The sequence below is a fragment of the Saccoglossus kowalevskii genome, chromosome 18, assembly GCF_978046115.1.
Source record: "Saccoglossus kowalevskii chromosome 18, keSacKowa6.1, whole genome shotgun sequence".
NCBI classification, from domain to species: domain Eukaryota; kingdom Metazoa; phylum Hemichordata; class Enteropneusta; family Harrimaniidae; genus Saccoglossus; species Saccoglossus kowalevskii.
The window spans coordinates 3,774,356-3,846,444 of NC_140658.1; the positions used below are offsets into that span (position 1 = coordinate 3,774,356).

General features: G+C 45.9%; 1 long non-coding RNA gene across 1 annotated transcript; it reads left to right on the forward strand.

The window, feature by feature from the left end:
• The first annotated feature begins 50,778 nt into the window (after positions 1-50,778).
• Positions 50,779-51,514, forward strand: LOC146731496 (uncharacterized). Its single transcript, XR_014927088.1, has 2 exons — positions 50,779-50,846; positions 51,336-51,514. It is a non-coding gene; the product is annotated as an uncharacterized LOC146731496 (long non-coding RNA).
• Positions 51,515-72,089: the final 20,575 nt, after the last annotated feature.

Below are 72,089 nucleotides of genomic sequence, written 5' to 3' on the forward strand. Positions count from 1 at the left end.
CACACCTGACATCTCGGTACCACTTCTGCCGACCTCCCTGCACCGCCTCTCCCGACTTTCTGCACCGCCACTCCCAACCTCTTGGTACCGCATCTCCCGACCTTTCTGCACTGCCACACTCGACCTCTCGGTACCGCCTCTCCCGACCTCTCTGCACTGCCACACCCTACCTCTCGGTACCGTTTCTCCCGACCTCCCTTTACCGCATCTCTCGACCTCTCGGTACCGCCTCTCCCGACCTCCCTGCACCGCCTCTCCCGACCTCCCTGCACCACCTCTCCTGACCTCCCTGCACCGGCTATCCCGGCCTCCCTGCACAGCAATAGCCACTCCCAGTATCTCTGTGGTGCACACCGCCTCTTTCGACCTCTATGCATCGCCTCTACCGACCTCCCTGTACTGCAACACCCACTTCCTTTATCTCCCAGGTGCACACTGCCTCTCCCGACCTCCCTGCACCCCTCTCCCGATCTCCCTGTTCCGCATCTCCCGACCTCACTGTACCGCCTCTACCGAACTTTCTGCACCGCCACATCAGACCTCTCGGTACCGCATCCCCTTATCTCTCTGCGCCGCCTCACCCTACCTCTCGGTACCGTTTCCTCCGACCTCCCTATACTGCATCTCCCGACCTCTCGGTACCGCCTCTCCCGACCTCCTTGCACCGCCACACCCGACCTCTCGCTACCGCCTCTCCCGACCTCCCTGCTCCGCCTCACCCGTCCTAACTGCACCGCCTCTCCCTACCTTCCTGCACAGCAATACCCACTTTCTGTATCTCTGTGGTGCACACCGCCTCTCTCGACCTCTCTGCATCACCTCTCCCGACCTCCCTGCACCGCTTCTCTCAACCTCTCAGCAACGCCTTTCCCGTCCTCACTACACCCAACCTATTGGTACCGCCTCTCCCGACCTATCTGCACCTCCACACACGATCTATTTGCACTGCCTATCCAAATCTCCCTGTACCACCTCTCCTGACCTCCCTGCACCGCCTCTCCCGACTTTCTGCACCGCCACTCCCAACCTCTCGGTACCGCATCTCCCGACCTTTCTGCACCGACTCTCCTGACCTCCCTGCACCGCCACTGTCGACCTCTCGGTACCGCATCTCTTGACCTTCCTGCACTGCCACACCCGACCTCTCGGTACCGCCTCTCCCGACCTTCCTGCAACGACTCTACTGACCTCCCTGCACCGCCACTGTCGACCTCTCGGTACCGCATCTCTCGACCTCTGCATTGACACACCCTACCTCTCGGTACTGCCTCTCCCGACCTTTCTCTACCGCATCTCCCGAGCTCCCAGCACTGGCTATCCTGATCTTTCTGCACCGCCACACCCGACCTCCCCGTACCGCCACAGCCGACTTCTCAGAACCGTATCTTTCGACCTCCCTGCATCGCCACACCCTATCTCTAGGTACCGCCACTCCCGACCTCTCTGTACCACATCTCTAGACCTCTGGGTACTGCCTCTCCCGACCACCCTGCATCGCCTCTCCCAACCTCACGGCACCGCCACACCCGAACTCTTGGTACCGCATCTCCCGACCTCTCTGCACCGCCACACCTTACCTCTCCATACCGTCGCTCCTGACCTCCCTGCACCGCTGCTTCCGACCTCCCTGCACCGCCTTCCCCGACCTCCATGCACCGCCACAAGCGTCCTCTCGATACCGCCTCTCCCGACCTCCCTGCACCGCCTCTCACGACCTCCCTGCACCGCCACAGTCGTACCGTCCTCTCGGCACTCTCCCTCCCGACCTCCCTGTACCGCATCTCCCGACCTCTATCACCGCCTCCCTCAACCTCCCGGCACATCATCACACCTGATCTCCCTGCACCGCCTCTCTCGACCTCTCTGCCCCACCACACCCGACAGCTCTGCACCGCCACACCCGACCTCCCGGAACCGCCTCTCTCGACCTCCCTTCACCGCCACACCCGACCTCTCGGTACCGCCTCTCTCAAACTCCCTGCACTGCCTCTCTCGACCTCCCTGCACCGCCACACTTGACCTCTTGGTACCGCCTCTCTCGACCTCCCAGTACCGCATCTCCCGACCTCCTTGCAACGCCTCTCCCGACCCCTTTGCACCGCCACACCCTACCTCTCCGCACCGCCACTCTCAATCTCCCTGCACCGCCTCTCCCCGCCTCCCTGCAACGGTACTCCCGACCTCCCTGCACCACCACATCCGACCACCCTAAATCGCCTCTCCTGACCTCCCTGGACCGCCACTGCCGACCTCGGCACCGCATCTCTCGACATCCCTACATCGCCACACTCGACCTCTCGGTACCACCTCTCCCGACCTTTCCGAACCGTATCTCCCGACCTACCTGTACCGCATATGCCGACCTCCTTGCAACGCCTCTCCCGACCTTCTTGCACTGCCGCACTACACCTCTCGGTATCGCCTCCCCCGACCCCTGCAACGCCACAACCGACCTCTCGGTACCGCCTCTCCCGACCTCCCTGCACCGCCTCTCACGACCTCCCTACACCGCCACAGTCGTCCTCTCGGTACCCTCTCTCCTGACCTCCCTGTACCGCATATCCCGATCTCTATCACCGCCTCCCTCAACCTCTCTACACATCACACCTGACCTCCATGCACCGCCTCTCTCGACCTCTCTGCCCCGCCACACCCGACAACTCTGCACTGCCACACCCGACCTCCAGGAACCGCCTCTCTCGACCTCCCTTCACCGCCACACCCGACCTCTCTGTACAGCCTCTCTCGAACTCCCTGCACTGCTTCCCGCTACCTCCCTGCACCACCACACCCGACCTCCCTGCACCGCCACAGCCGACTTCTCGGTACCGCATCCCTCGACCTCCCTGCATCGCCACACCCTATCTCTAGGTACCGCCACTCCCGACCTCTCTGCACCGCGTCTTTCGACCTCTCTGCCCCGCCACACCCGACAGCTCTGCACCGCCACACCCGACCTCCCGGAACCGCCTCTCTCGACCTCCCTTCACCGCCACCGCCGACCTCTCCGTACCGCCTCTCTCAAACTTCCTGCACTGCCTCTCTCGACCTCCCTGCACCACCACACTTGACCTATCGGTACCGCCTCTCTCGACCTCTCGGTACCGTATCTCTCGACCTCCCCGCATCGCCACACCCTATCTCTCGGTACCGCCACTCCCGACTTCTCTGTATCGCATCTCCAGACCTTCCTGCACCGGGTATCCCGTCCTTTCTGCACCGCCTCTCTCGACCTCCCTGCACTGCCTCTCCCGACCTCCATGCACCGCCTCTCCCGACTTCCCTGCACCGCCTCCCGCTACCTCCCTGCACCGCCACACCTGACCTCTCTGCACCGCCACAGCCGACTTCTCGGTACCTCATCTCTCGACCTCCCCGCATCGCCACACCCTATCTCTAGGTACCGCCACTCCAGACCTCTCTGTACCGCATCTCCCGACCTCTCTGCACCGCCTCTCCCGACCTTTCTGCACCGCCACAACGGACCTTTCGGTACCTTATCTCCCGACCTCTCTGTGCCGCCATACCCTACCTCTCGGTACCGTTTCTCCCGACCTCCCTTTACCGCATCTCCCGACCTCTCGGTACCGCCTCTCCCAACCTCCCTGCACCGCCTCTCTCGACCTCCCTGCACCGCCACACTCGACCTCTCGGTACCGCATCTCCCGACCTACCTGTACCACATATGTCGACCTGCTTGCAACGCCTCTCCTGACCTCCCTGCACCGCCACTGCCGACCTCTCGGTACCGCATCTCTCGACCTCCCTGCATCGCCACACCCAATCTCTCGGTACCGCCACTCCCGACTTATCTGTATCGCATCTCCCGACCTTTCTGCACCGGGTATCCCGACCTTTCTGCACCGCCACACCCGACATCTCTGTACCGCATCTCTCGACCTCCTTGCACCGCCTTTCCCGACCTCCTTGCACCGCCACACCCGACATCTTGGTACCGCCTCTCCCGACCTCCCTGCACCGCCACACCCAACCTCCTTGACCACCTATCCCAAATGTCCTGTACCACCTTCCTGACCTCCTTGCCCCGCCTATCTCGATATCCCTGCACTGCCACACCTGACATCTCGGTACCACTTCTGCCGACCTCCCTGCACCGCCTCTCCCGACTTTCTGCACCGCCACTCCCAACCTCTTTGTACCGCATCTCCCGACCTTTCTGCACCGCCACACTCGACCTCTCGGTACCGCCTCTCCCGACCTCTCTGCACTGCCACACCCTACCTCTCGGTACCGTTTCTCCCGACCTCCCTTTACCGCATCTCTCGACTTCTCGGTACCGCCTCTCCCGACCTCCCTGCACCGCATCTCCCGACCTCCCTGCACCACCTCTCCTGACCTCCCTGCACCGGCTATCCCGGCCTCCCTGCACCGCCACACTCGACCTCTCTGTTCCGCATCTCCTGATCTCTCTGCGCCGCCACACCCTACCTCTCGTTACCGTTTCTTCCGACCTCCCTTTACCGTATCTCCCGACCTCTCAGTACCGACTCTCCCGACCTCCTTGCACCGCCACACCCGACCTCTCGGTACCACCTCTCCTGACCTCCCTGCACAGCAATACCCACTCCCAGTATCTCTGTGGTGCACACCGCCTCTCTCGACCTCTATGCATCACCTCTACCGACCTCCCTGTACCGCAACACCCACTTCCTTTATCTCCCAGGTGCACACTGCCTCTCCCGACCTCCCTGCACCCCTCTCCCGATCTCCCTGTTCCACATCTCCCGACCTCACTGTACCGCCTCTCCCGACCTTTCTGCACCGCCACATCAGACCTCTCGGTACCGCATCTCCTTATCTCTCTGCGCCGCCTCACCCTACCTCTCAGTACCGTTTCCTCCGACCTCCCTTTACCGCATCTCCCGACCTCTCGGTACCGCCTCTCCCGACCTCCTTGCACCGCCACACCCGACCTCTCGCTACCGCCTCTCCCGACCTCCCTGCTCCGCCTCACCCGTCCTAACTGCACCGCCTCTCCCTACCTTCCTGCACAGCAATACCCACTTTCTGTATCTCTGTGGTGCACACCGCCTCTCTCGACCTCTCTGCATCGCCTCTCCCGACCTCCCTGCACCGCTTCTCTCAACCTCTCAGCAACGCCTTTCCCGTCCTCACTACACCCAACCAATTGGTACTGCCTCTCCCGACCTCTCTGCACCTCCACACACGATCTATTTGCACTGCCTATCCAAATCTCCCTGTACCACCTCTCCTGACCTCCCTGCACCGCCTCTCCCGACTTTCTGCACCGCCACTCCCAACCTCTCGGTACCGCATCTCCCGACCTTTCTGCACTGACTCTCCTGACTTCCCTGCATCGCCACTGTCGACCTCTCGGTACCGCATCTCTTGACCTTCCTGCACTGTCACACCCGACCTCTCGGTACCGCCTCTCCCGACCTTCCTGCAACGACTCTACTGACCTCCCTGCACCGCCACTGTCGACCTCTCGGTACCGCATCTCTCTACCTCTGCATTGACACACCCTACCTCTCGGTACTGCCTCTCCCGACCTTTCTCTACCGCATCTCCCGAGCTCCCTGCACCGGCTATCCTGATCTTTCTGCACCGCCACATCCGACCTCTCGGTACCGCATATCTCGACCTCCCTGCACCGCCACACTTGACAGGGAGATGTGGATAGGCAGTGCAAATAGATCGTGTGTGGAGGTGCAGAGAGGTCGGGAGAGGCGGTACCAATAGGTTGGGTGTAGGGAGGACGGGTAAGGCGTTGCAGATAGGTTGAGAGAAGCGGGGCACGGAGGTCGGGAGAGGCGATGCAGAGAGGTCGAGAGAAGCGGTGTGCACCACAGAGATACAGAAAGTGGGTATTGCTGTGCAGGAAGGTAGGGAGAGGTGGTGCAGTTAGGACGGGTGAGGCGGAGCAGGGAGGTCGGGAGAGGTGGTACCAATAGGTTGGGTGTAGGGAGGACGGGAAAGGCGTTGCAGAGAGGTTGAGAGAAGCGGTGCAGGGAGGTCGGGAGAGGCGATGCAGAGAGGTCGAAAGAGGCGGTGTGCACCACAGAGATACAGAAAGTGGGTATTGCTGTTCAGGAAGGTAGGGAGAGGCGGTGCAGTTAGAACGGGTGAGGCGGAGCAGGGAGGTCGGGAGTGGGGTGCAGGGATGTCGGGAGAGGTGGTGTGCACCACAGAGATAAAGGGAGTGGGTGTTGCAGTGCAGATACGTCGGGAGAGGCAGTGTGCACCTGGAAGATAAAGTGAGTGAGTGTTGCAGTACAGGGAGGGAGGGAGAGGCAGTGTGTTCTATGGAAATATAAGAAGTGAATGTGGTGGTCCAGTGCGGTCGGGAGAGGCGGTGTGCATCACGGAGATACAGGTAGTGGGTGTGGCAGTGCAGGGAGGTTGGGAGAGGCTATGTGCACCATGGAGATAAAAGGGTGGGTGTTGCGGTTCAGGGAGGTCGGTAGAGGCGATGAAGAGAGATCGAGGAAATGTGCGTACCACAGAGATACCGGGAGTGGGTATTGCTGTGCAGTGGGGCTGGAGATGTGGTGCAGTTAGGTCGGGAGAGGAGGTGCTGGGAGGTCGGGAGAGGCGGTGCAGGGAGGTCGAGAGAGGCAGTACGAAGAGAAAGGGTGTGGCGGTGCAGGGAGGTCGGGAGATGCGGTACCAAGAGGTCGGGTGTGGCGGTGCAGAGAGGTCGTGAGAGGCGGTGCAGGGAGGTCGGGAGAGGCGGTACCGAGAGGTCGGGTGTGGCGGTGCAGAAAGTCGGAAGAGGCGGTGCAGGGAGGTCAGGAGAGGTGGTACAGGGAGATTTGGATAGGCAGTGCAAATATATCGTGTGTGGAGGTGCAGAAAGATCGGGAGAGGCGGTACCAATAGGTTGGGTGTAGGGAGGACGGGAAAGACGTTGCAGAGAGGTTGAGAGAAGCGGTGCAGGGAGGTCGGGAGAGGCGATGCAGAGAGGTCGAGAGAGGCGGTGTGCACCACAGAGATACAGAAAGTGGGTATTGCTGTGCAAGAAGGTAGGGAGAGGTGGTGCAGATAGGATGGGTGAGGCGGAGCAGGGAGGTCAGGAGTGGGGGTGCAGGGATGTCGGGAGAGGCGGTGTGCACCACGGAGATAAAGGGAGTGGGTGTTGCGGTGCAGATAGGTCGGGAGAGGCGGTGTGCACCTGGAAGATAAAGTGAGTGAGTGTTGCAGTACAGGGAGGGAGGCAGAGGCAGTGTGTTCTATGGAAATATAAGAAGTGAATGTGGTGGTCCAGGGCAGTCGGGAGAGGTGGTGTGCACCACGGAGATACAGGGAGTGGGTGTGGCAGTGCAGGGAGGTTGGGAGAGGCTATGTGCACCATGGAGATAAAGGGGTGGGTGTTGCGGTTCAGGGAGGTCGGTAGAGGCGATGAAGAGAGATTGAGGAAAGGTGCGTACCACAGAGATACAGGGAGTGGGTATTGCTGTGCAGTGGGGAGGGAGATGTGGTGCAGTTAGGTCGGGAGAGGCGGTGCAGGGAGGTCGGGCGAGGCAGTGCAGGGAGATCGAGAGAGGCAGTACAAAGAGAAAGGGTGTGGCGGTGCAGGGAGGTCGGGAGATGCGGTACCAAGAGGTCGGGAGAGGCGGTACCGAGAGGTCGGGTGTGGCGGTGCAAGGACGTCGAGAGAGGCTTTGCAAGGAGGTCGGGAGATGCGGTACAGGTAGGTCGGGAGATGCTGTACAGAAAGGTCGGGAGAGGCGGTACCGAGAGGTCGAGTGTAGAGGTGCAGGAAGGTCGAGAGAGGCGGTGCAGGGAGGTCGGGAGAGGCGGTACCGAGACGTCGAGAGATGCGGTAAAGGGAGGTCGAGAGAAACGGTACCGAGAGGTATGGTGTGGCGGTGCAGAGAGGTCGGAAGATGCGGTACCGAAAGGTCAGGTGTGGCGGTGCAGAAAGGTCGGGAGAGGCGGTGCAGAGAGGTCGGGGGATGCGCTACAGAGAGGTCAGGTGTGGCAGTTCCGAGAGGTCAGGTGAGGCAGTGCAGGGAGGTCGGGAGTGGCGGTACCGATAGGTCGGCAGTGGCGCTGTGGGGAGGTCAGGGGAGGCGGTGCAGGGAGGTCGGGAGATGCGGTACAGAGAGGTCGGGTATGGTAGTACCGAGAGGTCAGGAGAGGCGGTGCAGGGAGGTCGGGAAAACCGGTGCAGGGAGGTCGGGAGATGCGGTACAGAGAGGTCGGGAGAGGCGGTACCGAGATGTGGGTTAAGGCAATGCAAGGAGGTCGATGAGGGGCGGTACCGAGAGGTCGACTGTGGCGGTGCAGGGAGGTCAGGAGAGGCGGTGCAGGGAGGTCGGGAGGGGCGGTACTGTGAGGTCGGGTGTGGCAGCGCAGGAAGGTCGGGAGAGGCGGTGCAAAGAGGTTGGGGGATGCGGTACAGGGAGGTCGGGAGAGACGGTACCGAAAGGTCGAGTCTGGCGGTGCAGGGAAGTCGAGAGAGGCAATGCAGAAAGGTCGGGAGAGGCAGTACTGATAGGTCGGGTGTGGCGGTTCAGAAAGGTCTGGAATTGTGCTACCGAGAGGTTGGGAATGGCGGTGCAGAAAGTCGGGAGAGCCGGTGCAGGGAGGTCGGGAGAAGTGGTACTGAGATGTCGGGTGTGGCAGTGCAGGCAGGTCGAGTGAGGCAGTGCAGGGAAGTCAGGAGAGGTGGGACAGGGAGTTTAGATAGGCAGTGCAAATAAGTCGGGTGTGGAGGTGCAGAGAGGTTATGAGAGGCGGTGGAGGAAGGTCGGGAGAAGCAGTACTGAGAGGTCGGGTTTGGCGGTGCACGGACGACGGGAGAGGCGGTGCAAGGAGGTCGAGAGATGCGTTACAGGTAGGACGGGAGAAACGGTGCAGGGCAGTCGGGAGAATTGGTACCGATATGTCAAGAGAGGCGGTGCAGGGAGGTCGGGAGAGGCGGGACCGAGAGGTCGGGTGTGGCAGTGGAGGAAGGTCGGGAGAGGCGGTGCAAGGAGGCTGGGAGATGCGGTACTGGTAGGTCGGGAGATGCCGTACAAAAAGGTCGGGAGAGGGGTACCGAGAGGTCAAGTGTGGCAGTGCAAAGAGGTTGGGAGATGCGGTTCAGGGAGGTCGGGTGAGACGGTACCGAGAGGTCGAGTGTTGCGGTGCAGGGAGGTTGTGAGAGACAGTACGGAGAGGTCGGTTGTGGAGGTGCAGGAAGGTCGGGGAGGCGGTGCAGGGAGGTCGGGAGCGGCGGTGCAGGGAGCTCGGGAGAGGCGGTATGGAGAGGTAGGGTGTGGTGGTGCAGAGAGTGTGCACCATTGAGATAATGGGAGTGGATGTTGCGGTGCAGAAAAGTCGGTAGAGGCGGTGCAGGGAGGTTGGGAGAGGCGGTGCAGGGAGGTCGGGAGATGCGGTACTAAGAGGTCGGGTGTGGCGGTGCAGATGGGTCGGGAGAGGCGGTGCAGGGAGGTCGGGAGAGGCGGTACCGAGAGGTCGGGTGTGACGGTGCAAGGACGTCGAGAGAGGCGTTGCAAGGAGGTCGGGAGATGCGGTACAGGTAGGTCGGGAGATGCTGTACAGAAAGGTCGGGAGAGGCGGTACCGAGACATCGAGAGAAACGGTACCGAGAGGTATGGTGTGGCGGCGCAGAGAGGTCGGAAGATGCGGTACCGAAAGGTCAGGTGTGGCGGTGCAGAAAGGTCGGGAGAGGCGGTGCTGAGAGGTCGGGGGATGCGCTACAGAGAGGTCAGGTGTGGCAGTTCCGAGAGGTCAGGTGAGGCAGTGCAGGGAGGTCGGGAGTGGCGGTACCGATAGGTCGGCAGTGGCGCTGTGGGAGGTCAGGCTAGGCGGTGCAGGGAGGTCGGGAGATGCGGTACGGAGAGGTCGGGTATGGTAGTACCGAGAGGTCAGGAGAGGCGGTGCAGGGAGGTCGGGAAAACCGGTGCAGGGAGGTCGGGAGATGCGGTACAGAGAGGTCGGGAGAGGCGGTACCGAGATGTGGGTTGTGGCAATGCAAGGAGGTCGATGAGGGGCGGTACCGAGAGGTCGACTGTGGCGGTGCAGGGAGGTCAGGAGAGGCGGTGCATGGAGGTCGGGAGGAGCGGTACCGTGAGGTCGGGTGTGGCAGTGCAGGAAGGTCGGTAGAGGCGGTGCAAAGAGGTTGGGAGATGCGGTACAGGGAGGTCGGGAGTGACGGTACCGAAAGGTCGAGTGTGGCGGTGCAGGGAAATCGAGAGAGGCAATGCAGAAAGGTCGGGAGAGGCAGTACCGATAGGTCGGGTGTGGCGGTTCAGAATGGTCGGGAATTGTGGTACCGAGAGGTTGGGTATGGCAGTGCAGAAAGTCGGGAGAGGCGGTGCAGGGAGGTCGGGAGAAGTGGTACTGAGATGTCGGGTGTGGCGGTGCAGGCAGGTCGAGTGAGGCAGTGCAGGGAGGTCAGGAGAGGTGGGACAGGGAGTTTAGATAGGCAGTGCAAATAAGTCGGGTGTGGAGGTGCAGAGAGGTTATGAGAGGCGGTGGAGGAAGGTCGGGAGAAGCAGTACTGAGAGGTCGGGTTTGGTGGTGCAAGGACGACGGGAGAGGCGGTGCAAGAAGGTCGGGAGATGCGTTACAGGTAGGACGGGAGAAACGGTGCAGGGCAGTCGGGAGAAGTGGTACCGAGATGTCAAGAGAGGCGGTGCAGGGAGGTCGGGAGAGGCGGGACCGAGAGGTCGAGAGATGCGGTAAAGGGAGGTCGAGAGAAACGGTACCGAGAGGTATGGTGTGGCGGCGCAGAGAGGTCGGAAGTTGCGGTACCGAAAGGTCAGGTGTGGCGGTGCAGAAAGGCCGGGAGAGGCGGTGCAGAGAGGTCGGGGGATGCGCTACAGAGAGGTCAGGTGTGGCAGTTCCGAGAGGTCGAGACAGGCGGTGCAGGGAGGTCGAGTGTGGTGTGCAGGGAGGTTGAGGAAGGCAGTGCAAAGAGGTCGGGAGATACGGTACACTGAGGTCGGGAGAGATGGTACCGAGAGGTCGAGTGTGGCGGTGCAAGGAGGTCGTGAGAGGCGCTGCAAAGAGGTCGGGAGATACGGTACACAGAGGTCGGGAGAGATGGTACTGAGAGGTCTAATGTGGCGGTGCAAGGAGGTCGTGAGAGGCGGTGCAGAAAGCTCGGGAGAGGCGGTACCGAGAGGTTGGGTGTGGCGGTGCAGGGAGGTCGGGGGAGGCGGTGCAGGGAGGTTGGGAGAGGCTGTGCAGGGAGGTCGGGAGAGGCAGTGCAGGGAGGTCGAGAGAGGCGGTACAGGTAGGTCGGGAGAAGCGGTGCAGGGCAGTCGGGAGAAGCGCTACTGAGATGTCAAGAGAGGCGGTGCAGGGAGGTCGGGAGAGTCGGGACCGAGAGGTCGGGAGAGGCAGTGCAGGGAGGTCGGATGTGGCGGTGAGGGGCGGTCAGGAGAGGTGGCAGAGGGAGGTCAGAAGAGGCGGTGTTGGAAGATGCGGAACCGAGAACTAGGGTGTGGTTTTACAGGAAGGTCGAGAGATGTGGTACCGAGATGTCAGCAGTGGTGGTACCGAGAGGTTGGGTGTGGTGGTTCAGAAAGGTCGGGAGAGGCGATGCGGGGAGGTCGAGAGAGGCGGTACAGAGAGATATGGTGTGGCGGTGCAGGGTGGTCGGGAGAAGCGGTACGAAGAGGTCGGGTGTGGCGGTGTCGAGCGGTCGGGAGAGGCAGTGCAGGGAGGTTGAAAGAAGCGGTACCGAAAAGTCGGCATTGGTGGTGCAGAGAAGTCAGGAGAGGCGATGTAGGTCGGTCGGGAGAGGCGGTACCGAGAGGTCGGGTGTGGCAGTGCAGGAAGGTCGGGAGAGGCGGTGCAAGCAGGCTGGGAGATGCGGTACTGGTAGGTCGGGAGATGCCGTACAGAAAGGTCGGGAGAGGCGGTACCGAGAGGTCAAGTGTGGCGGTGCAAAGAGGTTAGGAGATGCGGTTCATGGAGGTCGGGTGAGACGGTACCGAGAGGACGAGTGTGGCGGTGCAGATAGGTCGTGAGAGGAGGTACTGAGAGGTCGGTTGTGGAGGTGCAGGAAGGTTGGGGGAGGCGGTGCAGGGAGCTCGGGGGCGACGGTGCAGGGAGCTCGGGAGAGGCGGTACGGAGAGGTAGGGTGTGGCGGTGCAGAGAGTGTGCACCACAGAGATAAAGGGTGATGCGTTGCAGAAAAGTCGGTAGAGGCGATGCAGAGAGGTTGGGAGAAGGAGTTCATGGAGGTTGGGAGAGGCAGTGTGCACCACGGAGAGTGGGTATTGCTGTGCAGGGAGATCGGGAGAGGCGGTGCAGTGAAGTCGGGAGAGGCGGTGCAGGGAGGTTGAAAGAAGCGGTACCAAAAAGTCGGCATTGGTGGTGCAGAGAAGTCAGGAGAGGCGATGTAGGTCGGTCGGGAGAGGCGGTACCGAGAGGTCGGGTGTGGCAGTGCAGGAAGGTCGGGAGAGGCGGTGCAAGCAGGCTGGGAGATGCGGTACTGGTAGGTCGGGAGATGCCGTACAGAAAGGTAGGGAGAGGCGGTACCGAGAGGTCAAGTGTGGCAGTGCAAAGAGGTTAGGAGATGCGGTTCAGGGAGGTCGGGTGAGACGGTACCGAGAGGACGAGTGTGGCGGTGTAGATAGGTCGTGAGAGGCGGTACCGAGAGGTCGGTTGTGGAGGTGCAGGAAGGTCGGGGGAGGCGGTGCAGGGAGCTCGGGGGCGGCGGTGCAGAGAGCTCGGGAGAGGCGGTACGGATAGGTAGGTTGTGGCGGTGCAGAGAGTGTGCACCACGGAGATAAAGGGTGTTGCGTTGCAGAAAAGTCTGTAGAGGCGATGCAGAGAGGTTGGAAGAGGGTGTTCATGGAGGTTTGGAGAGGCAGTGTGCACCACGGAGAGTGGGTATTGCTGTGCAGGGAGGTCGGATGTGGCGGTGAGGGGCGGTCGGGAGAGGTGGTAGAGGGAGGTCAGAAGAGGCGGTGTTGGAAGAGGCGGTACCGAGAAGTAGGGTGTGGTGGTGCAGGAAGCTCGAGAGATGTGGTACCGAGAGGACAGCAGTGGTGGTACCGAAAGGTTGGGTGTGGCGGTTCAGAAAGGTCGGGAGAGGCGGTGCAGGGAGGTCGGGAGATGCGGTACAGGTAGGTCGGGAGATGCGGTACAGAAAGGTCGGGAGATGCGGTACCGAAAGGTCGAGTGTGGCGGTGCAGGGAGGTCGGATGTGGCGGTGAGGGGCGGTCGGGAGATGTGGTAGAGGTAGGTCAGAAGAGGCGGTGTTGGAAGAGGCGGTACCGAGAAGTAGGATGTGGTGGTGAAGGAAGGTCGAGAGATGTGGTTCCGAGAGGTCGGGTGTGGCGGTTCAGAGAGGTCGAGACAGGCGGTGCAGGGAGGTCGGGTGTGGTGTGCAGGGAGGTTGAAGAAGGCAGTGAAAAGAGGTCGGGAGATACGGTACACGGAGGTCGAGAGAGATGGTACCGAGAGGTCGAGTGTGGCGGTGCAATGAGATCGTGAGATGCGGTGCAGAGAGCTCGGGAGAGGCAGTACCGTGAGGTCGGGTGTGGCAGTGCAGGGAGGTCGGGGGAGGCGGTGCAGGGAGGTCGGGAGAGGCGGTGCAGGGAGGTCGGGAGAGGCGGTGCAGGGAGGTCGAGAGAGGCGGTACAGAGAGATATGGTGTGGCGGTGCAGGGAGGTCGAGAGATGCGGTACGAAGAGGTCGGGTGTGGCGGTGTATCGAGGTCGGACGAGGCGGTGCAGGGAGGTCGGGAGAGGCGGTACCAAGTGGACGTTTGTGGCAGTGCAAGGAGGTCGGCAGAGGAGTTGCAAGGACGTAGGGAGATGCGTTACAGGTAGGTCGGGAGATGCGGTACAGAAAGGTCGGGAGATGCGGTACCGAAAGGTCGAGTGTGCAGTGCAGGGAGGTCGAGAGAGGTGGTGCAGGGAGGTGAGGAGAGGCTGGACCGAAAGGTCGGGTGTGGCAGTGCAGGAAGTTCGGGAGAGGCGGCGCAAGGGGGTTGAAAGAAGTGGTACCGACAAGTCGGCAGTGGTGGTGCAGAGAGGTCAGGAGAGGCGATGTAGGTCGGTCGGGAGAGGCGGTACCGAGAGGGCGGGTGTGGCAGTGCAGGAAGGTCTGGAGAGGCAGTGCAAAAAGGCTGGGAGATGCGGTACTAGAAGGTCGGGAGATGCCGTACAGAAAGGTCGGGAGAGGCGGTACTGAGAGGTCGAGTGTGGCGGTGCAGGGAGGTCGAGAGAGGCAGCGCAGGGAGGTCGGGAGAGGCGGTACCGAGAGGTCGGGAGATGCGGTACCGAAAGGTCGGGTGTGGCGGTGCAGAAAGCTCGGGAGAGGCAGTGCAGAGAGGTCAGGGGATGCGGTATAGGGAGTTCGGCATAGCCGTTGCAGGGAGGTCGGGAGATGCGGTACATAGAGGTCGAGAGATGCGGTAAAGTGAGGTCAGGAGAAACGGTACCGAAAGGTTGGGTGTGGCGGTTCAGAAAGGTCGGGAGAGGCGGTGCAGGGAGGTCGGGAGATGCGGTACAGGTAGGTCGGGAGATGCGGTACAGAAAGGTCGGGAGATGCGGTACCGAAAGGTCGAGTGTGGCGGTGCAGGGAGGTCGGATGTGGCGGTGAGGGGCGGTCGGGAGATGTGGTAGAGGTAGGTCAGAAGAGGCGGTGTTGGAAGAGGCGGTACCGAGAAGTAGGATGTGGTGGTGAAGGAAGGTCGAGAGATGTGGTTCCGAGAGGTCGGGTGTGGCGGTTCAGAGAGGTCGAGACAGGCGGTGCAGGGAGGTCGGGTGTGGTGTGCAGGGAGGTTGAAGAAGGCAGTGAAAAGAGGTCGGGAGATACGGTACACGGAGGTCGAGAGAGATGGTACCGAGAGGTCGAGTGTGGCGGTGCAATGAGATCGTGAGATGCGGTGCAGAGAGCTCGGGAGAGGCAGTACCGTGAGGTCGGGTGTGGCAGTGCAGGGAGGTCGGGGGAGGCGGTGCAGGGAGGTCGGGAGAGGCGGTGCAGGGAGGTCGGGAGAGGCGGTGCAGGGAGGTCGAGAGAGGCGGTACAGAGAGATATGGTGTGGCGGTGCAGGGAGGTCGAGAGATGCGGTACGAAGAGGTCGGGTGTGGCGGTGTATCGAGGTCGGACGAGGCGGTGCAGGGAGGTCGGGAGAGGCGGTACCAAGTGGACGTTTGTGGCAGTGCAAGGAGGTCGGCAGAGGAGTTGCAAGGACGTAGGGAGATGCGTTACAGGTAGGTCGGGAGATGCGGTACAGAAAGGTCGGGAGATGCGGTACCGAAAGGTCGAGTGTGCAGTGCAGGGAGGTCGAGAGAGGTGGTGCAGGGAGGTGAGGAGAGGCTGGACCGAAAGGTCGGGTGTGGCAGTGCAGGAAGTTCGGGAGAGGCGGCGCAAGGGGGTTGAAAGAAGTGGTACCGACAAGTCGGCAGTGGTGGTGCAGAGAGGTCAGGAGAGGCGATGTAGGTCGGTCGGGAGAGGCGGTACCGAGAGGGCGGGTGTGGCAGTGCAGGAAGGTCTGGAGAGGCAGTGCAAAAAGGCTGGGAGATGCGGTACTAGAAGGTCGGGAGATGCCGTACAGAAAGGTCGGGAGAGGCGGTACTGAGAGGTCGAGTGTGGCGGTGCAGGGAGGTCGAGAGAGGCAGCGCAGGGAGGTCGGGAGAGGCGGTACCGAGAGGTCGGGAGATGCGGTACCGAAAGGTCGGGTGTGGCGGTGCAGAAAGCTCGGGAGAGGCAGTGCAGAGAGGTCAGGGGATGCGGTATAGGGAGTTCGGCATAGCCGTTGCAGGGAGGTCGGGAGATGCGGTACATAGAGGTCGAGAGATGCGGTAAAGTGAGGTCAGGAGAAACGGTACCGAGAGGTAGGGTGTGGCGTTGCAGAGAGGTCGGGAGACGCGGTACCGAGATGTCTGGTGTGGCGGTGCAGGGAGGGCAGGAGAGGCGTTGCAAAGAGGTCGAGAGATGCGGTAAAGGGAGGTCGGAAGAAACGGTTCAGAGAGGAAGGGTATGGTGGTGCAGAGAGGTCGAGAGATGCGGTACCGAGAGGTTGGATGTGGCGGTGCAGAAAGGTCGGGAGAAGCGGTGCAGAGAGGTCGGGAAAAGCGGTACCGAGAGGTGGGGTGTGGCAGTAAAGGGAGGTCGGGATAACAGGTGCAAGGAGGCAGGGAGATGCGGTACTGGTAGGTCGGGAGATGCCGTACAGAAAGTTCGGGAGAGGCGGTACTGAGAGGTCGAGTGTGGCGGTGCAGGGAGGTCGAGAGAGGCGGCGCAGGGAGGTCGGGTGAGGCGGTGCAGAGAGGTCGGGGGATGCGGTACCGAAAGGTCGGGTGTGGCGGTACCGAGAGGTCGAGTGTGGCGGTGCAGGGAGGATGAGAGAGGCGGTGCAGGGAGGTCGGGAGATGCGGTGCAGGGAGGTCGGGAGAGGCGGTACAGGGAGGTCAAGAGAGGCGGTGTGGAGAGGTAGGGTGTGGCGGTGCATGGAGGTCGGGAGAGTCGTTGCAAAAAGGTCGGGAGATGCGGTACAGGTAGGTCGGGAGATGCTGCAAAGAAAGGTCGGGATAGGCGGTACCGAGAGGTCGAGTGTGGCGGGGCAGGGAGGTCGACAGAGGCGGTACAGGGAGGTCGGGAGAGTCGTTGCAAAAAGGTCGGGAGATGCGGTACCGAGAGGTCGGATGTGGCGGTGCAAGGAGGTCGAGAGAGGCGGCGCAGGGAGGTCGGGAGAGGCGGTGCAGAGAGGTCGGGGATGCGGTACCGAAAGGTCGGGTGTGGCGGTACCGAGAGGTCGAGTGTGGCGGTGCAAGGAGGATGAGAGAGGCGGTGCAGGGAGGTCGGGAGATGCGGTACAGAGAGGTCGGGAGTGGCAGTACCGAGAGGTCGGCAGTGGCGCTGCAGGGAGATCAGGAGAGGCGGTGCAGGAAGGTCGGGAGATGCCGTACAGAAAGTTCGGGAGATACGGTACTGAGAGGTCGAGTGTGGCGGTGCAGGGAGGTCGAAAGAGGCGGCGCAGGGAGGTCGGGAGAGGCGGTGCAGTTAGGTCGGGGGATGCGGTACCGAAAGGTCGGGTGTGGCGGTACCGAGAGGTCGAGTGTGGCGGTGCAGGGAGGATGAGAGAGGCGGTGCAGGGAGGTCGGGAGATGCGGTACAGAGAGGTCGGGAGTGGCAGTACCGAGAGGTCGGCAGTGGCGCTGCAGGGAGATCAGGAGAGGCGGTGCAGGAAGGTCGGGAGAGGCGGTGCAGGGAGGTCGGGAGAGGCGGTACAGGGAGGTCAAGAGAGGCGGTTTGGAGAGGTAGGGAGTGGCGGTGCATGGAGGTCGGGAGAGTCGTTGCAAAAAGGTCGGGAGATGCGGTACAGGTAGGTCGGGAGATGCTGCAAAGAAAGGTCGGGAGAGGCGGTACCGAGAGGTCGAGTGTGGCGGGGCAGGGAGGTCGAGAGAGGCGGTACAGGGAGGTCGGGAGAGGCGGTACCGAGAGCTCGAGAGATGAGGTAAAGGGAGGTTGGGAGAAACAGTACCGAGAGGTAGGGTGTGGCGTCGCAGAAAGGTCGGGAGATGCGGTACCGAGAGGTCGGATGTGGCGGTGCAGAAAGGTCGGGAGAGGCGGTGCAGAGAGGTCGGGAGAAGCGGTATCGAAAGGTCGGGTGTGGCAGTGCAGGGAGGTCGGGATAGCCGGTGCAGGGAGGTCAGGAGATGCGGTACAGAGAGGTCGGGAGGGGCGGTACCGAGAGGTGGGTTGTAGCAATGCAAGGAGGTCAAGAGGTGCGGTACTGAGAGGTCGACAATGGCGGTGCAGGGAGGTCAGGAGAGGCGGTGCAGGGAGGTCGGGAGAGGCGGTACCGAGAGGTCGGGTGTGGCGGTGCAAGTAGGTCGGGTGATGCTGTACAGGTAGGTCGGGAGAAGTGGTGCAGAGCAGTCGGGAGAAGCGGTACCGAGATGTCGAGTGTGGCGGTGCAGGGAGGTTGAGTGAGGCGGTGCAGGGAAGTCAGGAGATGTGGTACAGGAAATTCGGGATAGGCGGTGGCAGAAGGTTGGGTATGGCGGTGCAGGGAGTTCGGGAGAGGTGGTACCAAGAGGTCGGGTGTGGCGGTGCAAGGAGGTCGGTAGAGGCGGTGTAAGAAGGTCGGGAGATGCGGTACAGAGAGGTCAGGTGTGGCGGTGCAGGGAGGTCGGGATAGCCGGTGCAGGGAGGTCGGGAGAGGCGGTACAGGGAGGTCGAGAGAGGCGGTGTGGAGAGGTAGGGTGTGGCGGTGCATGGAGGTCGGGAGAGTCGTTGCAAAGAGGTCGGGAGATGCTGTAAAGTAAGGTCGGGAGAGGCGGTACCGAGAGATCGAGTGTGGCGGGGCAGGGAGGTCGAGAGAGGCGGTGCAGGGAGGTCGGGAGAGGCGGTACCGAGAGCTCGAGAGATGCTGTAAAGGGAGGTTGGGAGAAACGGTACCGAGAGGTAGGGTGTGGCATTGCAGAAAGGTCGGGAGAGGCGGTGCAGAGAGGTCGAGAGAAGCGTTACCGAGAGGTCGGGTGTGGCAGTGCAGGGAGGTCGGGATAGCCAGTTCAGGGAGGTTAGGAGATGCAGTACAGAGAGGTCGGGAGAGGCGGTACCGAGAGGTGGGTTGTGGCATTGCAAGGAGGTCGAGAGGTGCGGTACCGAGAGGTTGACAGTGGCGGTGCAGGGAGGTCAGGAGAGGTGGTGCAGGGAGGTCGGGAGAGGCGGTACCGAGAGGTCGGGTGTAGTGGTGCAGGGAAGTCGAGAGAGGCAGTGTAAAGAGGTCGGGAGAGGTGGCACCGAGAGGTCGGGTGTGGCGGTTCAGAAAGGTCGGGAATTGCGGTACCGAGAGGTTGGAAATGGCGGTGCAGAAAGTCGGGAGAGGCGGTGCAGGGACATCGGGAGAAGCGGTACCGAGATGTCGAGTGTGGCGGTGCAGGGAGGTTGAGAGAGGCGGTGCAGGGAAGTCAGGAGATGTGGTACAGGAAATTCGGCATAGGCAGTGCAAGAAGGTTGGGTATGGCGGTGCAGGGAGTTCAGGAGAGGTGGTACCAAGAGGTCGGGTGTGGCGGTGCAAGGAGGTCGGTAGAGGCGGTGTAAGAAGGTCGGGAGATGCGGTACAGAGAGGTCGGGTGTGGCGGTGCAGGGAGGTCGGGATAGCCGGTGCAGGGAGGTCGGGAGATGCGGTACAGAGAGGTCGGGAGTGGCGGTACCGAGAGGTCAGGAGAGGCAGTGCATGGAGGTCGGGAGTGGCGGTACCGAGAGGTAGGCAGTGGCGCTGCAGGGAGGTCAGGAGAGGCGGTGCAGGTAGGTTGGGAGAGCCGGTACCGAGAGGTCGGGTGTGGCGGTGCTGGGAGGTCGGGAGAGGCGGTGCAGGGAGGTCGAGAGAGGCGGTACCGAGAGGTCGGATGTGGCGGTGCAGAAAGGTCGGGAGAGGCGGTGCAGAGAGGTCGGGAGAAGCGGTACTGAGAGGTCGGGTGTGGCAGTGCAGGGAGGTCGGGATAGCCGGTGCAGGGAGGTCGGGAGATGCGGTACAGAGAGGTCGGGAGAGGCGGTACCGAGAGGTGGGTTGTGGCAATGCAAGGAGGTCGAGAGGTGCGGTACCGAGAGGTCGACAGTGGCGGTGCAGGGAGGTCAGGAGAGGCGGTGCAGGGAGGTCGGGAGAGGCGGTACCGAGATGTCGGGTGTAGTGGAGCAGGGAATTCGAGAGAGGCAGTGCAAAGAGGTCGGGAGAGGCGGTACCGAGAGGTTGGGAGTGGCGGTGCAGAAAGTCGGGAGAGGCGGTGCAGGGACATCGGGAGAAGTGGTATCGAGATGTCGGGTGTGGCCATGCAGGGAGGTCGAGAGAGGCAGTACAGGGAGGTCAGGAGAGGTGGTACTGGGAGTTTAGATAGACATTGCAAATAAGTCGGGTGTGGAGGTGCAGAGAGGTTCGGAGGGGCGGTGCAGGAAGGTCGGGAGAGGCAGTACCGAGAGGTCGGGTGTGGCGGTGCAAGGAGGTCGGGAGATGCGGTACAGGTAGGTCGGGAGAAGTGGTGTAGTACAGTCGGGAGAAGCGGTACCGAGATGTCGAGTGTGGCGGTGCAGGGAGGTTGAGAGAGGCGGTGCAGGGAGGTCAGGAGAGGTGGTGCAGGGAGGTTGGGAGTGGCGGTACTGAGAGGTCAGCAGTGGTGCTGCAGGGAGGTCGTGAGAGGCGGTGCAGGGATGTCGAGAGAGGCGGTACCGAGAGGTCGGGAGATGCGGTAAAGGGAGGTCGGGAGAAATGATACCGAGAGGTAGGGTGTAGCGGCGCAGAGAGGTCGGGATATGCGGTACCGAGAGGTCGGGTGTGGCGGTGCAGAAAGGTCGGGAGAGGCGGTGCAGAGAGATCGAGGGATGCGGTACAGAGACGTCGGGTGTGGTGGTGCAGGGAGGTTAGGAGAGGCGGTGCATGGAGGCGGGAGTGGCGGTACCGAGAGGTAGGCAGTGGCGCTGCAGGGAGGTCAGGAGAGGCGGTGCAGGGAGGTTGGGAGAGCCGGTACCGAGAGGTCGGGTGTGGCGGTGAAGGGAGGTCGAGGGAGGCGGTGCAGGGAGGTCGGAAGAGGCGGTGCAGGGAGGTCGGGGAGGCAGTGCAGGGAGGTCGGGAGATGCGGTGCAGGTGGGTCTGGTGTGGCGGTGCTGGGAGGTCGGGAGATGCGGTACAGGCAGGAAGGGAGAGGCGGTACCGAGAGGTCAGGTGTGGCGGTGCAGGGAGCTCGGGAGAGGTGGTGTAGGGAGGTCTGGTGTGGCTGTGCAGGGAGGTCGGAACAGGCGGTACAGGGAGGTCGGGTATGGCATTGCAGGGAGGTCGGGAGAGGTCGTATGCACCACAGAGATACACAGAGTGTGTGTAGCGGTACAGGTAGGTCGAGAGAGGCGATGTGCACCACAGAGATACAGAGCGTGGGTGTGGCGGTGTAGGGAGGTCGGGAGAGGCGGTGTGAAGAGGTCGGGAGAGCCAGTGCAGGGAGGTCAAAAGAGGCGGTGCAAGGAGATCTAGTGTGGCGGTGCAGGTAGATCGGGAGATGAGATACAAGAAGGCAGGAAGAGGCAGTACCGAGAGGTCGAGTGTGGCGGTGAAGGGAGGTCGGAAGATGCAGTAGCGAGAGGTCGGGTGTGGCGGTGCAGGGAAGTCAGAGATGCGGGACAGGGAGGTCGGGAGAATCAGTGCAGGGAGGTCGGGTGAAGCGGTGCAAGGATGTTGATATAGGCCGTGCAGGGAGGTCTGGTGTGGCGGTGCAGGTAGCTCGGGATAGGCGGTGCAGGGAGGTATGGTGTGGCTGTGCAGGGAGGTCGGGAGAGGCATTGTGCACCTCAGAAATACAGGGAGTGTGTGTGGCGATGCAGAGAGGTTAGGATAGGTGGTGCCGGGAGGTCGGGAGAGGCAGTGAAGGGAGGTCGGGACAGGCCGTACCGGGAGGTCGGGTGTGGCATTGCAGGGAGGTCGGGAGAGGTGGTGTGAACCACGAAGATACACGGAGTGTGTGTGGCGGTGTAGGGAGGTCGGGAGAGGCGGTGTGAAAAGGTCGGGTAAGGCAGTGCAGGGAGGTCAGGAGAGGCGGTGCAAGGAGATCTAGTGTGGCGGTGCAGGGAGATCAGGAGATGAGATACAAGAAGGCAGGTAGAGGCAGTACCGATAGGTCGAGTGTGGCAGTGAAGGGAGGTCGGAAAAGGTGGTAGCAAGAGGTCGGGTGTGGCGGTGCAGCGAGGTCTGGAGAGGTGGTGCAGGGAGGTCGGGAGAGGCTGTGCAGTGAGGTCTGGTGCGGCGGTGCAGGGAAGTCGGGAGAGTCGATGTGCACTACGGTGATACAGAGAGTCGGTGTGGTGGTGCAGGAAGGTCGGGAGAGGTGGTGAAAAGAGGTCCAGTGTGGTGGTGCAGGGAGGTCGAGAGATGCTTTACAGGAAGGCCAGGAGAGGCAGTACCGAGAGGTCGAGAGAGGTAGCGAAGAGAGGTCGGGAGAGGTGGTGCAGAGAGTTGGCAGAGGATGTGCAGGAAGGTCGGGTGAGGTGGTGCTGGGAGGTCGGGAGAGGCAGTGCAGGAAGGTCCAGAGAGGATGTGCAGGTAGGTCAGGTGTGGTGGAGCAGGGAGGTCGAGAGAGGTAGTGAAGATAGGTCGGGAGAGGCGGTGCAGAGAGGTCGGGAGAGGCGGTGCAGAAAGGTCGGGTTAGGCAGTGCAGGATGGTCGGAAGAGGCAGTGCAAGGATGTTGATAGAGGCAGTGCTGGGAGGTCAGGAGAGGCGGTGCAGGGAGGTCGCCAGAAGTGGTGCAGAGAGGTCGGGTGTGGTGGTGCAGGGAGGTCGTGAGAGGCGGTGAAAGGATGTCGGCAGAGGCGGTGCAAGAACATCGGGTAAGGCAGTGGAGAGAGGTAGCGAGAGACGGTGTAGGGAGGTCGGGGGAGGTGGTGCAGAGAGTTCGAGAAGGGCGGTGCAGGGAGGTCTGGTGTGGCAGCGCTGGGAGGTCAGGAGATGCGGTACAGTGAGGTCAGGAGAGGTGGTACCGAGAGGGTGGGTGTGGTGGTGCAGGAAGCTCGGGAGAGGCGGTGAAGGGAGGTCGGGTGTGGCGGTGCAGGGAGGTCGGGTGCGGAGGTGCAGTGAGTTCGAGAGAGTCAGTGCAGTGAGGTCGAGAGAGGTGGTACAGGGAGGCCAGAAGAGGCGGTGCCGGGAGGTCGGGTTATTCGGTACTGGGAGGTCTGGTGTGGCGCTGGAAGGAGGTGCGGAGAGGCGGATCAGGGAGGTTGGGAAAGGCTGTACCGAGAGGTCGGGTGTATCAGTGCAGGAAGCTCGGGAGAGGCTGTGTAGGGAGCTCGGGTGTGGCAGTGCAGGGAGTTCGGAAGAGGCGGTACAGGGAGATCGGAAGAGGCGGTGCAGGGAGGATGGGAGAGGCGGTGTGCACAACGGAGATACAGAGAGTGCGTGTGGCAGTGCAGGGAAGTCGGGTTTAGTGGTGCTGGGAGGGCGGGAGAGGCCGCACTGAGAGGTCGGATTTGGCAGGGCAGGGAGGTCGGGTGAGGCGGTGCAAAAAGGCGGTGCAAGAAGGTCGGCAGAGTTGGTGCAGGGAGATCGGGAGGGGCAGTGTAGTGAGGTCGAGAGAGGTAGTACAGGGAGGCCAGGAGAGGTGGTGCAGGGAGGTCGGGTTATTCGGTGCTGGGAGGTCTAGTGTGGCAGTGGAGGGAGGTCGGGGGAGGCGGTACAGGGAGGTCGAGAGAGGCAGTGCAGTGAGGTCGAGAGAGGTGGTATAGGGAGGCCAGGAGAGGCGGAGCAGGGAGGTCGGGTTATTCGGTGCTGGGAGGTCTGTTGTGGCGCGTGAGGGAGGTAGGGATAGGCGGTTCAGGGAGGCCGGGAAAGTCTGTTCCGAGAGGTCGGGTGTGGCAGTACAGGAAGCTTTGGAGAGGCGGTGCAGGGAGCTCAGGTGTGGCGGTGCAGGGAGTTCGGAAGAGGCGGTGCAAGTAGGTTGGGAAGGCGGTGTGCACCACGGAGATACAGAGAGCGTGTGTGGCGGTGCAGAGAAGTCAGGTTTTTTGGTGCTGGAAGGGCGGGAGAGGCAGTACCGAGAGGTAGGATGTGGCAGGGCAGGGAGCTCGGGTGAGGTGGTGCAGAGAGGTCGAGAGAGGCGGTGCAAGAAGGTCGGCAGAGGTGGTGCAGGGAGATCGGGAGGGGCGGTGTAGGGAGGTCTGGTGTGTCGGTGCTGGGAGGTCGGGAGAGGTGGTGAAAGTAGGTTGGGGAGGCAGTGTACACCACGGAGATACAGAGAGCGCGTGTAGCGGTGCAGGGAAGTCTGGTTTGGTGGTGCTGGAAGGGCGGGAGAGGCGGTAACCGAGAGGTAGGATGTGGCAGTGCAGGGAGCTTGGGTGAGGTGGTGCAGAGAGGTCGAGAGAGGTGGTGCAAGAAGGTCGGCAGAGGCAGTGCAGGGAGATCGGGAGGGGGCGGTGCAGGAAGGTCGGGAGAAGAGGTGCAGAAAGGTCGGGTGATTTGGTGCTGTGAGATCTGGTGTGGCGGTGGAGGGAGGTCGGGAGTGGCGGTGTGCACCACGGAGATACAGGGAGTGTGTGTGGTGGTGCAGAGAGGTCGGGTGTGGTGCTGTTGGGAGGTCGGGAGAGGCGGTACCAAGAAATCGGATGTGGCAGTTAGGGAGTAGATCGGGTGAAACGGTGCAGGGAGTTCGGAGAGGCGGTGCAGGGAAGTCTGGTGTGTCGGCGCAGGGAGGTCGGGAGAGGCGGTGCAAGTAGGTTGGGGAGGCAGTGTGCACCACGGAGATACAGAGAGCGCGTGTGGCGGTGCAGGGAAGTCGGGTTTGGTGGTGCTGGAAGGGCAGGAGAGGCGGTACCGAGAAGTAGGATGTGGCAGGGCAGGGAGCTCGGGTGAGGTAGTGCAGAGAGGTCGCGAGAGGCGGTGCAGAAGTTCGGCAGAGGCGGTGCAGGGAGGTCGGGAAAGGTGGTGCAGGGAGGTCGGGAGAGGCGGTGTGCACCACGGAGATACAGGGAGTGTGTGTGGCGGTGCAGGGAGCTCGGGTGTGGCAGTGCAGGGAGTTCGGAAGAGGTGGTGCAGGAAGGTCGAGAAAGGTGGTGCAGGGAGGTCGGGAGAGGTGGTGTGTACCATGGAGATACAAGGAGTGTGTGTGGCGGTGCAGAGAGGTCGGGTGTGGTGGTGCTGGGAGGTCGGGAGAGGTGGTACTGAGAAATCGGATGTGGCGGTTAGGGAGTAGGTCGGGTGAAACGGTGCAGGGAGTTCGGGAGAGGCTGTGCAGGGAGGTCTGGTGTGTCGGCGCTGGGAGGTCGGGAGAGGCGGTGCAAGGAGGTTGGGGAGGCGGTGTGCACCACGGAGATACAGAGAGTGCGTGTGGCGGTGCAGGGAAGTCGGGTTTGGTGGTGCTGGAAGGGCGGGAGAGGCGGTACCGAGAAGTAGGATGTGGCAGGGCAGGGATGTCGGGTGAGGTGGTGCAGAGAGGTCGAGAGAAGCGGTGCAAGAAGGTCGGCAGAGGCGGTGCAGGGAGGTCGGGAGGGGCGGTGCATGGAGGTCGGGAGAAGAGGTGCAGAGAGGTCGGGTGTGGCAGCGGAAGGAGGTCGGGAGTGGCGGTACAGTGAGGTCGGGAGAGGCAGTGCAGTGATGTCGGGAGAGGTGGTACAGGGAGGCCAGGAGAGGCGGTGCAGGGAGGTCAGGTTATTCGGTGCTGGGAGGTCTGGTGAGGCGCGTGAGGAAGCTTTGGAGAGTGCAGGAAGGTCGAGTAAGGCGGTGCAGGGAGGTCGGGAGAAGCTGTGTTCACCACGAAGTGGCGGTCAGGAAGGAGGTCATGTGTGGTGGTGGAGGGAGGTCGGGACAGGCGGTACAGGGAAGTCAGGAGAGGTGGTACCGAGTGGTCGTGTGTGGCAGTGCAGGGAGCTCGGGAGAGGCGGTGCAGGGAGGTTGGGCATGGCGGTGCAGAGAGGTCGGGAGAGGCTGTGCAGGGAAGTTGAGTAAGGCGGTGCAGGGAGGTCAGGAGAGGTGGTACAAGGAGATCGGCAGAGGCGGTGCAAGGAGGTCGGGTGTGGTTGTGCAGGGAGGTCGAGAGAGGCGGTGTGCTCCACAGAGATACAGGGACTGTGTGTGGCGGTGAAGAGAGGTCGGGATAGATGGTGCAGAAAGGTCGGGAGAGGCAGTGCAGGGTGGTCTGGAGATGCGGTGCAGGGAGGTCTGGTGTTGCTGTGCAGGGAGGTCGGGAGATGCAGTACATGAAGGCTGGGAGAGGCGTTGCAGGGAGTCGGGTGTGACGGAGCAGGGAGGTCGGGAAAGACGGTGCAGGGCGGTTGGGTGATTTGGTGCTGGCAGATCTGGTGTGGCGGTGGAAGCAGGTCAGAAGAGGCGGTACTGGGAGGTCGGGGAGGCGGTACCGACAGGTCGGGTGTGGCGGTGCAAGGAGGTAGGGAGTGGCGGTGCCGGGAGGTCGGGTGTGGCGGTGCAGAGCAGTCGGGAGAGGTGTTTCAGGGATGTCGAGCAAGGCGGTGCAGGGAAGGCGGGAGAGGCGGTACAGGGAGTTCGGGATAGGCGGTGCAAAGAGGTCGGTGTGGAAGTGCAGAGAGGTCGGAAGAGGCGGTGTGCACCGCGGAGATACAGGGAGTGTGTGTGGCGGTGCAGGGAGGTCAGGAAAGGCGGTGCCGGGCGGTCTGGTGTTGCGGTGCAGGGAGGTTGGGAGATGCAGTACAAGAAGGCCGGGGAGGCAGTGCAGAGAGTTGGGTGTGACAGAGGAGGGAGGTCAGGAGAGGCGGTAACGAGAGGTCGGATGTGGCGGGGCAGAGAGGTCGGGAGAGGCGGTGCAAGAAGGTCGAGAGAAGCGATGCAGGGAGATCGAGAGGGGCAGTGCAGAGAGGTCGGGAGAGGCGGCGCAGGGAGGTCGTGAGTGGCAGTGCACGGAGGACGGGAGATGCGGTTCTGGAAGGTCGTGTGTGGCGGTGAAGGGAGGTCGGGAGAGGTGGTGCAGGGAGGTCGGGAGAGGCGGTACCGAAAGGTCGGGTGTGGCGGTACAGTGGGGTCGGGAGAGGCGGTACAGGGAGGTCGGTTTGTGTAATTGTTATGATAAGGTTCAGGGGTGGATAACAATAGACGAAATGGTGTAGACTATAACAGATGACTTTATTGAAACTCCTCCCGTTTACATTCATTTTGGCGGAAAGTGATTTTGGCCTTGTACATTATTGGGTAATAGGGAGTTGAGCTGATAGGTAAATAACTATTAATGAGGTTGTTTTATTGGCTAAAATTAATGTACTATGACTGGCTAAATTATTTGTAAGCAGAATTGTAAATCGCCATCAAGCTCGGCTAGTTATATTTCCGATATTCTATTCCATCTACGATAATTACGGATAGTGCAATGACTTTCGAATCTGTAGCCAATTATGAATGACCCCCGCATCCAGCAAATGTTACCGCAACACCATGTGAGAATTTATAGATACGAACATTTTGCAAAACTTTAGAAAGCTTTCTGAATGCGATGGAATTCTGAATATCTGACTGCACTCCGTGAACGTTACACTCATTTGATTGTGAGGCATAATACGCTAAAGATTGGAGACATTGTTTTGATTCACAGCGATGTAAACAACAGGATAAATTGGCACATGTCACGAGATTACTTCCGGGCAATGATGAACTCGTGTTAATAAATTTGATGCACTCGAGACGTCTTTGCAATTGACCCCAGATGACCCGAAGCCGTGCCAACCGAGGAAACTCTGAGAGATAACTTCAAGATTATGTCACCGTTTACCGACAAGCTGTTGAACTTACTCCAGACAAAGCGCAATCTATACAGCCACGAAGGCAAGCTTTTGTTGAAGCTCAAAGCAAACTCACAACCCATTAATGGATTACTTACTGCCCTTTGGACTAATTGCTACCTTCCTGTTTCAAGTAACTTTTGACATTCATTCGAATAGCAACAATGCTATTGACTTTCATTTCATGATAGTGATTTCACTATTGACATTTCGTTTCTTGATGATGAACGCATCATTGACCTTTTATTTGTGATATTCGTTTGTGATATTGATTTAATATTATTTAAGGTAGAGATGCAGTTTACCTGACAGGTTTTTTAATTAGTTAATTAGGAAACCAAGATGACCTCCCTTGTCCACAAAACTATATATTTTCGGAAAGCTTATTGTATGAATTTAAAAATTTTGTAAGTATTTTTTTATGGACACTGTAGTTTGAAATATGTACAAAAATGTGCTTTTGTCGTCAAAGGTCATTTAAAAAAAATTAGCATCTGTTTCCTGTCATTGGTTTGGTTTACGGTGTTTACTCTGAAGAAAGTGCCGTCTTGAAAACTGTCTACCAGTCGTCAATTTCGCTGGGCAGCAGCTCAAATTTCACTAATTCAAATTTATACATAAATTAACACCAATGCTAGTTGTCTGTATGATTGTTGTAACACTGTTCAACCAAAAACAATGCACCGACAACGTTTTGAAGATAAACACATTGCCAATCATTTGTGAAAATTTCAAAACAAAGTTTTGGGATGTGCACTAAAAAGAAGCTGAGATAATTGCTAATTTGCATAACAAGTCACTCAGTAGGATGTTTTCTAGTGCTCATAATTAAAATGGCTGTAACAGTTCCAAATTTAAATGTAGTATCGTTTTGTAAAAAGTTAAATATAGTGCATAGTATGGAGACCCCATTTTTTCACCATGTTTCTTTTTTGTTATTTATGTATAGCCTTGCTAAATGTTGCTCTTGTTCCAGAGCCATGAGAATGTGTCTTGCAATGCAAAAGTTCAAGGGTAGTGAGAATGTGCTTTGCATTGCAACGCTCTAGTCTAGGGATGGGAGAATGTGTTTTTGTAATGCACTATTCATAGGGTTGTGAAGATGTGTTTTGCAAAGCACTGGTCAAGGGTTGTGAGAATGTGCTTTGCAATGCACTAATACCTGGGTTGTGAGAATATGGTCAGGAGAGCTCTAACCCAGGGTAGTGAAAATGTGTTTAGCAATGCACTAGTCGCAGACTCATGATAATGTGTCTCGCAATGCACTAGTCCAAGGGTAGTGATAATGTGCTTTGCATTGCCTTAATCCCTGGCATTAACCTACTAGTCTCAGAGTATCAATAATGTGCGTCCAACGCTCTAGTCTAGGGATGAGAGAATGTCTTTTCGCATTGCACTAGTCCCAGGGTACCGGTAGTGGGAATGCGCTTTGCATGATGTGATAATGTGTTTGCATTGCACTAGTCACATGATTGTGAGAATATGTCTTGCTGTCCACTAGTCTAAAGATAGCAAAAATGTTTTTGCCATCGTCGTAAGGATGTGTTTTCGCAATGCACTTCTATCAGGGTTCTGTAGATGTACTTGTCACAGGATTTTCAGAATGAGTTTTGCAATGCAGGAGTACCAGGGTTGTGCGAATGTACTTTCCGTTGCACTAATACCAGAGTTCTGAGTAGGAATAATCTAAATCTTTCTATGAAATATACCAGATGGTGTTTTATCTTTTTTTTCATAAATAAACGAAAGAACAAAACACCATCAGACGTCTCAGACAACCATGTAAAAACAATTGTTGAGGACAGCACATTTCTGCTTATTTACTATGAATTGTATAACACTCTACCTCGCTTTTTCACAGTCATTCGACAAGCCCAATTCTATTTTTCAAGACATAAACAACACTAACGTGAATTTGCATACGCGCTACGAAGATAACGTTCCCCAGAATGTGTTATACGTCCGAGAAATATCAAACGGTCTTGCTAATGACATTCCAGCTGACGTTGCTAACCTACCGCATTTACCAGTATCAAACGCCACATCTATGAATGTCGACATTTTAATTGGTGCAGATCGCTACTGGGATTTTATTGGCAACAGAATTATTCGGGGTTCTGGACCTACTGCCGTGAGTTCCGCTTTCGGGTTTCTACTTTCCGGGGCTGTACGCGGCAATCTACGATCTACTAGCACCGTTCGGACATTTCACATCACCACACAAACGACTGCAGAAAGCCTTGGCACTTAGATAAACTCCTACTGGGATCTAGAAACGGTAGGAATACGTGATGTGATAAACCAGCCCTCGACGAAGCCTACAGCAAATGAACAATTTCAGCAATATTCTGAAAATGTTCTAAAAAAAGTAGATGAAAGAGTCGTCGCTCAACTACCGTGGAAAACTAATCATGAGCCACTTCCAACAACCTACTAGATGTCCAAGGCGTGCACTCGATGCATGGTTGTACAGTTGCCAAGCAACGTGTTGGCCGCGTACGACAAAGTCATTCAAGACCAGCTGAGTAACTTGAAGAATTACATTGAACCGATACACGTAGATGATGTAAACAAAGGACATTACCTACCACATCGAGCAGTTAAACGCATCCTCTCCGATACGCATTGTTTATGACTGTTCGGCAAAACTGGGAAACGATTTCCCTTCATTGAAGAGCTGTCTGGATACCGGCCCTCCGCTCCTTAATGATATCACCGCCATACTACTGCGGTTTCGGCGCAAACCCAGTCGCACTCGTCAGCGATATTCAGAAGGCTTTCCTACAGATCAGATGAAAAATATAATAAGTTCCTGTGGCTATCCGATCCGATAGATATAGATATACCCTTCCTTACGTACCAATTCACATCAGTTTTATTCGGCGCTACCTGTAGCCCATTTATCCTCAGGCTGAATACTTTGATGATCAATCATTACGACAGTGCCACCGCTGTGATCTTCAACACAACATATACGTCGTGACGTCGTCATCGGTTGTAATTCAACTAAAGCCGCCACTCCCTATTATAACGAAGCCACTGAGGATTTAATTTACGTTCCTGGCGATCCAACGATAAAGAAATAAATAACCCTGCGCTACGAGATGACCGTGCCCAAACCAAAACAACCACACATGTGCTGGGTGTGACAAACAATTCGGAAAGTGACAATCTACAGGTCAAACCACTCAAAGAATCAGATATTGGACCCATGCTAACTAAACGTGATGTTGTTAGCTACACTACAGCCATATATGACCCACTCGGTACTTTATCACCCGTTCACATTCGAGCCAAATTGTTTATACAATGCTTGTGGAAGGAAGATCGACACTGGGAGCTCTGCTATCCGAAGAGCTCCAGCGCAGTTGGTCTGAAATCGCCCACGATCTACAAGAAGCTACAAACATTTGAATTCCGCGTAAATATTTCCCCGGTATTGCCGCTCCGAACGAGATATAAATCCATGCCTTGACCAACGCGTCAAGTAATGCCTACTTCATTCGTCATCGCTGAACACGTGTCGCCCCGGTAAAAAGGCAAACTTTGACATTACCCCGCCTGGAGTTGATGAGCGCAGTGGTTGCCACACTTTTGGGTAAATTCGTTGGCATTGAGCCAGTGGCGACGACACCGTGGGGCGGTCACCCCCACGAAAAATAAGGTGAAAGACCATCTCCAGAAAATATACCTAAGTGTAACATCAACATTTGATCCTTAAAATGCAGGGAACAGCGTTCTAGATGGTCCAACCGATCTGCTAACGAGAGGAATTATGCCTACAGCCTTACGAAATTCTACGCTATGGAAAAATCCAAGCAACAATACCCAACTATAAGCCAAACAATCAATGTCAAAAGGCAATATTTACAAATCCGAGAACACACATGGGACACACAAACAAAACAAACAACACACTGTCAAATCGGTGAGAGAGATGGCCAGAGATACATGGACCTCAAAGCACAAGCCAATAGGTGATGTCAGGTGTTTCGAAAAAGGTGTGCACATCCTGCTCCACACGTGGCATCTGCCATATATCTCTCTGAGTCACAATCGTAAATTTTAGGTCATTCCCGTGCAAGAAAATTGACATCCAGCGCTTCTATTATCAAGGCCCATCATGAATGAATGAAATCCCATCATGGTTATCAAGTATCGAGAATTGGACCATGTGTGATTTATTTGTTGATAAACATTCAATTACTGTCAATCACCTCGCCACTGCACCGAAAGTAAACATCTAACCACTGTTTACTTCTCCCGCGCCTTCGACGTACACGCAAGTAGTCACCAGAGTGGTCGACAACACAACGCTTTGACCGGTACACATCGCATTATTGACATTAGTCGCTACAATAATTATGACAAATTACTACGTGTGACTTTTTATATATCACGTTTTGTGGATAATCTGAAAATAAACACGGTTCACTTTGTAAACAGTTCAAGTTGTTTCTTGGTGAATATAAACTTATCCGAGTAGATGAACGACTACATAATTCGCGATTGGAATACACAACCAAATATCCGATTCTGTTTCCAAGTAATCATCCTCTTACTGCCTTGGTTGTTAAAGCTACATACGTCTGATCGTGTCATAGCGGTCAACAATCAGATATGTTACATGTCGCCGTGTAAGCCTACAGCAAACATATTATCACTCCCCTGCCACAATGCCATGTGACTCCAGTCCCGTCTTTTAAGTGTGTGGCGTCAACTATACTGGTGCTTAGTACGTCCGAAATCGCCATGACAATTCGGCAAGCTAGACTTATGTATGTCTTTTGACATGTGCAGTCACTCGGGCCGTGCACTTAGAACTGGTTTCGGATATGACTACCACTCAATTTATGATGGCTTTCCGAAGGTACGCAGCCCACCGTTCTATTCCGTCTACGATAATTTCGGATAATGCAATGACATTCAGCTCTGTAGCCAACGAACTCAGACAAAATTATGAATGACCCCCACGTTCAGCAAATTATACCACAACACAGGACCACATGTGAAACGCGCTCCGTGGCTGGGAGGTTTCTACGAACGCCTCATCGGACAGACAAAGACTTCTAGTAAGAAGGTACTCGGACGTTTTAATGTAACATGGGGAATTACGGACTATTCCTACGGAGGCCGAGGCTACTATTAATGAACGACGCTTAACGTACATTTCGAATATCGAGTAACTCCTTCACACTTGGTGGGCGGACGTAACATTACTGGGTTACCATATTCAACGAGATATGACGACCCCGATTTTGCTTCAAATAATCACATGCGATTGAACCATAGATACGAACATTTTGCAAAACTTCAGAAAGCTTTCTGATCGCGATGGACTTCTGAATATCTGACTGCACTCCGTGAACGTCATACTCATTTGATTTCAGGTATTAGGCATAATGTGGTCAAGATTGGAGACATTGTTTTGATTCACAGCGATATAAACAAACGGATAAATTGATTCACAGCACGAATCATGCGATTACTTCCGGGCAAAGATGAACTCGTGCGTTGGTTTGAAATTATTACGAAACCGGCAAAACGAACCGTTGTGTGAATAAACTTGATCCACTTGAGAAGTCTTCGCAATTTACCCCCAGATGACCCGAAGCCACGCCAACCGAGAAAACTCCGAGGGATACCTCCGAGATGATGTAACCGTCCACAGTCAGCTGGCGCACACGTAATAATAAATAAAAAAATTGTCATTCCAGCTCAGCGGCCAATCAGCGACGGCCTTACAGTCAGATGACAATTTCGGTTTCAAGTACCCCAGGAAAGTGTTCTATGTTCTAGTCCATTGTTTTACGGACCTTGAACTTTACGCTCGTTAGGGTTGAGATAAGTGTGAAACCCTATTCTCAACCCCCCCCCCCCCCCACAATTGGCTTGACATTTTTAAATTGTCTTTGCAAGAGGTAGGCATTATCTTGACATTTTTTGAACTTTAATTATTTTTCTGTGTGTCATATTATTATTGTTTATGCGGAATCAAACACCCTAGCTCAGGTATTATTATACCTTAAACATTGGCATCGAATTGATGGGCAGAAATTTATTTCGATAAAGTTCTGCTTCAATTGAACGTGTTCAGTCACATCAAGTTAACATGGTATAAGTGCAGGTAGTGTGTGTTGCTGTTCCATGACACCATAACACACCTTATTGGGAACACACTGACTCACACTTTATTGTTAACAATGTTTACGTTACACGAGAACACGTATTGCGCAAGTGTATAGACCCCTTTCAAATACCTTAAATAGAAATCATGAAAACCTTATACATATGACGCAGACTTTAACTTTCAGCTTAACGCTGGGTCAAAATTCAAAATTCGCAGCTTTTCATACCTTTAAAACAGTACTTCCAGGATAGCTGCCGTGTCTGTCTATGGAGACAGTGGAGTTTCTATAAATACTGGCCTTGTTTGAGGGCGCTCGACTTATGAAAGGGGTCTATGGATTACCTGTAATGTAAGAGTAGTCTTATGGGATGCGTATTATTAATGTTTGTACCCGATGTGCACGTACGTGTGAAAGCGTTTGCTAAATGTTACTTCTGTACATTCTTTAGTATTGGACCAATCATGTAGCCTCTTACTTGGTTCTTCACTAGCTGCCCGAAGATTTTCAACTCGTCGAGAATGTATGTGATTGAATCAAAATTTACATAAATGGTGTTGCCGCTGAAGTGTATGGTACTGTGAGTATAATGTCAATACTTTATCGCCACTCGATAGTTGATTAAATAGTCTAAAACAACTCTATTCATTCAAGTAAATTTAGTAGTGTTATTAATTTTAATATTGTATAATTTACTACAGCAGTTATTGAGCGTACTGTATCCACTTCTGTAATCACCCAAACCCAATACTGGGGTGCAAATTGAGTCCCTTGTCATTAACCAAAATATGAGAGAAGTGGTCATTGGTATATTATGTGCTAAAGCAAAGATATACATTGATCTGCAAATAACACAAGTTTCGCCTCTGCTAGATTTTTCTAAATTCATTAAATTACAATGAATGTTGTCTAAAATGACATGTACGTTACTGTCCCAATACAATGAATGTAAATACTTTATAATAAAAGTTCAATCAAGAAATACAAGTAAGCTTCACATGTCCCTCAAATAAAATCACCAACACTTAAACTTCATGTGCTATGTGTCAATTTAAAATGTCACTGTATATTATGCTTTTTTAACACAGTTATGTCCCCGGGTAAAGTGAAATATACGTTACATTAAACCAAAGACATCCATTGGTAAATTATGCTTTGCCCTATAAATCAAAACAAAAATTTAAATTGTCCTAGAGACTCCATAAATATTGTTGAAAATACTCGAATTTAAAATACAGTAACAATTCTGCACACTGTAGTGACCTGAAAGTACATAAACAGCAGAGTAATTTTTGTAGTGAAATGTACGTTACTTCCAAAATATTGCGTTTTCAAATGTTGAAATGAGGTGGCATATATTTTAACATATAAAGACTTGAAAGTAAGAAAACCATGGTAAGCAACAGACTCACTCTGTGATTTACAGAGTGGTATGAGCATATGTAAAAAATGTACGTTACTGAAATGTACGTTACCAGATTTACGAATTGGGGGCTAAAATACGTGCAATATTGTTTGTTTTCAAATTCCACGTGACTTCTGTCGTCTGCCATTTTACTGCGAACTCTTGTGCTTGACGTTTGACTGATTTTATCCGACAAGAAAACGCAAGTTAGAAAGCCATTGACATATGTGGTAAGTAATGTTTGTGAATACTATAATATTGGTGCATACCCGTTTTGATTGTTGTGTTTGTAAATAGTCAGTAAATCAATTTATTTGACAAACAGGTTTAAACAGCACAAACGTAGTGTATATTGCATAGAAATGCAGTAAACTTGGATGAAATGTACGTTACGAACGGTAACGTACATTTCAGTCAAGATGTTATTACCTTCATGTGCATCTGTTCAATTTTTTTTATATAAAAGCCTTTAAGGAATTTACTGTGTTCACACCCATCATTAGTCTATTTCAAACTATCATTGATTATAGATCTTGGGATTCGAAGTATGTCTTGTAATGTATGCACATTTACCAGACTTGTACATTAAATTTTACCACAGTTTAGCGAAACCTGTATTGTGTCAATCTATTCATATTAAAAAATGTAATTCGATCATTTATAAGATGATATTTTCTGCAATCTTGATGATGAGTTTTTTCACTACATCATTTTTTCAGAATTGCGCGAATATCTACATGAATACTTATGTTTCTTATAGCACTTAATTGATAACGAACATTTCATGCACTGTAACGTACGTTTCAACTAAAGCATCGCCTACGCCCATAGGTAATACGCGATAGATATGATAACTGCTATAGAATAATGTTACTATATTACATTACAGATATAATGGCGAAATCCAGAGCAGAAATCCAGCATGATTACAGGGAGAGGAAGAAAGAAAGGGAAGGTGATAAGTATTTAGCAAAAGAAAGAGAAAGATGACGAAAAAACTACATTCCATCTACAGAACTCAGTCGTGTCCAGCGAATCAAAAGGAACGAGCAGAATAGAGTAAGGCTTAAGAAGCACAGAGATAGAAGAAGACAGTTGTTAGCAGCTCTTGCCCAGGATACAGAATCAGATACTGGTGTGGAGACTAGTGGATACTCGAGTCCTGGGGAGTCCACCTCTCATATGCCTCTCCGTATTAAGCTATCATTACCCAGTTCTCGTAGATTGGGTCCTCAGCGAAGGACAAGAAGAGCATTAGCCAGTGCTTACAGGAAAATAGCCAAGTTAGAAGGCAAATGTACACAGCTACAGAGACGACATGAAACTGTGAAAAAACGTCTAGGACGGCTCAGGAAGAAAACGTTTAAAGAACCGAACACTCCCAGAAGCAAAACTGATGCACTTATACGCAAAGCAAAATTGGACAGAAACCAAGCAAGTCGTGTAAGAAAACAAATTCTTCTGAGCAATGTTGTTTTAGCAGAGGTCTCGAAAACCAGAAGTCAAACTCCAAAGTCAAAAATTCAAGTTCTGCATCACGTAATTGCTGGGAAGATAGTTAAGAAATATAGATGCATGAAATTGTTGAGTAGTAACACTGGATTGAGTCGCAACTGCATGTCAAATGTATCCAGCAAAGGAATTACCTGGTCAAAGGGTAAACGTATTCGGATTACAGAGAAACACAAAAACACTGTTGTGGAATTTCTGGTGAGAGATGATAACAGTAGATCACAACCTGGCAAGGCTGATGCACGAAAAGTGGATGATGGTCAAAAGTTGCAAACTAGAGTTTTGACGGATTATATTTTAAATTTGTATGCCAAGTTTCAGTCAGAGAACCCCGATATAAAAATGTCTCTTGAGACATTCAGACGTATGCGACCTAAGCATATATTACTGACATCACTAATAAGCCGGCATAGCTGCCTTTGTACAAAACATCAATATATGGCTCTCCAAATGAAAACTTTGCGTCGAGAAGGACTTTCTCTTCCTTTAAACCCAGAAACATTTGTGAAAGAAAATCATAACATTGATCAACTCGTGGGAAAACTTCCAAGCACATTTATCAAAAGTCAGTGGACAAGAGTTAAGATACAGGAGAAAGATAAGGTTAAATCTGTAATGAGAATTTTCGACACAGAGATTACAGCTGGGGAATTCGTCAATGAATTTAAGAAACAGTCAACAGAATTCAAGAATCATGTCCACCGTGTGAGAACGCAGTATGCTGAGATAAGAAAACTGAAAGAAAACCTCCCAGATCATGATGTCATTGTTCATATGGATTTTGCAGAAAATTATTCATGCAAGACAGTAGATGAAATTCAAAGTGCATACTGGAATCAAGTTGGTGTTAAACTGCATCCAATTGTAGTGTATTTCAGGGGAGATGGAAATCAACTTGAACATCAGAGCTTTGTTGCAGTGTCAGAAGAAACGTCTCATTCATCGGCAACAGTTCTTGCAATACTTCATAAAGTAATGCCTAACATAAAGACTCTGGTTGAATATGTTGAGACCATTCACTACTGGACTGATAGTCCTACCAGTCAATATCGCAACAAAGTAATATTCAATACGGTTGCCAACCATGAGAAGATATTTGGAATAAAAGCATGCTGGAATTATTTTGAAGCAGGTCACGGCAAAGGGCCATGTGATGGCCTTGGGGGAACTTGCAAACGTATGGCTGATGAAGCTGTTCGCAGTGGTAAATGTGTTATTCAGGATGCCAATGACTTCTATACATGGGCAAGCAATTCTAACATGAAAAGTGTGAAGTTTATCTTTGTTGCCAGTGAAGTGTGTAAAGATGTATCCAGGAATATAGATGGTATGAAACTGCAGACAGTGAAGGGAACCATGAGATTACATGCAATAGTTGGTAAGGGTGAGTCATGCATTGCAGTTAGTGAAGTTAGCTGCTATTGCTCTTTGTGCGTATCAGGTGAGCTGTGCAGCAAATGGAAGGAAGAAAACGTGGGGATCACTGAAACACCAGCTTCAGACGTCTTAGTGGATGTACCAGTTGTTGCCGACTTGAGAACATCTGAGATGTCAGTGGCAGGTAGCAGTGGACCAGGCACTGCAGACAAACATGGGTTCCAGCAACCGACAATGACTGACTCTGATACTGACATATTAACCGGGCACTATGTATGTATTTATGAAGGCAATTGGTATGTGGGTAAAGTATTAACTGTTGACAAAACTGACAATACCTTTGAAATTACCTTTATGGAGAAGAAAAAACAGTTATTTCAATGGCCGTCAAGAAAGGATATAATATGGTGTTGTAGTGAAGATATTTTGTGCAAAATAAAAGAGCCTAACCCAACTGGAAAGTCGAAAAGAATGCTGAAATTACATGAAGAGGACATTGGCATGATTAAAGAAAGGTTTCACCATTAAACATAAACAAGTCAACAAGGCAAAAAAATATTCCGTTTTTCTCAAAAAATTCTCATATATAAATGTTCGTTCGTTCGTTAAAGTTCAATTTAGTTTGTTGTTGTTATAAGCATATTATACAACCAATATAGTATTATATAATGTTCGATATTTTACAAGACTTTCACAGTTATAATTGAATATTTTCAATCAAAATAGAAAAGAAATGTTCGTTACATTTTTTACAAAGTTCATTGTTAACTGATAGTTTGCAGTTTGAAATATAAATTTACTGTTTTCGTTATATAAAAAGTGGAAACATTTACTTAGATCAATGTTTATATCATCCAATGGCCATTTTTAGTGCAAAAATTATTAATTTCGTTGTATTCGCTGTAATTTTATCTGCACACGCGCAAAATAATGTCACAAGAGCAGAACTTAGAATATCGCTTCAGTAAATAAACGTTACGTTGGTTTCCAAGTACGAATGATGTGTTATATATTTAGTGGGTTACATTTATGTCCCATAAAAAATACCATAACGTGATATGCAATTTATAGCCAACATTTGAAATGTAGTTACATTAATAATAGTTTCAAATATCAATGAATATTAGCATTTGAGAAGGAGTGTCGCCATTAATGTACTGCTATATTGTTTTGGTTGATAGTTGTTTCTCGCATTAGCTATGCGTACATTTAGTGACATACCATTTCAATTGTCTAAAATTAAAAGTAATATCTGGCTCAACACAAAGTAGCATAATGATTTAGTGCCAGATTAGTTGTTTGTTATTTAGAAGCCCTTATGCTACAAGGAACGTTAAAGTAACACATTGGTTGTTGGTTATTTCATTCTGCACAATGTGTGGGTACACTTTCCTTGTGATTTTAGTATTAGGATATGGGATGACCAAATGATAATGTCAACCTTTATTTCAACATTTGTGTGGTAACGTACATTTTTAGAGCATTTATCACTATTTTGCATAGCCTTCTCGTTCACTCGTCCCAAAAAAAATCTACAACAGTTAACTTGGAATGCTTTTGCGTTTGTGTTCTACAAATATAGCCTTGTTCAAATAACTTATAATTTTCAAGGTTTGATAATCTTTGATTTTCTGAATTTTCATGAGCGACTTGCACCCCAGTATTGGGTTTGGGTGAATGTTGCTTGATACCAGGGTTGTGAGAATGTTTTTTTTTGCAGTTTTGTATTACACTCATCCCAGTGTAGTAAGGATGTGTTTTGTTATGCAATAATCCCAGGGTAGTGTAAATGTGTTTTGCTAAGAACGAATCCAAGGTTAGTGACAATGTCTTGTATTACACTGGTCCCAGGGTAGTGACAATGTGAGAATGTGTTTTCTATGATACTAGTACCGTGATAGTGAGATTGTGTTCTGTAATGCACAAGTCGCAGGATTATGAGAATGTGTTTTGAACCGAGGGTAGTGAGAATATGTTCTTCAGTAGTGAGAGTGTATTGTATTACACTAGTAGGTAGTAAGGATGTGTATTACTGAGCACTAATCCAATGGCAGTGTTAATTTGTTTTGGAATACACTAGTCCAAGTGTAGAGAGAATACGTTCAGCAGAGCGCTAGTCCCAGGGTATTTAGAATGTGTTTTGCTCTGCACTGGTACCAGGGTTGTGAGAATATGGTCAGGAGAGTTCTAGTCCTAGGATGTGAGAATGTGTTTTTGCAATGCACTAGTCCAAGTGTAGAGAGAATATGTTCAGCAGAGCCCTAGTCCCTGGGTATTTAGAATGTGTTTTGTTCTGCACTGGTACCAGGGTTGTGAGAATGTGTTTTACAATGCACAAGTCCCACATTTGTGAGAAAGAAAGAGTAGGTGAGAATGTGCTGTGCCATGCACTAATCACAGGATAGCGAGGATGTGTTTTGCAAATCACTTGTCCCTCGGTAGTAAGGATTTATTTTGCATTGCACCAATCCGGGGGTTGTGAGAATATGATCAGGGGAGTTCTAGTCCTAGGATGTGAGAATGTGTTTTTTGCAATGAACTAGTCCTAGGGTAATGAGAATGCGCTTTGCATTGGTCTGATTCCTGGTTTTCGAGAATGTGTTAGTAATGCACAAGTTGCAGAATTGTGGGAATGTCTTGCAATGCACTAGTACCAGATAGTTATAATGCGTATTGCATTGTACTAGTCCCAGGGTAGCGTTACTAGGTTTTGCAATTCACTCATCCAAGCGTTAAAAGAATGTGTTCTGCAGAGCTTTAATCCTAGGGTAGAGAAAATGTGTTTTGCAATACACTAGTCCCAGGGTTTTGAGAATGTGTTTTGCAATGCGCTAGTCCCAGGGTAGTGAGAATGTGCTTTGCATTGTGTTAGTCCCAGGGATGTGAGAGTGTGTTCCGCGGAGCGCTAGCCCCGGGGTAGTGAGAATTTGCTTTGCCATGCATTAATCTCAGGGTATTGAGGGTATGTTTTGCAATTCACTAGCCCCAGAATTGTGCGAATTTGTTCTGCAGAGTTCTATTCCCCGGGTAGTGAAAATGTGTTTTGCAATACACTAGTCCCAGGGTTATGTGAATGTGCTTTCCATTGCACTAGTTTCTGGGATTCGCGAAAGTGTTTGCAATGCACTAGTCCCAGGGTAGTGAGAATGTGTTTAGAATTTCACTAGTTCCGGGGTGGCAAGAATGTGTTTGCCATGGCCGTGAAAATGCAATGCACTAGTTGCAGGATTGTGAGAATGTGTTCTGCAAAGCACTAGTCCAAGACTAGAGAGAATGTGCTTTGCATTGCATTAATCCCTAGCAACAATCCACTAGTCCCAGGGTGTCAATAATGTGTTTCCAACGCTCTAGTCTAGGATGAGAGAATGTGTTTTCGCAATGCACTAGTCCCAGGGTACCGGTAGTGAGAATGCGTTTTGCACTGGTCTAATTCCTGGGTTGTGAGAATGTGATTACAATGCACTAGTTGCAGGATCGTGGGAATGTGTCCTGCATGTTTTGTAAAGCACTAGCCTAGCATAGTGAAAATGTGCTTTGCATTGCGCCAATCCCATGGTTGTGAGAATATGGTCGAAAGAGCTATAGTTCTAGTAATGTGAGAAGGCGTTTGCAATGCATTAGTCTTGGGATAGTGATAATGTGTTTTGCACTGCACTTGTCCAAAGGTAGCATAAATGTTTTCGCCATCGCTGTGAGAATGTGTATTGCAATGGCCAATCATTATAATAATGTACTTGTGTGTGAGAATGTGTTTTTCAATGCACTAATCAGTAGTGCAGTAGTACCAGGTTTGTGAGAATAGGTTTTGCAAAGCACTAATCGCAGAGTAGAGCGAATGTACTTTGCATTGCACTAATACCAGGGTTGTGAGAACATGGTTGGGTGAGGTCTAGTCATTGGATGTTTTGCAATGCACTAATCCCAGGGTTGTGAAGAAATATTATGCAATGCACTAGTCCCACGGTTGTGATAATGTGTTTGGCAATGCAGTAGTACCAGGGATTTGTGAATGTGTTTGAGTTCAAGGGATGTGAGCATTAGTTTTACAATGCACTAAATTTGCAAGACTCAGCATTGGAAGGGACAGGACATTCCTAATTGACCAAATTCTAATGTTGATTTCTGACGATGTCAATGCAGTAATTCCAAGGTAGGAATAATCTAAATCTTTATTAATGAAAGTCTATGAAATATCAGATGATGTTTTATCTATTTTTTATAAATAAACGAAAGAACAACCATATAAAAATAATTGTTGAAGACAACACATTTCTGATTATTTACTATGAATTGTATAACACTCTACCTAACTTTTACTCAGTAATAACTTAAATGAAAATTATGCTGATGAAAATTTTAATTCAGAATTCAGTAAAATCACATAAATATTAAGTTAAACATTTCATACAGTAAATTTAGTTGAATAGATCTACACACATATACACAACTCACGTATGACATGACTGACATTTCGACGTGTTAATCTTTTGATTCACCTGTGAAATCGGCTATTTCGTCACACCAGTATATGTTTGTTTGCTCGTGAATTGAATACTTGGAAAGTATGAGGAATCTTGTTCAACGAGTGTTGTTTGTGTTTGTATGTATGGTGACGTACATGGGCGTTTGCTAATAGTTAGCTTCTTGCTTGGTCACACACTAGCTGTCCGAAGACTTGCAACTAGTCAAGAAGATATGTGATTGCTAAAGTTCTCACACACTTTACATAAATGATGGGTATAATGTCAATACTATTTAGCAAGAAGAAAGGCTGGCGTGTGTCCAGCGTCGAGTACCGCACCTGATACACAGACAACATAGAATGAAGACACCGAACAGTGACATATTGCCTGCTATTATTTGGTTTATTCTTCCGTTTGATAGTTCCGCTTTAATTGAACGTGTTCATTTACATCAAGTGAGCATGATATATACGTACATATCCGCAGGTAATGTATGTTGTTGTCCAAAATCACTCCTCGAACGTAAGGCACTAGTCCCACGATAGAGAGAATGATCTACAGAGCACTCGTCTCACGGTCGTGAGAATAAGTTCTGTAATACATTATTCCCAGGGTAGTGAGAATGTTTTATGTAAGACATTGCTGCCAAGTAGTACAGTCTGTAGTTCATATTGTAGGCACATCACTAGACATCTGAATCTTAGACCTTTGAATGTAAAAATACTATATAAAGTTTGTGTTTCCTAAGGCGTTGAATGTTGCTGAATTGTTTGTCAAGTCTGGTTGGTTGGCGATAATTGGTCGTTTACAACCAAACATAAAATAACGACGTTGCTCGATGTTCTTGTATTAAAAGGGCAACATTGTCACGCGTTAACATTGTCACAGCAAATTGCAAGATAGTGATCGGTGGGGACATTATTTCAAGCATTCGAATGCTGGTTATAAAAAAATGTAAACAATCGACATCAGTGTCTGACAGCTTATCTAACCATTAAATAATTGATGGGAATCACAATATAACTACACAAATATATTGATACATTGGGTATGCTAAATATACAGATGTGTGACTCAACTATGTGCCATGAAGAATCTGGAATGTTCTTGATTGTAAACCTTTATCAAAATGAGAAAATTTTCATAAAAAACCGAGTGGAATGGATTTTGACTAAAAAGTTATCTGGAAATTTACAACTCAGTGTACTAATCACATGTTCGACACACTGATTATTTTAATGGTTATACAACTGTGAGTTAGACATACTATTTTTAACATATTTTTATCTAAATGGTAGTTTAAAACGAATAATTGAGTAAAACTGTCAGCCGAGTATTAAACATCTAGTGTTCTCATTGATATTCTGTTTTTAAAAACTTTGGAGGGTTACCTAGTTTCTGAATTATGCAATGGGAAAAGTGTTTTGGTTTCATTGGAGAGAACAAATCTCTAAAACATTAATATGATTTCTAGATGTGCATGTTTTATTTAGTTATTAAGCAAGTTTTAATAATTGTGAGTCTTGATGTGTGGTCACAATTTATAACCTTTCTGTCTGTGGGTAGAATCGTGTAAACTGCAACGAGACCGAGGGCAAAGTGATGTTTACATGATTATTTCCATCATTTCCATTATTATCATTGACCAACAAAATCTACCGTTGCAAAATGCGTATATTAAATATGATAAAAACAACTGGAAGGCTACAAGCAAAATGTTGGTGTGTAATGTGTTTTACAATATATATTATTATACACCTGTCACCAGAACGCCATAAAATACAGCGTGCTGCAATTGTTTGGTATTGCACTGGGTATTTTCATCCTACCATATTAGGAATTGCGACTATCGAACGATTACGCGAGTAAGCGTCCTTTAATTACAATGGCTACCCCGTAGTTTGGATTTTGGCGTTCCAATGATGTATCCTGGGAGGGAAAGAAGTAAAATAATAAGGTTATTACATTACCCTCGTAATAACCTCATAAAGTTCAACAGTGACTTAATTAAATATTTATCTGAAAAGTTGATAGTTGTGTATTCGAACCCGGTGTTTCAATAACATTACTGTAGCAGACGTGGCAATATACAATGAACATCATCATTGCAAACTCGGCATACACGATATTCGCGTAACGAAAGTTCAATTAGAAAATTAGTAACAAAAAATTAGTAACGAGCTCAAGGTTCTCACCATTTCCTCACAGCTATTTTGCCAACGCAGACATGAAATTCTGACCAGAATCAATGTAATAGCTTTACCAGGAGTCAGTCTTACCGACCCATCGAATATTTGGTTTACTGGCTTGCCTTTTCTTAACTTGCTATAAAGACATAAAAGTTCGACGCAATCTAATGAGCACTACTCGTTCACCCTTCAACCATCCACTACTTATCAAACTGTTCTATTTGCATAACAACTCATTACATGCAAGATGTATTGCAAATATAACATTACATAGATTTAGTTTTATCTTGACAGTAATGATAGTACAAATAATACAACGGAAATCTACTTCGTATTGTATTGTAATCACTCCATAAGATATATCACGAACTATATACATCCCAATACCCTTATCGTGTTAACAAATTAAGAATGTAACTTTAAAGCGTTATAGTCACCGCACTTGACTTGGGACAGGATGTTATTCCTTTTAAAAAATGTTTGGGGTGTGTAAGCCTTCTTTAAACAAGGCTGTTCATCATATTTATAACATTAATAACAAGGTATTTAACTGATCGTTCCCTTGGTTGAACGATAACAACTAAAGAAATGATGACTTAAAAGTCACAACTCCTTTGATTCGTTATTTACGTTACATTGCTATTATTATTATTTTTTCAGTGAGTGAGTGAGTGAGTGTACTTCTCAAGTCATAATTATTAGCATGGGTGGTCATCATAGTAGCACTCCGATTATGAAACTATGTGAGCCGGAAACAACCCACAGTGACATCAACAAGATCCGGAATAATCTGCATAAAAGTCTAAATAGTAAAGACAGACGGCGTATTGATCATTGCCACTTGCTGTTAAATGAAAACAGAAACATGGTTAGTATATCATTTGTCAAAATATTCTTGCTAACAAAAGTTTATGCGATGTCTTTAAATAGTATATATGGGTTAGGCAAAAATTAACAGTAGCTCAGTTGTAGTATACAAGCATGTGAGAGATTTGAATTGTAATATGCAATTATATTATAGATGCTGAAACAAATCTGAATTATAATATGCTAATATGTTAGAGAGGCAAGAAACAATTTGAATTGTGAAATTCTAATATCTCATAGATGCTTAAACAAATCTGAAATTTAATATGTAAATGTAGTATAGATGCTAGGACCAAATAATGGGGTATGCAAATGTGTTATAGATGCTACAACAAATTTACATTGTTATATGCAAATATGTTGTAAATGCAAGAACCAATTTGAATTGTAATATGCAAATATGCTATAGATACTATAACAAATTTTAATTGTGATATGCAAGTATGTTATTCATGATAATACAAATCTGAATTATAATATGCTAATATATTATAGATGCTAGAACCATTCGAACTGTGGTGTGCAAATATGTTATAGATGCCAGAACAAATATAAATTGTGCCATTGTAATATGTTATAAATGTTTAAAAAATCTTATTTGTAATATGTAAATATATTATAGATGTTAGAAACACTTTGAATTGTGTTATAAAAATATGTTATAGATGCTACAACCAATTTGAATTATGATATGCAAGTATGTTATAATGCTAGAACCAATTTGAATTGTAATATACAAATGTGTTATAGATGCTAGAACCAATTTTAATTATGATATGCAAATATGTTATAATGCTAGAACGAATTTGAATTGCAATATACAAATGTGTTATAGATGCTACAACCAATTTGAATCGGTATATGCAAATATGTTGTAAATGCGAGAACCAATTTGAATTGTAATATCAAAATATGATATAGATACTAGAACAGATTTTAATTTTGATATGCAAATATGCAAATATGTTATAAATGCTAGAAAGAATTTGAATTATAATATGCAAATATGTTATAATGTTAGAAAGAATTTAAATTGTAATATGCAAATATGTTATAGATGCTAGTACCAGTTTGGATTATGATATGCAATTATGTTATAATGCTAGAAAGAATTTGAATTGTGGTATACAAATATATTATAGATGTTAGAACCAATTTGAATTATAATATACAAATATGTTAGAGATGCTAGAACTAACATGATTTGTGAAATTCGAATATGTTATAGATGCTAAAACAAATCCGAATTGTATTATGCAAATGTGTTATAGATGCTAGAACCAATATGAATTATGATATGCAAATATGTTGTAGATGCAAAAACAAATCTGAATTATAATATGCAAATATGTTATAATGCTAGAACGAATTTGAATTGTACTTTGCAAATATGTTATAGATGCTAGAACCAATTTGAATGATTTGCAAATATATTATAATGCTAGAACGAATTTGAATTGTAATATACAAATATGTTAGAGATGCTAGAACCAATATGAATTGTGAAATTCCAATATGTTATAGATGCTAAAACAAATCCGAATTGTTATATGCATATGTGCAATAGATACTAGAATAAATTTTAATTGTGATATACAAATGTTATATAGATGCTAGAACGAATTTGAATTTTATTATGCAAATATGTTAAAAATGCTAGAACCAATTTGAATTGTAATAAACAAATATGTTATAGATGCTAGAACCAATTTGGATTATGATATGCAAATATGTTATAGATGCAAGAACCAATTAGAATTGTTATATGCCCATACGTTATAGATACTAGAACAGATTTGAATTGTGATGTTATATATGTCAGAATACATTTTAAATGTATACTAATTATTTTATTTTGAAAGTCGAAGTGCATTATGGGGTATGTCCCGCATAATCCCAAATTATACTTTCACCATATTGTATGCGTGTTTTAGGATTGGAGCAACGCAAGTATCACCATAGTCGGCGGAAAGAAAGATATAAAGTTTATTGCAGGTAATGGATTACATAAATTCACCATGCAACTTGATTACGATGGGGAACCAATGTATTTCAGAGACAATTCAGGTAATTAACAGCTTACGATGAACCATCTTTTTCAAGTATATATTAAAATCACATAAGTCAATGTTCAATTTGTTTTCAATAGTTTTAGGTTTAGTGTAACCTGTAATGTTAATTTTAGACATTCTATTTTTTTTGTCACAACTAATTAGAATTCTGTTACATGTGTTGGAGATAGAATAATGCGCCAAAAATGTTATCAAACTACTGAACGTGACACTAAATATTGACTTTTAGCTGTTATGGTTACCCAACAGTTCAACTTGGCATAATATACACCAAAGCCAAGTATATAGGAAAATAATTCACGGAGAGAATATATATAGAGAATATATTGCCACCACATCGCCTAGCTGATCGTCTAGTATTTGCTATTTTGGTGCCGTGTCAATAACGAGCAGCTTAGGAGGTGCCAACACAGACTATATCTAACCAAATTACTTAAAACAAGGTTGGACAAGGATGGATTGGAAAATAACCACGTTTGGCTTGAAAATAAGATAAATTGAAAATTAAATGTTTCTTGAGTAAGATTGTACACAAATTATACTTCAAGATAAGAATGGTGCCAAAATAGTAGCACAAACAATTTAATTGGCGGGCTGTTATACTTCACTATATGAATGGTACCAAAACAGTTGCTCATAACATTTTGTTGTCGGGAACATTTTTACTTCACTGTAGAAATGGTACCGAAATAGTAGCACATATGATTTAGTTGTCGAGAGCTGATAAACTTTACTATAGGGATGATACAAAAATAGTAGCATATATTATTCAGTTTTCGGGAGGTATTACTATTCGATATAGGATTGGTATAAAACGGAAGCATGTATTACATAGTTGTCAGGAGCTGTTATACTTCACTATAGGAATCATTCGATATATAGTAACATAGTAGCATGTATTATTCAGTTGTCACATACCCCCCCCCCCCAACAAATCAAATTCACAACTTGTCAATGTATTGCCCGTTATCATACTCCACGGAAATAATTTGAAATTTTGCACTGTGAAGCCAAAATATAAAGTAGAGGGTTGGATATAATCAATGTGTGGAGTACAAAGGATACCCTGGTGGTGGGTGACCTGCAGGTGTTCAAGGCCATTCGTGACTGTCAAAGAAACAACAACATATGGAATGAAGGCGTCCTCACAACATATCTTTATGTGGAGCAGTGCTACCCAAGGGGACCACTCCTCTTTCTACTTCCACGGCGTCTGTGACCAGTGTTAATGCCAGAGGTGATGGATCAATTTGTGATTTCAGTCTTATGTTGGATAAGTCCATCCACTCGAGGGCAGTCAGGCTTTGTGGGGTCCATGATTTTTGTTTCTCATGTGGCGACCCACACTGCTCGGCTGTGTGTACTGGGCCATTAATGTTGGATTAATAATAACACGTTTTTATTTATTTAGTGCAGTGAGTCAGGTCAGGACCTCAGTGACTATTAATAATCTGTATTTGGTATCGGTAACAATAGGCCAATTAATAATTAATAGTATTAATAATAGCCAGTCCTAGTCATATGTAACAAAAGTCCCATTGGTAGTTAGTGCAATTAGTCAGGTCAGGTCCTTAGGAATTAATAATAGTAATAATATGCAGTCATATTTATAAATAACAAGTGTCCTATTTATCCTCACTGCGCGACGGCAGGTCAGGGCCTCAGGGATTAATAAAACCCAGTTCTCGTTATATGTAACAAATGTCTCATTGGTAGTTAAAGCAGTGTGTCAGGTCACTTCAGCTCCCTGGGAATTAATAAGTTCTAAGTAACAAGAGTCCCATTGATCATCAATGCACTGAGGCAGGTCGGGGTTTCATAAATTAATAAAACCCAGTCATAGATATAGGTGCTAAATGTCATATTGGTCGTTAGTGTAATGAGGTTTTCGAGGAATAATAATAATAATAATACTGAGTCATAGTTTTATAGGTAACAAACACTGAGCATTAGTGCAGTGAGTCAAGCCAGGGGTCAGGAATTAATAATATCCAGTCCAAGTTATAGGTTAAAAGGTCATCTTCGTACATGAAGTTAGTGCAGCGAGTCGAGTACGATCATGTCATTATTATGAGAAACAACTGTCTATACATACAGTTGACGAACCATACCAGTGTTTAATGTGTTCCTGGTCACATATTGTACATACAAAAGTATAATTTTACTTTCAGAATTGAAAGAGTAAATTCAATAACGAACAGCAACCTGGGGGCCACTAACACCTTCGCAGATTACCTCATAATATCCATCTTAAAGACAATAGTCTAATAACTATGATAGAACTAGTAAACTTCACTCACAAGTGTTTAAAAAAAGAGAGAAAGAAAAATTACCAGCTGCCTGAAATACTAAAATATCGATATCATTATGATCATGTATTGTTTGTTTTTTTATTTCAATTATTGAATCTTTCTGGTTTACCTGTTTTTAATTGAATTGTTGTTCCCATATAACTTGTATTATATTTTTATATCAGTATCCCATGGACTGGATCCAGAGTGGGTGCAAATCCAAATTAATTAATTAATTAATTAATTCATTCATTCATTCATAGCTAACATGGTGTTTTACAGGTACAGAACCTACTCCGGAAGCTTCCATTCCTGATCCTTCTCCTACTCTCAAACCTACTCCAAAACCGTCCGCCCCACGCCTCCTCAACCTGACGAGCTCTGTGACCACATTGAATACATCTACAATCCCCCAATAAGCATGACTCACGTCAATAAACTCATGAAAGAACTCGAACAAAATAACGAACTAACAGATGATGAGAGAAGATGCTTGTAACACACCATAACTATGCTACAGCGTGAGGTCCGAAACGTAGGAGCATACGTAAGTGGAAATATTGAAACATGATAGATTATGTCTATCTTCCGTTAAACTACTCAATGTCACTTTTATATTTTTAACAATTCGATATACTATGTTACAAACATGAGTGCTTGCAGCATATCATAACTATGCTAAGGCGTGAGGTCAAATTAGGTGGGGCATACTTAAGTGAAATTTTTAAAACTTTCTAAATCAATGTCACTTGTTTCACCTATTCAATGTATCGTGTTACAATTATGAAAAAGAAATTGCTCGTGCTCGTAGAGAAACGACGTATAAAATAGAGTGAAAATAACATTTTTGATCTGAAAATTTAGCTTGGTAACATATTGTGAATACAAATACATACAAGGTCTTACAAGGTACTTTTTGCTGTCTAAGAGTGCTAAAAATTGACATTATTTTTAATGATTTTTTGACGACATGTATGAGTAAAAGAAATTCTTATATACGTAGAAAATAAAGCATATTATAAATCAATCTGATTAAAATCTGATGTAGTGTACGGGCTTTAATTATTTTGGTTATAAACTTATTTTAATTTTATTTTTTATTACTTTTGTTATTAATGCCCTTTTATCTCATTATTTTACTTTGATTTTGATTTTGTGATTTTTTTTAATTCCGCCAGACCTACATCTGATCCGATGCCTATGTAACGAGATTTCAACGAGACCCACTATCGACGATTTTAGTCAACGAATCACATACCTCCTTCTATAGCGCACATGATGACGTCACCAGGTGGCAAACATACTCAAATAAAATGGCGGATTATACCGACGTTAGCGACCGTGAATAACACGGCTTTTCGGTAAGTTTATCATTGTCAAATGCAACGAAAGTCACTTTTATGTTAATAATGTGACTCGAATGGTTCGACTTTAGATCGTTATTCCGCATAGTTATTCTGGGAGTGTTGATTTTGTTTCCAGCGGTTCGACCGAACACCAGTGTCTTTTTCCAGTCGTCTGCCCTGGAGACGGGTGATGTTTTGTTGACGATCGGGCCAAAATCGTCTACGGTATTGAAGCTGTAAATATTCATCAAATTGTATCAACATTTTGTACATTATACAATAACTCTTTATTAAAGTAATTGAGCTGATTTGGACCGGAATAAAATATTTGTTGTTTGGAACACATCGCAATTGATCAGGAAATATTTGTTTGCTCCAATTTTCTGCATCGATGCCGTGGGCCGGTGACCGTTATACAATTTAAAATCAGTTTGCATTGTTTACTATAGCTGTTTACAGTGTTCTAATCATTACGATTTACTTATTTTTTTGCTTCCATTCTAGATAATTATGCTCAGTGATGTAAAATTGAAGCGATGACTGAATGAACGAACCTTGGCTGGCGAAGATGTATCTGGAAGTGTACACATTTGTTGGAAGTGAAAAAAATATTCAATGTAATGACAAAAATTGTAAAATGCTGTGGAATTTCTTTTGCAAATAAAAATATACTAGCAATTTTCTATTAATGGTTTATTCAAGTGGACAAAATATAATGTACAGAAAGATTGCCCGTATACACTGAAAAGTAAGCAACCGACAGCCTGTATAAAAGGGGGGCTGTGATTGGCTGTTACTTACGCGAGATTTGAACGGGACTTACATATGCGTCGGATCAGATGTATGTAGGGCGGAATTAAACAAAAAATCTCAAAATCAAAGTAAAATAATAAAATAAAAGGGCATTAATAACAAATATAATAAAAAATAAAAATAAGTTTATAGCCAAATTAAATAAAGCCCGTAAACTACATCATATTTTAAACAGATTGATTATAAATAAGAATGATCGAATTAAATGTTTGCTCCATCATTATTTCAATCTCCTATCAACCCTTTTCAATGAAACATATACATATATGCTCTGGAACAATGCGTATACTGATTAGTTTGAGGTTTAAATCCGTGTTTATTAATCACATAGTCTGCATAGTGATCAGTTTTTTTTTCAACTTTTCCACCGAAATATCTTGAATTGTCTATTGTACATTAATACAACTTGGTGACAAGGACAATTTAAAAGACCTGATAATTTTTAGTTTGAAATTGAAATTCATGCATAACAATTACCTAATTTCTAAATTAGCAAATGTTTAATTGTTTCCATTGTTATTTCAAAACCAATCTGCACATATCAATGAAATCTGGCACAATACACCATACCTAAATATGTTTTAGTTTAAATCATGCTTACCAATTAACCTAATCTGCATAATTATCATATTTACAGCTTTTCCATTGATATTTCGAGAAGCAATCATTGCATTTCAATGAATCCTGAAACATAAGTGCCGTGCCATGCTTGCAATCTTGGTAAATTGTCTAATGCTTTTCAAATGATCTACAGTTGTGATTAAATTATGTTTCAAACTACCATTTTTAGTTGCTCCACAGATCTCAAATACAGCTAGTCATATTTTAATAAAGCTTATTAATCCACAACATTTTTAGGAACTTTAATACTGTGGGTCACACTGTTTTTACATTGTGCCACTCAAACAGCCTTATATTAGTCTCAAGTCATTTTTAATTGTAAATATTCTTCATTTTTGCTTATATGTCTTCAATTCTCTCATTACACGGGATGTCTTTCTAAGCTTTTATTTATTCTTATTTATGTTTGCTGGTTTAGGTATTCCGCGACGCGAAAATCACGATATCAACAGATAATGGCCGAGTAATTGTCTTGACAGCTGGAAAGGAAACTAATAAGTATGAAGTGTGCATAGGTGGTAATGGCGATCCTACTGATTCATGTACTGAAGAAGGCTGGACCAAGTATGGCTGGGATGCTTATAAGAGTGCCACGTCTGCTGCCAGTAGTGTTCTCTCAGCAGTTCCAGGTTTAAAATCAATTAAATGGTGGTAATATAATCGCCAAAGCTATATTACTCCGCAAACTTCTCAAAAATATGGGCGGTATTTCACGCGCAGATTAGACTGACTACCTTGTACATCACACAGTTTACACATAGACACTTTGTATTCCTATGCAGATTAGACTGACTACCTTGTACATCACACATTTTACACATAGACACTTTGTATTCCTATGCAGATTAAAACGACTACCTTGTACATCATACAGTTTATACATAAACGCTTGTATCCATATGCAGATTAAAACGACTACCTTGTACATCATACAGTTTATACATAGACACTTTGTATTCTTATGCAGATTAAAACGACTACTTTGTACATCATACAGTTTATACAAATACACTTTTTATTTATATTCAGATTAGAACGACTACCTTCTACATCACACAGTTTATAGCAACCGATTACTAGGCAACTTTCCCTCTACATATGCTATCAAATCATGCTCATACTCAGAGCAATTACAGTATACCACATTTATTAATGAAGTAAAGTTAATATTGTATGATTCTATGTTGAATAAATAATGTGCAAAAAAGTATTCATTTCAGCACAAATTTCACAATTATCTACACAATTATGTTCATATAAATCTTAAACATCCAACATCTATTTTCAGATGTTTGTAAATTGGCCAATTACTATATTGGTGATCATGTCGTTTCTTTCATGAGTATCTCAATTTGTTTTACTCAAAATTACTCAAATTTCAGGCTTGTTTTTCTCATGAAATTATTAATAACATTATCTTATCAGTACTTGACGCATGATACTGTGCTACCATATCTCCCACATCTACATCTGCAAACTCATCAGTGAAATTTGGTCTCAAAGCTAACTCGTGTCCATAACCACACCATTCTATTTGGTGTAAATAATGGTTCTTGGAAAGGCGGTACCCATTTTCCTCAATTCATAATAATTGAAGATCCCATCGTATGAAGCGCAAACAGAATTGGTACCTCCTGTGCTTGGTAGCTGTTTGTTGACAGTCAATTTAATATTAGGTCTGTCAATACTTGCCGACACAATAGACGGAGATTTCAGCATCAGGATTCGACTTATTTCATTCTGTGTGTTCTTTGTGGCTGTGGCTGCGAGGCATAGAACATGAGCTGTTGGGAAAATTGCTCGGAGATCTTTCAAGTTCATGAACTCAGGGCGAAATCCACTCCCCCATTTGACAAAACAATGTGCCTCTATTGGGAGACCTTGGACTGCCAAACACTTTTCCTGAACACACAAAACATTTCTGGTTTCAGAATTTGTTCTGGGTGAGATAATACATATTTGTACTCGCATGTCTTGAAACGTTCATAGCTTAATACACCAATCTCGACCCCCAGCTTTAAGTATTGTTTGTCAATTGTCGCATTAAGCGGCGAAATGATAATAACAGTAGACGTACTGGCGTAGCCATCGACGGCAATGATTAAAGATTTGCCATATCCTGTCGGTAACAAGGCAATGCAGTCACTGTGTCAGCTTCCTTTGAGGCAGTCGATTTGTTTAGGTTTATATGCACAATACATACAATTCCGGCGCAAATTAATATTAAAAAGAGCAAACTTAGAAGAATCACGAATTCAAAACTTTCCACCATGTTGAATTGAACAGTCAATCAGGGTGAAGATAACAGAATTATAGTGACGGCCAATAGCAGCCGTGGAGACAATGGACCGTACCTGACCCTATTTTTTTAACCGCCCTCAGCGTTGAAATTTGGGCAGGGGACCAGACTAAGAAGTAAGCAGTATTACACAATGTTGATAAAAAATAACGAATAATATGAAACAATTACGACAATAAAGTTTTTTCCAACAAGACAGCAAGAAACACAATGATCGCTTAACTTGAGACAACACACGCCATCTGTCTGGTGTTCATACGTGTTATTTTTAATTTCTCGAGATCAGTAATGTTTGACAAATACACTTTGATTGTAGACATATATTCCTTAATTTCGACGTTGGCTTGTTCTATAAAGTGTGTTTCGTGTAGTCAGTTGCAAAAAGGCGGAGATTCAGTTGACATCAAATCGATGCCCTCTACATTGACATAATTTTATTAGCATTGACATCGCCTACAGATGGCGCTCTTGTTACATGTTTTGTGCCACAATTCATGACAGATAGTTTCTGCATTGGAGTCGCGGTTCAATTAGATGTTATTAAGTATTGTACTGTACGAGAACCTGATAATAATTATTTGTGTTGTTGGAATGTTGTTTGAGTTGAAATGGTACCCACCCATGACAAAATAAACGAGTTTGACAAAAAAAAATACCGGGATGAATTTTAGGTATTTCTCTGTTCCGTTTATATCTTTATTTTGCAACACTGATATCTTCAATTGGAAACAATTTCTAGCAGCCTTCCTTTATGCGCCATTTGTTTGTGGCTCAAGTAAACCATTCACTTGTATAACACACACGTCCATGACATAAACCCAGTCTATGATAATTGCCACTGACTTCGCCATCGATAATCAAGAAAGTACTTTCTGTCACAAACAAGCAGTTGTGAGAAACACACAACATGGCAATTTGTATCACCCGAGATCATCTCCAGACAAAGTCAATACAAAAATGTGAAGCGTAAGAAATATTTTAAAAAATACGCACAATTTGGCTTGATGGAAATATAGAAAAATATCACTCACAAGGATTGCAATAAAAATAGGGGCAACGCTATACTGACCTAACTCCACAGCAAAATCTAAAATATAAATCGGTTCATAAAATTGATATAATATGAATAAATACACATAATGAAAATAAGAAGAGGGAAATTATAGAGATTAAAAAGGAATTGCTACTGGCCACACTCCAAAATTATACTAGCTGTACAACCATTATAATATAAGCGTTACAATCCAATGTTGCTCAAATATAGTTTATATATTGTCATACCTTCTCCTTCTATTTTGTCATACTTGTGTATATTGCGTATATTAATTCAAAGAACACAAAACGAATAACTGAAAAAATAAAATGACAAGTACATTTCATTGCATAGTAAGACCAGTAGTAGAATAATATATAGACTTTATGGAATTCACGAAGTGATGTCAAGTGATTTGAAAAGAGAAGTACATCATGTTCTTCATGTGCTACCCGTCATTTATCATTCTGAATAACAATCTGTTATTGTTTCTGTATAAACCGTGAGGTGTAGATCAGACACGAGACATAGATACCATCTAAGATGATTATGCGAAATGTAATAACTCGATAACACTGATTATATATACTAAAATGTATACTGTTATAGCTAGTGGCAAGAAGTTCTGTGGAATAAAGACGCTAAAATGTATATGCTCCGCTCTTGTGTGAATTCTGGCTACCTGATGACCAAACACATAACAGAAATTCAATACTTTTACAGTGTAAAAATCAGTGATACAAAAGATTGTTGTATAGACCAGTAGATACACGGATGCAAAAGACACAATCAATAAATTATTATTCATAAATATACACAATATAACCATACGTGAAATTATTTAAAGATCCAGGTATACTATAAATAACCTTCTAAATAATAAGATTATTTCCTTGCAAGTCACGCTGTAGTTAACAATGCTTGTAATGCCTTTTGTGGTCGGTCTTCTGGTTTTCGCCGCACGCAGTGATGCATGGTCTCAAATTTATTATCTTTACTACTTCCAGGTATCAGTAGCAGCCATTGTGAGAGCGAAAGTGTGAACTCCGTGTAGAGACAGCTCCTTAACCGGATGTGCATTGTGGTCATTGCCGTGGCATCGTAGTTCAACGATACGAGGGTGGCAGATGTACATCATACGGCAAATCTGTTTAGTCGGTTATACACCTTGATGCTTATGGGTATTAGTGCTATAATCTTGTAAATTAACTACGAGTTTTCGTGAACATAGGCTGTGTAAGCGATTAACAGCACTCATAAGCATAGCCACACCTCCAATATCCAAACGCCCTATAAACTTTATAGTGATAACGCAAAGGGGTGAATAATTGTATGTTCCCACTACATTATATTTAATAATAGACAAATGGGTCACGTGCAACATCACACTTCTATCACCAGTTATTGTCCCAATCCACGGCCGCCTTCATACAAGGTTGTAATTTATTGAAATCACTACTTGAGATACCACTCAATTAGTGGCCTCGACCAATTTCAATCCAAACGTTACATCAATTTATATGAGCTTTATTTAATTATGTCACTTGCCCTTTAATGACGATTATGTTCAAAAGTGAAACGGACATACCCAAGTTGGTATTCATACAATACATAATTTGTAATATTACATTATCCGAGTCCTTCCATCATCAACGATATTACTGTGTTTTTTTTATAAATCTATCCACACTTTTCAAGGCACAGTTTTAATTAAAACAATGATTCACTATGGATGTAAGACTGCATGTATAACTCTATGCCAGGTATACTTGGTTTAATACTCGAATAACAAAAAATATTCTGTATATTACTATAGCCTCAGACGTAGCGAATGGTCTGAAAAATATATATCCAATAGTATTAGAGATAATGTATGATAAATTAATGGTAGTAAAATTAAAATCATCTCTTTTGTCCTATAGTGTGATAGAATCAAATTCGACACTTTAATGATCTTTGATCATTGTTATGATATTGTAGATGACAATTAATTCGATAGCATTAAATAAACATTTGTTGCTGCTAAATTTGTTATGGATCATCATGTGTAATTTAGTTAAGGTAAAGTTCGACCAATCAGCCAAGGCGAGTCAGGAATAATTTCATCTGTTGAAAAAAATGGCGTTTAGGCGGTCATTTTGAAAAGAATTGAAAGAAATGATGTGCTTCAACGTCTCTTAATGTCCAATATTCCTATCGGTCTTCCGCATGAATTGACTTGAACAGTGGAAATTACATACCCAACCACATTTCTTCAAACAATTATCAAATAAATCAAATAAATATTGCATCGTACATAAATGATGACAGCGATTTACTAGGCCTATGGCCTATGTATGATTTGTGTGATGTGCACATGCACGGTGCGACTAGTAACAATTACCTAACCTACCGGTCCTCACGGCCACAGTTGCCACGATGCATCTCAATAAAATAACATCTAAAACCAAAAAGCAGAGCCGATATTGTAAATACTTGTACATTAATAGTCTGGTTTTTGCAGCCAGCAATAATGAAATTGCAAGAATGGCATTGGCAAATTCGAATGTAGCCATGTCTAGGGCATGGATATGATTTATTGTCTTTGCCCATTAATGTAATGTTGTAATAGTGTCTATGAAGTATGTGATCATGATTAATCTCCATGGTCATTTGTGACCATGCCATTGATTATTCGGCATATGCTACCACACACTGTATAATATTGAGCAGAATGTCATGCAAGAAATTGCATTTCATTCACTACATTGGCATGACTGGTTGCACCCATTCTTACTTTTTCATGACCATTGTTTGGCTCACTACAATTTTTTTGTGATTTCGGCTGATTGTAATGTGTTAATCAGAGTGCTTTTATCATGCTTGTGTTGTTGTTATTGTTGGTAAATGGCCATAGCAGTAATGTACATAACTGTCATTTATTAGACAGAAACTGATAGGTGCCATTTCCTTGTGCTTATGTCTACATACACATGTACATCGTTGAAAGTTTTGCTGTCGCCAGCTGCCATTCTTGAAATAGTTCCACCGATCAACAGTTCGTGCCACTCGCCCCAACCTTAAAGAATGACATGTGTTGTCATTTGTTATTAAGGCCAAATTTTATTTTTATGGAAATAAGTTATCTTTTTCTAAAATAAACATATTAATATCACCATATAAAAACAACAATTGTTTAAAATGATTGTATTTGATATAGACTGAACATGTTGGGAACAAAATAAATCTAAAATAATAAAATCCCTGCCTAACTACCCTCATAATGGTTTGAGATCTTTTTAACATGGTCCACATAAATAATGATGGATGAACTGTACAAACAGGTCCATGCATTTACATTCTACGTTTCTGGTTTTATGTTGACTCATTTACAACCCTGTCATTGGTAATACCGAGATTTTACTCCTTAGAGCATGTGTATGGGCTGTCTTATGCAAACCACCAATGTCTGTGCACATGGTCAATTCACACAGTTATAAGTCAGATGGCACACTGCCATTGCCATGCGATAAATTCATGACTTTTACGGGTTATATCAGTCTGATGCATGTATATCATTCATATATATCATTTACATTTAATGTAGTCTCTTTGCACCTACTTTATATTTCCTATTCATTCTGAATGGACAGTTGGATGAACATACAAGAGCCTAAAAGTAAGGAGGGTATATTTGTATGACACCCTGTAATTATGCATGATTTGGGTCTATTATACTGTCTTGTACAATGTTGTAAATAGTTAACTACTGGTTTTGTACAGTTTATTGTTGCTGCACATTTACTTATTGAAAACAACAAGATATATTATTTTCGGCAATATGACTACTACCAAATTGGTTGTCAGTTGTGATACCTATCATTTGGGTCTTCCGTCAACACTTATGCGCTTTTGCACCATGATTCGTTTCATGCGAATCATACCAGATTTCATCATGACAACACTGATTTACCTCATTATAATGTAAATGTGCATAACCTGTGTTTATTTTCATTGAGAGGATACTTGAATGCACGCTAGTGCTTTCAGAATCCACTCGCCAGTTATTTACAATGTGCCTCAAGATTTAATTATGGAAAGTCCAATCATTTCCAAAGCATTATCTATTTCAACAATGTTTTTCCTATTGAACATTCCTCTACTCAACACCTTACTCAAATCATTCATTACAATTATATAATCCTTACCACTTACTTGTTTATTTTCTTCCAGGCGAGATACTTCAACCATCACCTGTATCTCATATTGGTTTAAACTAGACAATTATTTTTATTTTATTCTTACTCGAATGTTTTTTTGTAAACTTGTTTATTGTTGGTTAAGATAAAAAATTAAACGTTATTATTTCCTTGTTCATTACAGACGATTATTTTATTCACACTAGTTTTACATTGTTGTCTTCCAATTAGTCATGCTAGTGATGTCTAGTAGCAACTGGCCAAATTACAATCGAGTGATGGGTGGGTCACAGTCAAGTAAAATAGAATAATTCTTCCAAGTACTTCAACCTCCCCATCTTGATTCAAATGACATAACCAAAAGGCTTAAGACATCACCTACTTCCTATAACACACAACACCATATTCACATAATTGTTCATACATGTATACATTATCACAGCAAAATCAATTCCATAAATTTACCAATGGCTCAAGCAAATCATTTGCCCATATTAACTATAGCCTCTTATGTAAGCCATCTAATACTTTTGTCTTGTGTTTCAATTACATAACGTTAGTTCAAAAATGTCAGCTTCTATTATTTAAACACTCGGGAAAATACAATCCCATTATCAAGGCCATGTTTATATTGCGCTGATCCCGCTAACGCTGGATAGCTATTCACAATATTTAAAGGGTCAAATGTACATGTTTATCTATTTCATATACAAATATGATTTAAGCATCATCACATTTTTGCCGAAGAGTTAGAAAAGTACCACATTTCTATTATCTAGCATATCGATTTTATAGCTCAACGTAATCTCATTTCCTTTTAATGCCTTCTCACTTCTAGAAAAAAAGCACATTCTGAATGTTTCTGAAGAAAATTGCTTTTAACACGCCTTGTTTTGCATTAGGCACATGAATCCGCTACACGTGTGCGCCGCAGTTTTTTGCATGCAAGCGTTATATCCAACTAATACTTTCACCAAGTTGGGAAACAGAATAGTACAAAAAAAGACTCTCTCATCTCTGATATTAAAAGATGGCAGTCTCACTGCAAAACGTGCAAGACAAACTTTATATCACTAGAAACTTTTACTAAAACTTGTATAACTGATAAAAGACACCATTCTCGACGACTTACCACAACTTAGCGATAGTGACCGTGATGACGTGATGACTTATAAGGAATTTAACACAACGGTTAAACTTCCTGCTGCTGAACATACTCTTGGTATTGATGGGATACAATATGAATTGTACCAGAAATTTTGGAATGTCATTGGTCGAGATTTCTTTGATGTTATGTACCACTCTGTTCGGGATAGTATCATGCACTAGGACGTTTGTTACTTTACTTCCCTAGAAAAAAAACGAAACACTATTTAAAACAGCACTTTGTGAATCTGCTCTGTCGTGACTACAAAGTACTCAATAAAACATTGTCACTGCGACTTATCTTCGTTATTGGTTCAATTATACATACTGATCAAAGTTGCAGCACTCCAAACCGTCACATTCAAGACAATATCAACTTACGCCGTGATTGTATTGATTATTCCAACATTAATAACTCTCCCCTGGGGATTGTCGCCCTGGACCAGGAAAACGCTTTTGATAGAATTGAATTCCTTTTTAAAACTTTAAAATATTTTTAGATTGGCAAGTTATATCCGTCTCATATTATAATGCACAATCATGATTCAGAATAAACAGCGCCCTCACATCTCCTGTTTTACTTTCCCGGGCATACGTCAGGGCTGTTCATTATCGTCACTTCTTTATGTTATTGCCATCTCATCATTACTTATAAAATCAGGAAAGAAACGAAAATTAAAGGTATCAAAATTGCGATTAGCGGGTCTTTGAGGCTTACTTTCAATAGATCGCAGCTTAGAGGCTGCCCTGCTTTGACAGCTTATGCAGACGACGTCGAATTTTTCCTCACTCGCTGTCGGGATTTTGAGAAATTAGGAAAATGGCTTTGTATATGTGAATGTGCCTCAAATGCTAAAATAACCTATGAAAAATTAGAAGGATTATGGATTGGCTCCTGGCGAAGTCAAAACATTTCGCCACAGGGCAATTAATGGGTCTGCTTTGCACCAATCTCAATATGTCACTTCTCCATCTCCCACCATTTTATTCAGACTTATCAGATTGTTTAAAATCGTTAGACAAGAGACGTAATATTTATCTTAATGCGACTAGTTTACTTGCTCTACCTCTTTTTTATAACCCGCTAATACATCATCCAGTGCGAAAAGAACCATTTAATTGTGAGCACTATGGAATTGTAATAATTGGGAATTTGTCTGACACTTCAAACAAATTGTGGTTTCAAGCTCACATTTTGTGAATGAAGTCAATATCTGCTTTGAATGTGTCTTTAATTGCAGTCTCAAGCCCATCCACGATAACATTCCAACTAAATGGAAAAAGTCGTTAACACAAAACAACGATGTTAATGCTGTTGAGTTCATTTTCACGAACCAAGTCCTGAGTTTGACGTTAAAACTGCATCCGATTTTTGAGTTTTTGGACTTGTGAGAATGAGGTTACTCTTTGCCACAACTGCCTCCACACTTGGGCAAGGTCTAGTACCTGTAAGCCTAGGGTGCCAACTTCCCCAGTTTGGTTGACGTCAGTAAGGTTATACGGTATTAAAATTCTTGCAAAAACAAATCAAGGTGAACAATATTTCATGCAAATATGTATATCTATGTTTGTTTCTGTTTTTCTTGGCATTTGGCAGGGGGAGTGGTTGTAACCTCCTTTAGTGAGAACCAGTGTAACTCGCGTGCCAACGGGATGGTAAGGTTTTCAAAGTAAAAGTTACAAGACTTAGTCACATTGTAATTTCGTTTTACTTATCAATAAATTAAAAATCACTACTACTACTACTATGCAGCAATTAGTGTGAAGGTTCAAGAACACTAATATGCAAGCAAAATAGATACATTCCTGCATAGTTACCGAAAGTGTGTGCGAACTTTATCCGGCAGCTAGACTTTAAATTTACATAATGGAAGTCCTTACTCCAGTATACCCATGTTCTTCTGAGGCTAAAAATAGCAATCACCACTACCTATCAGCGGTACAATAGGAATATTATACCACTAAGGCTTGTTGTGGAACTGATGTGCATGCCACCATACTTGTCCCTAAGTATCAGTCTATTTACATACATGTACTTGCACGAACACCATTTTTATTGCAAAAATAATTATTAGTTAGCTATTTAGATAATACCCACACAGTACCAACATATCACACAATTAGTAGGTACATATAAAGTAATATAATATTATGAGGTGATAGTGTTACCATTATATTTCATTCACAGGGTACTATATGCCAGTGGTAAATTTAAATACTGTGTTGAAATACAAAAATTAAAATACAAAATGAGGAATATTGTAATTGAACATTTACAAAATACAAATTTACTCGCAGTCAGGTCGTTGTTCATTGTTGACATTTTTTGCATAAATGTTACAAAATTGCTTAGTAATGCTTAGTGTATTACACAATTAAATAAAACTAGTTTTCAATGGTATTTAGATAATAATAATCATAACATACCAATATAGCACGAGCATGCACTATGCTATTGATAAAGAGCCATTGCTTGAAACAACGACCTATTTTTAATAGTTACTTTGGACTACGATTACCAAATATTATCTACTATATATCATAGTAATAGCATTTGAATGGTAAGAAACACAAATAAAAGTTAATACATATTCACAATAGTTTGTTTCACCTATTCCATACCAAGATATCATGATCTGAACGTCATGACACTTTTACATACAAAACAATGAATTAAAAAAGTAACACATGTCTGAAGATTTCTGTACCCTCACATTCTGCATTGTTTTGGTCGAAAATATCTATCTTATAGCTTAACTTATCCTCGTGTCTTTTCAATGTCTTTTTATGTCTAGAAAGAAAACACATTCTGAATGCTCCTGTTCCGTGACTTACTTTACTAATCTCAATTGTATTATCCTCTTGTCTAGTTTCCAGATATTCTAACACAACAAATAATCCAATGTTCATCTGTTCTGCATTCTTCGTGCATATGGCGTGTGCACGTGTTCTCTAAAATCGCTTGAATTGGTAAAACACTTCTCGTAATGTTTGCACTGAAATGGCTTCAACCCTATACGTGTACACATGTGCTGTTTTAGTTGGCTAGAGTGAGTAAAACACTTCTCGCATTGCTTACACTGAAATGGCTTCAACCTTGTCAGTGGCGGATCCAGCAAAATGTATTGGGGGGTCCAAGCTATGCTTAAGATATACGGACCGTAAATCGCAGAGAATCTATGCGTAATCCAGATGATACGAATCGTCATGCGTTTGGGGGGCATGGCCCCCCTGCCCCCCTCTGGATGTCTAACCATGTGCTGTTTTAGTTGGCTAGAGTGATTAAAACACTTCTCGCATTGCTTGCACTGAAATCGCTTTAACCTTGTATGTGTACACACATGCGCTGTTTTAGATCACCAATCTGAGTGAATCACTTCTTACATTGTTTGCACTGAAAACGCTCCAACATTGTATGTGAAAGCATATGCTGTTTTAGATTACCAGGGTAAGTAAAACACTTTTTGCATTGCTTGCACTGAACTGGTCTCAAACCTGTGTGTGTCCTCATGTGCCGGTTTAGAACTCCAGACGTAGTAAAACACTTCTCGCATTGCTTGCACTGAAATGACTTCAACCCTGTATGTGTAACCATGTGCCATTTTGGATTATCAGACTGGGTAAAACACTTCTCGCATTCCTTGCACTGAAATGACTTCAACCCTGCATGTGTAAGCATATGCTGTTTTAGATTACCAGTGTGAGTAAAACATTTTTCGCCTTGCTTGCACCGAAATAACTTCAATCCTGAATGTTTAACCATGCGCTGTTTTAGATGGCTAGAATAGGAAAAACACTTTTCACATTGCTTTCACTGAAATGGTCGCAAACCTTTTTGTGTGGCCTCTACTGTTATTTGGTTTTGAATGCAATGTTTTTCACTGTTTTGTTCTGTTTTGATCAAATTTATAAACAGTTGAGGAAGAGTCTCACTTCTTGAAAAGAAAATGTTAAGTAAATGTCATGATGCGATCTTCAATACATTTACAGCATCATCCGATTATACCTGCAAAGTAAAAAATCAATGTGTAAATGAAGAACATAATGTAACATATCACAGTATATTTACAGTATTAGCAGCCCAGTTAGCTAAAATGATGACTATCTTACTATATTATACCACTTTGTATGTGTGTCTCTAGAACACACCTGTGATATGTCATGATTTATATTTCAGCCTAACGGTGGTTGCCATGGCATCTACTGATAGGGGTTAAATGACGAGGTCAGTCAGTTTGACAGTGGTTGCCATGATATCTACTGATAAAGGTTAATGACAAGGCCAGATGGCGAGCTAGTCGAAATCAGCCAAAAACATCTTATGAGTCTGCAGTTTTTTAAGATTACAGTACAGTAGCTGTAATCCTAAACCAATCTTGTTTGCGATTCTAACTAATGTGGTATCTCTGTGGAATGTTAGTGCAAGACTATTACCCCATAAATATTAGTGTTGACAAGATAGTAGTGTTTTTCTAGATAGCTTGATGATTAATCAATTGATTATGATGTGTAAAACTTTCATGTTATTGGTTGTTTGTTTGAAGGCAAGGCCTTGGAGTCTCTTATACTGTTTGTAATTGGTTAAGGAGTGACAAGAAATAAAGAGTGATTTAATGCTGTCTCGGGTGAAAACCAGGGACTTGGCGGAGAATCGTTTGGAACATGAATGGAGCTTGTGTGTGTTTTTTGTGAGCCTAGCGTGGAAAACGACCGAATCCCGGTTACCTAAGTGAAAGGTTTTTAACCATCAAAAATACCTATCACAGATATATCGAATGTATCGATGTATTTTAGAATCCTATATAACAAGAATGGCAAATATCGGGATGGTATGCTAGCATTTTCAAGTATGTTCGATGATTCAAGCATACTATCTAACTGAATATAATGTGTCAAAGTAAAAGTATGATGTCACATAAACGCAGCCTATCTAGGTCGAATTATAGTTTACTATGTATCTCTACAGAGCCTGACCTACATATAACTGCAGATTTTTCAAAGTAAATAAATGGTATGATATCATAGTATTTTTTACAGTGATGTTATTCGTCTCTCCATATTCTAGTATAATAGCAACATGTAGATACAAAGTGGATGGAATGTATCAAAGTAAACATATAGTGTGATATCAGAGGAGCCTATCTAGCTAAAATGCTTGTTTTCGGTATGTCGCTACAGCGCCAAGAATAATACATACATGTAGATACAATGTAGATGTAATGTATCAAAGTAAATGTATTGTATGATATCAGAACAGCCAATCCAGCTAGAATCAAGATTTATATGTATCTCTACAGAACCAAAGATGATACCTACAAGTAGATCCAATGTCGCTGGAATATATCAAAGTAAAAGTATGATATAACTTTCTGCATGTAGATGCTTCTTCAAAATTGAGTACCACACAGACCTAAGGGAATACCACACTGCATAAGGAAACCTTCATTCTGTACATAATGCACACTGCAAATAAACAAAATATATATCTATTTCAAAATCATAAAATCATTTTTGATTTGTTATCGACCCCACTTAACTATTCGTGATATGCCTGACAGACATGCCGATCCGATTTCTTAGCTTATCGTTTGTTGCTAAAAGTACAGTGATGTTGTATTATGTAATGATTTATGTATAACAATAAGGACCAACTCCACTTCCTGTAGATAGACGGCATCTTGAAATACAATTGTAAGATGTTTGATTATAAATTGAGGTGTTGGAAATCCTATGAAGCCATGTTTCACTGAGACCAATGGCAGAAAATTGCCTTTCAAAAAGTTTACAATTCTCGAGGAAAGCTTAGAAATAACTCGCGTGTGCCGAAGTTTTTCGAGGCATGAAGTACAAATGTGAAATACATTTTGTTAAATAGTAGGCTCGAATTTCAATCAAAACTAATGCATTAGTGCAATATTTTTTTTTTAAATTGGGTAATTTTTATGCATAGAATGCAAGTCCAAACTAATTAGGTCCGTGTTTTATTCCAGACCACATATGTACCAAATTTCATTATAAAAAACTATTATGGATGTACGAGTCAAAGACTAGTTAGATCGTTGCATTTTCATCAAGTAATTATTTACCAATATTCATTGAACTAAGATGATACGTACTTGAATTATTGATAGAAAAGCCTGGATATAATAAACTGAGAGAGAAATGTCTATTTTTATAGGCACCAGTCATATCATACATTTATACGCCTTATGCAAACTAACGATTCTCGAATTATATCACAACTGGTTACTGTAATTAATATCCAAGGATTATTACTCAAAACTGCACGGTCTGCTCATAGTCCCAGAGCATCTATATACCAAGTTTCATCAAAATCCATTGAGTTGAAAAGTCATGGGATAGCTACAAATGAGCTAATTATCATACAAATTGGGACATAAAGACCTACTTTGCAAAAATATCAAATCTGCGCATTAGCCGAAAGCATCTATGGATGAAGTTGAATAAAAAAACAACGTTTGGTTCTTGAGATAGTAGTGAAACAGACGGACACACTCATACACACGCACACACCAACAGACACACTGCACACTGCTGCAACTGCAAATACTCCTGTGATAGGTAAATTTGATGTTTAAAAACCTTTCACTTAGGTAACCGGGATTCGGTCGTTTTCCACGCTAGACTCACAAGAAACACACACAAACTCCATTCATGTTCCAACTGATTCTCTGCCAAGTCCCTGGTTTTCACCCCAGACAGCATTAAATCACTCTTATTTCTTGTCACTCCTTAACCAATTACAATCAGTATAAGAGATTCCAAGGCCTTGCTTTCAAACAAACAACCAATCACATGAAAGTTTTACACATCATAATCAATTGATTAATTAGTCCAGTCAATCTAGCAAAAAAAATGGGCAAACCTAGAACAAATTGCAACAGAAGGTCTGTTTGTGGCAATTTGAACAAAAACAAGTATAGAACAACATATCAAAAATGTAGAAAAATGTAAGATGGGGAAAATAGTTAATTTGCATAAATTCAAAATGGCGCCGATATGTATTTATTTTCTCCTATTTTATACCTAAAATAAGTCATGCAAATTGTTTTGGGCGTTCAGTTGACTTCGAAAAATTACATTTTGATGTATAGTACATAATACAGTATTTATATTATACAATTAGTAGGTGACCATTTTTAACTGAGGCCTTTTTCCAAGATGGCCGCCGTATTTCAAAGCAAGTATTAACTATTGGAGGCTCCTTATTTTAGAAATATTTGTGTATGTGTAGATTTGCGACATGTTTTCTAAAATTGTTTATGAAAACTACTCATTGATTAATTGCAATAACACACGCAAGATACACTGGTAAATAATGGTGAATATTGCCTAAAGTGATCAAAAAGGTGATTGTAGGTTTTGAATTCTAGAAAACTTATGTCCGTTGATCTGAATTTGGAGTTTTTCAATTTCAATATATTTGGTATTTTCTTTCAGAAATTAATGAGAGCCTATCAAGTCATAGTTTTTACGTGGAACCTACATTTATACTTAAAACTTAAAACAGATCACAGGTAAGATAATGAAATTTATTGCATTATAATCCATATAATACATAAACGCTATTTTCAGCGATTACACCTTTACTTTGTTTTTGTGTTTCAGGCAATGGAAAACTGCGTTATTTGTCGAGACACTCTTAACGATGGACTACAGCCTGTGGTTCTTGGATAGAAGGGGAGTAGTGGTATTAATAGAGCAAGTGCTTTGAGAGGTGACACTCTTCACACCTCTGCGGGACAGGTTGTCTACCAAGTATGCAGATCACAATACTGTAATAAGAATTGTATTAGTCGTGACCTAAAGAAACAAACTACAGAATTAGCTGTGACTAGCTGTACTCTGCGTTCATCTGAGCAAGTTTTCAATTTTAGAGAACACTGTTTATTTTGTAGCCAGCCTGCAAAGCATTCAGAAAAGAAACGAGGGCGTGATGTTTTCCCTGTTCGAACTTTAGACTTTCAAACCACAATAGTACGCATATGTAATGAGCGTGGTGATAGTTGGGCTAAGAAGGTTCATGGGAGAATTGCCTTTGTTCATGACCTCATGGCTGCAGATGCAGTTTATCATCAGATTTGCTGTACAAACTTCAGAACAAGAAAGGAAATACCACTGATGTACCAGTCAGGTCGAAGTAAAGAGCACACCACAGGCAGACCAATTGACAAGACAAGGGAAGAAGCGTTTCCTGAGGTGGCAAATTATTTGAAGGAAAATGATGATGAGCAGATAACTATTCACGATCTTGTGAATAAAATGAAGAGTTGCTGCATCCAAGATCCTTACACAGTTAAATACATGAAAGCAAAATTAGAAGAGCACTTTGGTGAAAACATCGTCATTGCTAATGTCAGTGGAAAGTCTGATATAGTTACATTCAAGACAACTGCATCAACTATCCTACATGATTTTTATGGAATGTCTAAATGTTCAGATGCTGAATCTGGGAAAATTAGAATAGTTAAGGTTGCCGCCCAACTAATTAGGAGTGATATCAAAAATAGGAATGCATCCAAAATGATATACCCCACTCCTGATGATATCGCGTCTTTAGAAAAGAACATTGATTTTATACCTGATACACTACACATTTTTCTGGAGACAATATTTAGTGAGAAGAATGCTGAATTAAAGATTGCTTCAATTGGTCAAGCTATTAGTCAAGCCGCACGACCAAGATTTATTATTGCACCTCTACAAATTGGTATAGCAGTTCAAATGCATCACCATTTTAAATCCAAGTTCGCCATTGATTCACTGCATGGCCATGGGTTTTGCTCATATTATTCCGAAGTGAAGAGGTTTGAGATAAGTGCAGCAGAATCACAAGGAACAGATATTCCTGGTGTTACACCTGGACACTTTGTGCAATATATTGCAGACAATGCGGACCATAATGTGAGAACACTTGATGGTCAGAACACATTCCATGGGATGGGTATTATTGCAACTGCCACACCTGGAAGCAACGTACACAAACCTGTACCAAGGCTGTCTACAACCGCAGCAGAAGTAGCTAATTTAGGAATGGTGGACATACACTATTACAAGGCCAGTAACAGTAGGATTACCTTGATGTATGAAGAATTACAAGAACTTAGGAAAAACGACAAAACATGGAAGGTAGACCTGCTTTGGAAAGTGGTGTGGCCAATCCGTTCACCAAGGCCGAACTGGTCAGGAATGATGCACACTGTTCATCAGGGGATGTATCCAGGAAAGTCATCAATCACATTATTACCAATGATAGATATGGATCCTAACGATATGAGTTGCGTCTACACTCAAATTTGTGGAATCAGAATGTAGACGTCAACAAGTGAAGCCAATTCTCACATTTGATCAGCCATTGTGGTGGAAAGCCCAGATAATCATTGACAAAGAACCACGAAGTAGTGGACTTCATTCACTGATATTGCGACTAGGTGGATTCCATGCAGAAATGAGTTTTCTGGGATGCATTGGCAATGTGATGTCTGGATCAGGTCTTCAGAAAGTGCTAGAAGTTGTGTATGCTCCAAACACTATTGGGCACATGCTGAGTGGCAAAGCTGTAGCAAGAGCAGTGAGGGGACATATGCTTGTTGATACTGCGCTGAATGCAATAGTTACAGCAGACACATTTGGTGTATGTCTACCTAATAAACATAATACTGAAGATATAGAGCAGGAAGTCACTGGAGATGAAGCTACATTGGTCGTGAATCAGGCACAAAATGAACCAATTGAAAGGTACAGCCTCCAACCAGGTGATGCTGCTCCAATTGGGAATGAACTCCAAAGCACAGTGGAACTCTATGATAAGTTTATGAGTGGAGAGATAACGGTGGATAATGTCTGCTCAGAAAGTCTCCTTGATGAAATTAAGCAAAGGATAGATGACAAAAAGAAAGAACTGTCCATTCAACCAACAGCACGCCTATGGTTACAGTATATAGATATGGTTGATCTTCTACGCCAATTTATTAAAGCAGAGCGGACAGGAAACTGGAGCCTTCACCTACAGTCACTCAAAGACATGCTGCCATATTATGCTGCTACTGGGCATAATTTATATGCCAAATCTGTCCACATTTATTTACAGCAAATGCTTCAGCTTGAATCTAAACATCCAGATGTCGTGGATTTGTCATTCGACGGAGTGATAGGTATTAGGCTGGATTGTCATCTGACCTTGTTTGAGCAGATGCATCTCTGTGAAACATTGCTAATGGTGTAGCAGCTGATACTACTGTGAATGCAAATAATGCAAAGGAAGTTGGATACAACATTTTGCAGTCAATGGTGGGAAATAACGTCCAAGATTATACGTTCAAAAAGAAGCAGCAATTAGTTACAATGGCCCAGAAAAAATCTATAAAATGTGCAGGTGATTCCATAGAGATTGACCCTCAGCTGCTTTTTCAGCGTTTGATATCAGTTGCACCAAATGTGACTGATAATGTTGAAGAAATATTCAAGTATGAGCTCTGTAATTACCCATCATCCTTATTTGACCATTTTGGTCTCCTCCGAGAGGCAAACAAACCACAACTTGCTGATGCTATTTGGACAATTGGTAGGGGAATTGATATGCCCATACCAGAAGAGGCAGAAATGCATTATGTGCTCGATGGTGGATCACTAATCCAACGCATTCCATGGAAGCGAGAGCAAACCTTTGATTCCATCTGCACAAGTTATGTAGATTACGTGCATCGAAAGTATACCAACGCCACTATTGTCTTTGATGGATATGGAGCAGGACCTTCTACTAAAGATAGTACACATGTGCGTCGTTCAAAGGGCATTGTGGGTGCTCAAGTGAACTTTGTTGGAAGCATGCCAATTAAGAACGAGAAGGAAACCTTCTTATCAAACTGCCAAAACAAGAAGAAGTTCATCAACATGCTCAGTGAAAAATTGCAGGAAGATGGCTTCAAAACAATCCATGCAGAAGAGGATGCTGACTTACTTATTGCTCAGACAGCAATATCCTCGGCCACCAAATGTGCCACTACTCTGATAGGAGAAGATACAGATCTGTTAGTCCTACTGTGTGTACATGCTAATGTAAAGACTTTCCCTATTATTTTTAGAACAGAAGGTAGACAGACATCAAAGAAATAAAGACTATGGAATATAAATTGGCTTAAGAATGT